Source organism: Pinus tabuliformis, chromosome 9, assembly GCF_031772625.1.
Source record: "Pinus tabuliformis cultivar Carrire ecotype Pingquan chromosome 9, CPIR1, whole genome shotgun sequence".
NCBI classification, from domain to species: domain Eukaryota; kingdom Viridiplantae; phylum Streptophyta; class Pinopsida; order Pinales; family Pinaceae; genus Pinus; species Pinus tabuliformis.
Window position 1 is genome coordinate 915,875,075 of NC_142307.1, and position 72,089 is coordinate 915,947,163.

At 38.5% G+C, this 72,089-nt stretch overlaps 1 protein-coding gene and 1 pseudogene across 1 annotated transcript; one reads left to right on the plus strand and one right to left on the minus strand.

Annotated features, from left to right (window-relative positions):
- Positions 1 to 45,858: 45,858 nt before the first annotated feature.
- LOC149151728 (uncharacterized) lies at positions 45,859 to 52,968 on the minus strand. Its single transcript, XM_089443245.1, has 4 exons — positions 51,490 to 52,968; positions 47,406 to 51,355; positions 46,115 to 47,290; positions 45,859 to 46,054 (listed from the first exon to the last, which is right to left on the minus strand). Exons 1-4 carry the CDS (start codon positions 52,966 to 52,968, stop codon positions 45,859 to 45,861), a joined length of 6,801 nt encoding a protein of 2,266 aa, XP_089299371.1.
- A 4,768-nt stretch (positions 52,969 to 57,736) lies between these two features.
- On the plus strand, positions 57,737 to 58,806 carry LOC149151729 (peroxidase 65 pseudogene; annotated as a pseudogene).
- Positions 58,807 to 72,089: the final 13,283 nt, after the last annotated feature.

Consider the following 72,089-nt stretch of genomic DNA (forward strand, 5'->3'; position numbering starts at 1 on the left):
TTTACATTGAGATTGCATAATGTTAAATATGGGATCAATACCATTGAAATCACTTCATTAACTCGCTCCTTGTTTCAAGGGATTAGTTAATAATTGTTGGTTGTTAGTTAGGATTTGGTGTATAAACTTTTAAATGTGAACAATTCCTACCTAGACTGGAATAGAACTCTTCTGGTTATTGCAACCCGGTGAATGTGTAACGTTATATCTGCTTGATAGAAACGATTCATATGGATAACAAAGGTTAAGGATATTTCCTCAATCCATGAACGTTGATACAGTACCTTCGATCACTATCATGGCTTGGTTTTCACCAGGTGAGTAGAGTTCCAAAAAAATACCATCGTGTCAAAGAAATATTATAATAGGCATTCCAAGGAATATAATTTATTAATGGAAAGAGGACTTGGCACCATACTTTGATTTTCCACCAAGTAAAAGAAGACAAACTGTCTAACTGTTTAACCTACAAATTTCAAATGAACCCCTGTTCTAGCCTAAAATGGTAAAATATGTCTCAATGTATTCCCAATTTATTGAATCTAAAAACCAAATGTAGGTTCAAATAATGTGAATATACTATATGTTTCCGTCTCATAATAACTCTCTAAGACACAATAATGTCAACAAAAGGTACATTTTCACATCTTCAAAAAATCTTCCACAAGAGAATGAACAAATAATTGGATTACTTGACAGGGAAAAATGAGAAATAGGTACTGTGTTTGAGCATTTTAAGGTGAGTAAGAGAAGAAATGTAGACCTGGTCAGATGAATCAAGCATAGGGCCATCTGTAATAGGCAGTCCCATGCCCCTTTTCCCTGAAAATATCCTTTGCAATCTCTCCATTGTTGCTTATGCTTCTTCTTATGCTACTAAAATGAACCTGCTGCCAAAATCCTAAAACCTCTCTATGCGCAAATTATACGAAAATGCATAGGGCCATTTGTAGCAAGTGGTCTCGTGTCCCCTTCCCCTGAAAATATCCTTTGCAATCTCTCTATTGCTACTTTTGCTTCTTCTTATGCTACTGAAATGAACCTGCTGCCAAAATCCCAAAACCTCTCTCTGTGAAAATTATATTGAAATCAATAGGGCCACCCATAGTAGGCAGTCCCATGCCCATTGCGCCTGAAAATATCCTTTGCAATCTCTCCATTGTTGCTTCTACTTCTTCGTATGCTACTAAAATGAATTCGCTACTAAAATCCCAAAACCTCTCTCTGCGCAAATTGTACGAAAATGAATAGGTCCATCTGTAGTAGGCGGTCCCATGCACCTTGCCCCTAAAAATATCCTTTGTAATCTCTCCATTTCTACTTTTACTTCTTCTTATGCTACTGAAATGAACTTGCTTCCAAAATCCCAAAACCTCTCTCTGCCCAAGTGTAAATTATAAGGAAATGAAAGAAGGGACCACATGTGACCGTGGAGAATGCTAAGGGGAATTAAATTTCATTAAATAAAATGTTGAGTCTTTTCTTTTGTTTAATAGGAGGCATTTCTGATTATAAATAAGTGTTAATGGTATGAAAATTGTTAGGTATTTGTGTCACCAGATATTATTTGAGGGTATTTTGATGGATTTATCAAAAGTGAATTAGGGTGACATCAAACGAAGTTTTGTGTGGTTAAAAAGTGTAGAAAAATAGTAATGTTATGGTAATGATCAATCATTATTTTTAGTTAATTGTTTGGTTTAATAAGCATGATTAATTTATGGAGATTTTTTTATAGTGTTTAATAGGGGGAGTCAACATGGGAAAGGTAATATTTTGGCTCTCGTATGTTTTAGAAAATTGATATATTTTTTTCCATAAATATTACGGGTGGAATAATAACATAGGTTCCAGAGCTAAGTTTGTTCCAACTTAGTTATATCTTGAACCATAAATTGGTGTTGACCTCATGGATAAGATAGAAATTGGTGGCTTGTAGGGTAGTCTTGTGATGAAAGAAGAAGGGTAGACATCAAAAAAAAAATTGTGGTCAAAAAGTATAGTGAAGTAGTAATGTCATAGGATTAACGATCATTTCCAGTGAAATGTTTGTTTTAGTAAGGATAACTAATCTATGGAGATTTTCCATGATGTTCAATAGAGAGAGTCAACATGGGAAAGGTGATAGTTTGGCTCCCGCATTCATTAGAAATTGATATCTTTGTCCATAAACATTAGAGGTGGAAAAAAATCCTAGGCTCTAGAGCTAAGTTTACTCCAAATTAGCTATATCTTAAACCACAAATTGTTGTTGACCTCATCGATATGATAGAAATTTTGTGGCTTGTAGGGTAGTCTTCTCATGAAATAATTTTGTCAGTTATTATCTAGTCATATTTTTTAATCCTAGACTAAATTAGTCATTTAAGTTAGTCACTTGTTATCTAGTTGTATATTTTATCCACATACTAAATTAGTCATTGCAGTTAGTCATTTTTAGTTCGGTCAGTTAAAATTTCTCAAATTTAGTAGTAATTCACTTGAAATAATTGTGGTGAATAACTTTTCTAGTCACCCAGTCATTAATTTCATCATTTTCTACTAGTGGATCAATGAAGATGCTACTTCTTGGGCTGGGTATATTGCTTCATTAAGATCCAACCATGTTTGTGTAAAGGGCCTTAAGGAAAAACTGACTGAAGGATATACCTAGTGGTCTTAATACCCCTAATATGGGTTATACAGAAAGAAGAACAAATAGATTTCTAGTTGAGTTAATGCTCATGCTTGCAGCTAAAAAATGTGTACAAAAACCATATTTTATGTGACTCTCTTGTTGTAATAACTGCATTAGGGGACTAGACACTTTAGAAAGTTTTTAATTAAGGCCTATCTTTGAGGAGATACACACATTTTATCCTATTCTAAGCATATCTCTTTTTATCATGTTTGCAAGAAAAGGAATGAACAGGTGAATGGATTGTCAAATACTGGAATATTTTGGATGTTGGTAAATGCAACACATGGGATGCTATGGATGAGCAAGCCTTTGAAGCTGATCATCCTAATTTTTTTTATTACAGATGTATCATGAAATATGTTTATGTTTATTTCTGGGGGTATCTTGGTGTTGTAGCGGCTACAACCATCCTCCAAAAGTTTTCCTTAGCTTCATTTTAGAGCCTCCCTACCAACCATCCTCAGCACCATGTCTTGCATTGTCCAGGTACTGTTATAGACATTTTTGTGCCTTACAGCATTGAGCATGAAATTTCCATAATCTAAGGGATCCAAAGTCCCTAAACATGATGTTCCTACCCCTAGAGGAACAAGGCTAACAAAACACAGCAATTTGCAGAAGTTCTCGACCAGAAACTGCTCAAAAACAAGTCAATTCAGGATCAATTCAGTGGCTCCACTAGCTGTCTGTGCTGAATGTCAAAGCCAACACTAGCTACCTGCGCTGAATGTCAAAGCCAACACTGGCTACCTGTGCTGAGCGAGAGTTGACATGTGGCAAGTTCATTCCAAGAGGTGTCAAGACCCAGGAAGCTTCCAGAATCTTCCTCAATGACACTTGCCTCAGTGAATTCGACTACTGATGAGTAAGAGGTTCCAAATCTCCAAGTGGAAGCAAGAACCTCCAAGTGGAATCAAGAACTGACAGAGGGAGAGGACACTAGTCAGATCTCAAGCTGACTCATCCTCTCTCCAAACATCTATATATGGATCTCTCCTCCATGAGATCTAGGGGCTGGAATTTTGTTATTGCAAAGAATTGTTGTTGGTTTGAGATTGGAATCATTGGGTGCTTAATGCTTTGAAAGGGGTGAAGATAGGAATTCCATTTGCTGGGAAGGAGATGTTGGATTGGAGCCCTCTGGGTTGTATCTCTTCCTGAACCTTGTTATTCATCAATAAAGCTATCTTGGTTTCTCCTATATGCTGATGTATTTTTGATGTATGAATGCATTAGTATGTTTAGTTTATTTCTAATCCTAAACTAGTTATGAATGTGAATATCTGTCTTTGTGTAGTGTCCTTCTCTTGTCGCAAGTAGCTGTTCTCTTGTCGCAAGTAGCTGTTCTCTTGTGATCTTGCAGGAACCCGTTGAAGCTGGGCGAGCGAGAAGACAAGTAGCTGTGAACTCCCAAAGAGAAGAGAGACCGGATCGAGGGACAAACAGAAGACACCGGTAAGTCTATTGATCTCTCTTCTTTCACATTTCATAAAGGAAGAAACCAGAATAACAGTCTCTGTTTGTTGCTAAGGCACTATCACACCTTAGGTGGATAGGATCGTCCTGCATAGGCATTTTTCCCCACAACAAATTGGCGACTCCACTGGGGAGATCTGTTTAGTCATTTTATTTGTGTTTCTATCATTGTTTGTTTCATAGACTTGACAACAACAATCGAACTGCATCTGCTACTCCCAGATGCAAAGTAGACAGTTGCTGCTTTGATCCAATCACTGGACTTGTCTATGATCTAAACAATGGACTCACAAATGATTTGATGATCCTTTGTGATAGATCTTAGTACTCCCTCAAAGCATCCCTTTGATTGCACCTTGCTTGTTGCTTTGATTTGGCCTGAAACTGTAGATTAAATAGCAATCTGTGACCCAGAACCAGTGAGAAACTCTCGTTTCTCCTTCAGCGCGACCCCTGTGAAGAGGTTCTGCATTTCAACGCAGGTCCCGTGAAGGCTACCTGTGCTGAATGTCAAAACCCCTGTGTTGAGGTTGTGCTGAACCAGTTTGGCCTTGTGCAGCTGGGGTTCTCTGCTCTGTTTTGCCTTGTTTTGATCTCTGATTTTTGCCTCCTTTTGTGCAAAAAGACTGTGAGTGTTTTTATGTGTTTGTGGCGTCATTTACAGTTTTCCTTTGCATGAGTGAAATAGTCATCCTGTAGCCCTTGATTCAGATCTGTTGATTGTGATCTTAGAAGAGAGTTCATTGGCTGTTTGCAGTTGATTATACATTTACTCTTGCTTATTGGTTTGAGTTTGTCTCTTTTAAGTGTCGAAACAAGTATTCATTTCGGAAATCGTTAAGTGTTGTAATCTCTTCTACCCTCTCTGATTTCGAAAAAGTAAACATGTTTGTATTTGTCATTTAAAAGCGAATTCAAAGTTGTACAAAAAGCTTTCTTTGTAGGCATCAATACAAAGAAAGCGGAAAACAAACACCTGCATTGTGCATTTGTATCTTGATAGTTTGCATGATTGATTTAGGAAAAGTGCATTAGAGTGTGCTGATCGCTCTTTGAGAAAAGATGGTGTCTTTCTTTTCCCTTAGTAGCTAGGATTTTCAAAGTTGAAAAGATATAAAGCTTGCTTATCATCTTTAGACTGCATTTAGGAATTGTATCATACATCTCGTGGTGATCCAGAAAGGCAAACTTTTAAAAAAGATCAACCTAAAATAAATTGAATGAACTTAACAATGCTTTGCAACATAACGCACAACATAGAGGTCTAGGCTAGAGACGTGTTCCGGCGTCGTAAAGCCTGGTGACTGTCGATCTCGTTGATGGTGGGTGATTCCTCCTGAGAGACGATAGCGCCAGTACGGATTGTGCTCCCACGTACCGTCGCGTATATATTGGGAGACCCCTATAGGAATATAACCTTTATCCATAGGAAGCCATTTCGGCTGCCCTACCGATCGCAATGCACTGAACACAGCATTCAGGAAGATCGACCGCCCGTACCCTAAAAAGTATTATGCGGTTTTGCGAAAAGTTTGGCACACCCTCTGCCTAGAACTCCAGAGCAGTTTCTTTTGGCCTTTTTCAGACTCTATAACAGAAAAAGTCCATCCGAGCATTTGTCACTTCGGGCTCGTTAAAACATCGAAGGAGACTAGAGTCATCTTTAGCTTTTTCTCGACTCTTTAAAAGTGAAAAAGCAAGTTGTGTCTAAAAGCGTCTAAAAAATTCATTTAATTCGGAAACACACTTTCCCCTTTTGTATTTTGGTTGATCGAATAATCCGCAATCGTGGAAGAAAGTCAATTGAAACCCCATCGTTCGCGGAGGCTTACTAGTCAACCGTATTTGTCTCCGGAATCGAAAACAGTACGGACAAAGCGAACTCGTTTAACCGGTTCGAAATCTCCTATCAAAGTTAGAACAAGTGTTCCAACAACATCTGAGATTCCGGTTACTCCAAAAATTTCTGGAAACCCTGCCTCTATAGAAGAAGTTCAACAGCCACAGAGGGACAGTAACACTGATCCTTGTCTGGGAGCAAATACTTGCGTTACTGAACCAGTTCCATCCGTAACTGGTTCAGAGAGTCTTGCTCCTCAAACAATTGTTGCCGTTGATTCAACCCCTTCTTCGGCACCAGAAATATTTTACGGACCTGACGGTCTTCCTCTTCCACCGGGTTTGATTGCGATAGAGGAAATTGTAGAGGATCCACAAGCAAGTACTCCAACCCATTTTGGAGTCGGGGTCACTCTATTTCCTTCATCAGAAGTTAGTCCACCACAAGTGGAAGTTCCTGTAGAATCGCTAGGAAATCTATTGGATAGACTCAAAATTTATGAACAACCGTCAACATCCAGGACTGTGTTGAATGACACAGCGACAGCAGAAGCCCCTGCCGTCACTCCGACAATGTTTGCCGACATACCATCTGTCCCGACTAGCTTGCAACTGCTAGAAGGAGTCCACCAAGGGACTATTTCGACAGTGTGGGCTATTCCAGTTTGTTCATCCGGAATAATATCCGGCAACTCTTATGTTGAGACTCGCCAGATTGATCCATTTGGAGGTCAATTTGGGCAATCCAGTCCATAAGGACAAACAATCCCCTTGAGTTCTGGATTGCTACCATATGGGGGGCAGTATGCCCTTTCATTACCCCCTCCGGGAGGGTATCCATACGGGAGTTCACAACAGTATTCAGGTTATACTGGAATTACATCAAGTGGTTGGGTACCTATGCTACCTCAACAACCAAGGGTTGTATATTCTATGCAACAGTGTGTACCTATGTCGAACATCCCGACCACACCGGCTATTGTGACAGTGTCGCAAGTTCAAACGTTGCCTGTTGTATGTCAACCTCAGATTTCTCAGGTTGTAATGCAACAGCTCCTTGACCCTGGGACACAACCACAATCGCCAACTGGTGGGGCGACACAGGTCCAAACGGGTACCATTACCCCACACCTTGGTCCAACAGTTAGTATAGCACAACAGAACATGGCCTCACAACCATGGCTGGTGCAATACCAACAACCACAATTCCAGCAAGTGTACCAAGGTTCTGAGCAGCAGATATTTGCGAACAGTGGACAACCGTATATTCAAAACGGTCAAAACCAACCGCTTTACAGTGGTCAATTCCACCAACCGTATCAGTCATACCAACATCAATTACATTATGCTGGTATGCAGAGGCCCACTGCTCAGGCAATTCCATCGTACCCTGGGTATGCTTCACCTAACCTGAATCAACAGTTACCATTCATGGCAACTTTAGAGTTACCCGATTTACACCGGTTAACCAACGATCCGATTGCTTATGCCCCTTGGTGGCCAGCGATTCCTCACAAACTTCCATCTGATATTCCTAAATTCAATGGAAATCCAGGTGAAGACCCATCGAATCACGTGATGACTTTTCATCTGTGGTGTTCATCAAACACCTTAAATGATGATTCGATAAGGCTTCGCCTTTTCCAGAGGACATTAACGGGTCCAACGGCAAAATGGTATATTGAATTACCTAGAGCCTCGTTCGACAATTTCAGCTCCCTAGCCACGACTTTCTTAACACATTTTCAATTACCGATAAGGTATGAAACGGGAACGTAAATCTTAACCAACTTCAAGCAGACAATTGCCACTTATATATCCGATCATATACATGAGTGGCGTCGTCGCCGTAGGATGGTGAAAACATACGTTCCCGATCAGCTGTTAGCTGAATGGTTTATAAATTCGTTACTTCCTGCTATAACAGAAGATGTGGCAAAGGGGGGAGTTGTAACAGAGGAGCAAGTTATTGCTCGTGCACAATATCTAGACTTAGTTTATACTCAGTCTGGCACGCTCTACGACAAAATACCTGACGCCCCTAGACCGGAATTTTCAATTCCTCCTCCTCCTAAATCAAATAGTGACTCTCATGCCGGCGATGGTGTGATTGGCACGGCAAACGCGAAATCGACAAAGGCTTCGTCTAAGAAAGCCCGTAAGAATTCAAATCAAAATGCAAAAGATGAAATTCTTGCTTCGGAAGTAAATGCCGTATCAGCAGATAAAGGCAAAGAAACCAATCAGCCAGGAAGCAAGAAGAAGCAAAACAAAGGGAAGAAGAAGAAACAGGGTGAATCATCCCCTGGAAAAACTTCTTCAAACCCTCCTGGGAAAGGGAAACCAAAAAGTCCATGCATGATATGTGACGAGGATCATTGGACAGACAAATGTCCGTACAAAGCTGAGCTTAAAAGGTTCTTCAAAAGTTCGCAAACCTCAGCTGTGTTAACTGATCTGTTCCCAAACCCAGGTCAAAATCTGGTTGATAATGGAAATGCTTCCCCGTCGCAAGTGCTCATGTTGTCGGTTTCAAAACAGCAGAATGATGCTTTGATTTCGACAAGGAACAAATATTACGGGAATCCGCAGCTGTCGAACGACAAAGGTAAAGATCAACCAAGTAGTTCGACAACAACTTCGACAGAAGTTGTACCGCCCATCATTCCTGAATTAACAATAAAACCGCCAAAGGGAGTAGTACACAAATCGACATTTAATCCTCGCGCCAGAGTGGCGCAACATTATAACATAGTGGAAGATTTGGCCCAATCGCCATCCGCTATGTCGACTCTTGAAGTACTACAAAATTGCCCATCCCAAAGGCAGGCTTTGTTATCGGCTATTGGTGGGGTTGATCCTAAAGATTCCAATCTTGTATCCTTCGACCACAAAGGATACGATCCTCAGTTACCAGCTCAACTAGCTTTCCTTATTCAAGTGAAAGTCCTCAACAAAACTGTTCACCGAACAATTATTGATGAGGGGGCATCTACATGTATTATGTCGATGAGTTGCTGGAAAACTTTAGGATCTCCAACCTTGTCGCGATCTTCGACGACATTAAAAGCATTCGACGAAAGGACATATACCCCGTGCGGTATCCTTAATAACTTGAAAGTTGAACTGGGAGGAAAAACAGTAGAAATAGATGTTGAAGTCATCGATGGGAATCTGGACTACAACATCCTACTGGGAAGACCGTGGATATATGCCATGGCAGCTGTAGTGTCGACTTATTTTAGGAAGATCGCATTCCCTTTTCAAGGAGGGATTACGATCGTCGACCAACAAGACTTCCTCCCTAATGGTTCACAAGTTACAGGAAGCATTCCCATGATCCATGGAAGCAACCACTCGCTTCAAGACATCGGAGTAGGCCTACTGAAAGACCCCACATTAATGGGAACTTTCGCACTTCCACCTCCAATCTATATAGGAGAAGTAGCATTGGTAAGAGCCTGCAACATGATATCTTCCACGAAGATCTCAGAAGACGATATCGACATGGATCATGCAATGGTTTTGCCCCCAAGCCCTATAGAAATATTGTAGCAATCAATGTTTCGAGCATGGGAGGCAAACCCAAATCAACGCTCATCAAGCGTTTGGGTAGATAGGTCTAGAGAATATGGTACCCCATTAGATCCTTGGTCGAAAGTACATGGCACTGACGAAGGAATTCTACAATCAATGTTGATTGAGGGGGCACCATGGAATGATTGCCACCATCGTTCCCTTCTTCCGGAATATGAAGAAGATACTCAGCATGACCTTTACCACCCTTCAGTTTTGGAATTCCTATCAAATACTGTAAATACGGTGGATTCCGAGCGAAACTTATCCAATATTGAAGAGACTATAGCCATAAATATCTCGACTAAAACAAATTTTGTAGAGAATATTTATGTTGGCAAAGGGTGTTCTCCTTCAGAACTGGAGATATATAACGCTCTTTTTCGCGAGTTCAGAGATGTCTTTGCTTGGTCATATGATGAAATGCCAGGCATTGACTCGAGTATCGTTGAACATGAAATTAAAATGTATCCTGATGTCAAACCAGTAAGACAACGGCTTCGGCAGGTGCACCCCAAGAAAGCCGCTGCCATTAAGGCAGAAGTTGAAAAACTTCTCCATGCTGGTTTCATCTACCTGGTTCCTCTAACCGATTGGGTATCGAATATTGTCCCCGTTATGAAGAAACAAGGGACAATTAGAGTGTGTGTCGATTATAGGGATGTAAATCAAGCTTGTCCGAAGGACAACTACCCTACACCCTTCATCGACCAGATAATTGATGAATGCGCCGGATGTGAAATCTTTTCATTTATGGATGGATTTTCCGGGTATAATCAAATAAATATCCGCCCGCAGGACCAGTCAAAGACTGCATTCATCTGTCCGTGGGGCACATTCGCTTATCGAAAATTACCCTTTGGTTTAAAGAACGCAGGGGCGACGTTTCAGAGGGCAATGAATTATGCCTTCCATGACATCAAGAACATCGTTCAACCTTATCTCAACGACCTTCCGGCTCATTCGCGAAAGCGGACCGATCATCCGCAGCATTTAAGAGCGATATTTCTACGTTGCCGACACTACAAGATAAGACTCAATCCGCACAAATGTGTGTTTTACGTCGGTTCTGGTCGTTTACTTGGCTTTGTAGTCTCTAAGGATGGGATTCATCTCAACCCTTGCAAGGTTCAGGCAATCATTAATTTGCCTCCACCTTCAAATTTGCTTCAGATTCAGAAACTCCAAGGGAAAGCAAACTTTCTAAGGAGGTTCATTCCAAATTACGCAGAACTTGCTAAAGGTTATACTCGTCTTTTGAAAAAGGATGTACCTTTTGTCTGGGATCAGGTGGCGCAAGCTTCCTTTGATGCTCTAAAAGATTCTCTAGTAAAAGCATCATTAATGTATGCCCCAGACTATCAAAGAGATTTTAACTTGTATCTGGCTGCAGCAGATACGACCATTGCGATGGTTTTAGTTCAAGAAGTCGATGGAATTGAACATCCTATATATTATTTAAGTAAAAACTTGAATGATACAGAAAGCAAATATTCTTATGTTGAAAAGCTAGCACTCGCTGCTGTTCAAGCGATACAAAGATTTCGACATTATGTCCTCTTTCGGAAAACTACCATTCTATCAGATTGCAACCCCATGACTTATATATTGTCGCGACAGTTGCTGGGGGGCAAGTATTCAAAATGGATAGCGATCTTTCAAGAGTTTGATCTGGAATTTGTAAAATCCAAATCAAAGAAAGCTTTAGTTTTCGCAGAATTATTGTGCGATCTCCCATCGTCGTCCAACGATGAAACATCAGAAGAGTCAATCGTGGACGAAAGTTTGTTTCTGATATCTGCAAGCAACGAGTGGTATGGATATATAATAATTTATCTCCAAACCCAAAAATTTAGGCCTGACACCTCTCATTCAGAACAGAAACGTATACGATACCAAGCGAAAGACTACATGATCGTCGGTGATACGCTTTACCGTCGTGGTATCGATACAGTTCTGAGGAGGTGCCTCACCCATGAAGAGGTCGAAAAAGCCCTGAATGAATGTCATTCAGGTGCGTGTGGGGGGCATCAATCTGGATATGCTACAGCACATAAAATCTTACGAGCAGGATACTTCTGGCCAACCATGTTCAAAGATTGCATAACCGCAGTCAGAAGTTGCCATGCTTGTCAAATTTTTGATAGCAAAACCAGAAGACCACCCACACCTTTACAGCCAATAGTTGTTGTTGGGCCTTTCGCCAAATGGGGCATCGATTTCATGACATGTAACCCCACCTCGACCGGGGGGCATGGGTATATTATAGTCGCTGTTGACTATTTTACCAAATGGGCCGAGGCGATGCCTACATTAGATAACACTGGTGAAACAGCTGCCCTTTTCTTTTTCAATCATGTAGTCGCCAGGTTCGGCGTACCACAGGCCATAGTTACAGATCATGGGTTGCATTTTCGCAATCACATGATGGTTGAATTAGCTACCAAACTAGGGCTATCTCACGACAGCTCTACCCCATATTATCCGCAAGCCAACTGACAAGTTGAAGCAATCAACAAGGTCCTGAAGTGTATGTTGCAAAGGATGATCGGGGTTCACAAAAGAAGGTGGCACCTAATCCTGTACTCAGCCTTGTGGGCTTACCGAACATCGGTAAAGAACGCGACCGGGTTCACACCTTTCCAACTGGTGTATGGCCTGGAAGCAGTCTTGCCAATCCAGTGTGAAATTTCGTCTCTTAAACTCGCAATTGATCTCCTCCCCGGAACTTCGGAAGAAGAGGCTCGTTTCTTGGAATTAATCCAATTGGATGAAACTGGTCGTGACGCCGCTTTGGCTAATGAAGCCCATAAGAAACGAGTCAAGGCACAGTTCGACAAAAATGTCAAACCCCATGTCTTCTTAGAAGGTGACTTGGTCTTGCTTTATGACCAAGAATCCGATAAATTGGGAGCAGGTAAATTTAATTCTTTATGGATGGCCCCTTATATTGTTAAACGAGTGTTAGCAAAAGGAGCCTATGAGTTAATGGATTATGACGGAATTCCACTGGCGCAACCCCGTAATGGGTTGTACCTCAAGCGTTACTATGCTTAAATAGTAACCTGTATGCTTTTGTTGTATTTTGTTTTCGCTAAAAGTGTTTGTTTTGGTCGAGTAATCCACCTTTTTACATTTATTGCGGATGTCAAACCTTCTAGAGACATGTGTTGGATATGCCGACGGAGCGAGTCGTAGTTCGCGGAACCTATCCTCCGCAGCCTGGGCCATTTTTTATCCAAGCGGCGAGTTAGTAAGTTTCAGAGGTGTATGTATCGGGCAATCAACGAATAACATCGCTGAGTATAGCGCGTTGATAGAACTACTCTCTGATGCCATCACCCATGGTATACGCCGACTAATCGTCAGGCTAGACTCACAACTCGTAATACTACAACTCAATGGTATATATTTCGTTCGCAATCCAACTATTTATCGCATGTTCCTAAGGGTTAAGATTTTGGAAAGACAATTTGATTCAATTCAATACCAGCATATTTCCAAAAACTTAAACACATTAACCGACTCATTAGCAAACTATGTGTTAGATAGACATTTGCGACATTTATAAAAAGAGACACATCATCAATGTTGTACATATGGATCATATAACTCAACCAGAGTAAAACTCGAAAATCAAAATATATATAAGTTGTTTATCGTTTATACATAATGTTCTGTAACCAAGACAAAAATCGGTCATATGACCCAAAACTCAAAAATGCTAGGGGGCACCCTAGCCTAGTGATGCTCATGATAGCACGTCACGGCCTGTGCAATCATGCGCAAGAGACGAGTCCATCGTCTAGGCACACCAGTAGTATGCCGCTGCAACTCTAAAGGTAACTCATCAATCCTCACATCGGGAATGCTGAGAGTAAGGCTCTCAACCTGCTCCTGCACAGCTGTAAGGGTCTCGGCTACGTCAAGGTCGCGGAGAATAACTCTCCCAGCAGTCTCCCCTGCTGGGGCAGCGATTGGCACTCTCGGGCGAACTGCTGGACGAACAGGACCAACATCTGCATGCACACATGAGTTTGATTAAAGTCTTGATAGAATAAAGCACAAGGACATTATAAATAAGAACAGTAAACAGTAATATGGTCGAAAATTTTACCAATAGCGCCCCACTATTCGCCATCTGGCAGTACCAAGTCCGGATCACCTCGGAAATCCAAACCAACATATGGATACTCAGAATAGACCATCTCCTGACGCTCGAACCACCTGAAGAAGGTATCAGTGAAAGAAATCTGAGATTGACCAGCATGCCTAGACATGTGATCAACCCATCTCTGCATGCGTGGCTCAGTAGGAGAAGGCAAGTCGAGTGTGATATACTGAGGCTGCGTCAGTGGTATTTTCTCCAAGGCAAAGGCAGTCAGAATAGAACCATATCCAAAGTTCTTCAGCTTCCCGTCCTTTACCTTGTTCAACTGACTTTTCATCTGAAGAAGTACTGCATCACACCAGTTGAATATTTTCGGTTGGAGACACTCCAAGGCGTGCTGCACATAAGATCTGTTGGCAACATGGAGAGATGCGCTACCGGCCATCCTACCAATAGTATACAGAATGGACCTGAGAGACCTGTCAGTAATCTCACAGATAACAACCTTGCCGTCTCTACTCGGCTGGGATCCTTCCCTGCAATACTGGCGGACATAATCTCTCACGGAGTCATTCCCTCGGGCCGAACCTGACAAAGAAATGGGGGCACCCCGCCTCGACAAACCAGTCAATAAGTAAATGTCTACCACGGTCAAAGGGATGGATTTGCTCCTGATCTGAAATACTTGGTTGATAGGATCCGAAGCATCAAGCATATACTGCAGTAAGGAGATCTGTGCTCTCATACTAGAGATACGGAAGAACTTCAGCAGGCCACAGTTCCGCAGCGCGTTCACCGTGACAGGGTCATGGAGGGTAATCATGTCCTCTTCTTCATGTTCTCGTTCTCGCCATGTGAGGATCATTTTGCTCAAGAGTCCCTACAAAACAAACAAGAGAAAGAGTAAGATCCTGGATTTGATGAGAAACTGGCAAAATTTTCATCAAAAACTATGCAGCAGGACTGTTTTTCTATGCTCAACGCAACTGGCTAGTGTCCTACCTGCGTTGAAGGTCAAATCGCCTTCATGCAGCTTGACATTCAATGCAGGTTTCGAATGGACTTCCTGAGTTGATGGCAGAGCGCCCTAACAAAACCCCAGGGGCTCAGGAGAACGGGAAAATAGGCACAGAATGAAAAAGGAAACCATGAAAAGAAAGAGCTAAGGTTTAGCTCCTACCTGGTCCAGACGGCGCCGCAAATCGTCCGCAGAATCTCCCGGAATCAGCTGATGAAAATCAAGGGGGAAGAAGCACCTCCAAAGCTCCAACAAACCAAGTTCAAATGAAATAGTAAAATGAGAGGTAAAAACACCTTTTAATGGCTTTTTACGTAGTTCAAAGCGAAATACTAGGGTTATAATCTCATTTTCAAGCAAATGTTATTCATTTCTATCTAGTTTGATGCAGTAATTGAGGATACAGTACTATCTTTGAAAAGGGCAAAGCTAGTCATGATAAAAATCAAAAATTTGACCATATAATATCGAGCAGTTTTAGTACAAAGTTCATGCTCGTTAAAAAATAAACGCAAGATCCGAGCAGTTTTAGCACATAATTCATGCTCGTTAAAAAATAAACGTAAAATCGAGCAAATGTTTCCACCCGCGTTTAAGCTCGTTAAAAAATGAACTATCCCGGTAAATAACCACTGTGAATGTAATATCATCAGCCATTAAAGCCTTGGTCGTGTTTGCACCATCACCTCCACTTTTCCATTGGCCGATCGTTCACCTCCATATGATTGTTTACCCATTTTGAGGAACAGCTGCGAAGAGTGATTACACCTAGCCATCCTTGTGACACTGCCGTGATTGGAAAATTCCAACCTGTACCTGGAATCAGCTGCTAACCCTGTTTATCACTTGTTCCTCAAAAGACGAGTCTTCTTTAAGCTCTTTTCAGCTGACTCGTAAAACATGAAAATATTGCCGAGTCCTTGGCCTTCCAGCTCGTTAAAGGGATAGGAAGAGCTATCCCTCCTCTAGATTTTAATATTTTTGGACCTGAGGGATTATTGCACAAAAAGATCGAGCACTTGTTTTATTCGGCTCGTTAAAACTATCGAAAACTCATCCCTTCTGTATTGTTTTATACTTTTTTGGACTTAAGGGATTAAATGACGAAAAAGGAATTTTGGAGTTAACTTTATGTACCTTTTCAGACTCTCTAAAAATGAAAAGGACCGAGTTATCCTTGTCGTTAGACTCGTTAAAATCATTAAATAGCGACAAACTTGTCTTTAGACGAGAACGAGTTTCACTATCGCTAGGCTCGTTAAAACATAGCGATGGGCTTGCCCGAAGGGCAAGTTATAGAACAAGCATATGTTATCCTCCTCAAGCTTGACAAAAATAAAGAGGTGCTGGTCAGCAATGACTGGGGAAAAATTGGGAGAAACTCAAGAAAACTTTGATGGTAGCAAGTCGCTCTTGAACATGACACTTTTCCTCCGTACCACAATCGAGTTGGGTTGTTTCATTCACCGGTCACATCACCATGGTCTCGCCGCACCATCCATATTTGGGGTAATGCTACCAATCCATCGCATAAGTGTCGCCATATGTTCAAGAGAAGTCGTTCAAAGAAGTCAACCGTGTCCCATCCACTGCCATACATTATCCTTCATCCTTTCATGACCGCCACCCTGAATCATATGTCACAGATCGTTTTAACCTCCATCAAAATCATTAGCTCCGTTCCGTGTCATTGATGTGGGATTCATTAAGGCCCTCCTTTGACGGATCGCTTCTTATCGACATCAGCTCATTATCCAAGAAGTTGATCTAGGAACAACCCCTTCAGTACTTTGAAGCTTGCATGCCTCAATGGCAAGTTTCTCACTTCCGGCGACAGGTATACATCAATGACCTTCGACCGAAAGATTTTGCGTGGTGTTCGACGCCAAGTCCTTTATTCACACCACGTGAATTGTACTGCAGTACCTTGAGGGTCATTATCATTATCGGTGATTCCTCTCGCGCTTGTTAACGGTTTACCTCATTGACCGGTAATCAAGCGATGTCTTTCCATGTTCGACTTCAGAACATTTCTCACATGGATCGAATTGTACTTAGAGTGAAGATCGAACGAGTTTGAAGACCCCAGATCTAGTTTCATCCATCCGGGCTGCGATATATATTCAGGAAAGATAAAGACATTGATATGTACATCATTGCAGCAGATAATCATCCTACTCAAAGGATGATAATTTCATCAAAATTATCAGTCTACCATCAGACGATTGTCTGTTCTATGTACAGAAAAATGAATTTATAAAGCTGAGCATGGGAATGCCCGCCTCAGCTAGATCATGAAAGCAGTATGAAAAATAATGTATTGTATTGTATCTTATTACAGGTCTCCTCCCAGCATTGGATGAACTTTGGATCCCCCTGATAAAGCATTTCACCCAATAAACGGCCTCATACTTTAGGGGGCAACTGTTATAGACATTTTTGTGCCTTACAGCATTGAGCATGAAATTTCCATAATCTAAGGGATCCAAAGTCCCTAAACATGTTGTTCCTACCCCTAGAGGAACAAGGCTAACAAACCACAACAATTCGCAGAAGTTCTCCACCAGAAACTGCTCAAAAACAAGTCAATTCAGGATCAATTCAGTGGCTCCATTAGCTGTCTGCGCTGAATGTCAAAGCCAACACTGGCTACCTACGCTGAGCGAGAGTTGACATGTGGCAAGTTCATTCCAAGAGGTGTCAAGACCCAGGAAGCTTCCATAATCTTCCTCAATGACACTTGCCTCAGTGAATTTGACTAGTGATGAGTAAGAGGTTCCAAATCTCCAAGTGGAAGCAAGAACCTCCAAGTGGAATCAAGAACTGATAGAGGGAGAGGACACTAGTCAGATCTCAAGCTGACTCATCCTCTCTCCAAACATCTATATATGGATCTCTCCTCCATGAGATCTAGGGGCTAGAATTTTGTTATTGCAAAGAATTGCTGTTGGTTTGAGATTGGAATCATTGGGTGCTTAATGCTTTGAAAGGGGTGAAGATAGGAATTCCATTTGCTGGGAAGGAGATGCTGGATTGGAGCCCTCTGGGTTGTATCTCTTCCTGAACCTTGTTATTCATCAATAAAGCTATCTTGGTTTCTCCTATATGCTAATGTATTTTTGATGTATGAATGCATTAGTATGTTTAGTTTATTTCTAATCCTAAACTAGTTATGAATGTGAATATCTGTCTTTGTGTAGTGTTCTTCTCTTGTCGCAAGTAGTTGTTCTCTTGTGATCTTGCAGGAACCCATTGAAGTTGGGCGAGCGAGAAGACAAGTAGCTGTGAACTCCCAAAGAGAAGAGAGACCGGATCGAGGGACAAACGGAAGACACCGGTAAGTCTATTGATCTCTCTTCTTTCACATTTCATAAAGGAAGAAACCAGAATAGCTGTCTCTGTTTGTTGCTAAGGCACTATCACAACTTAGGTGGATAGGATCGTCCTGCATAGGCATTTTTCCCCACAACAGGTACATATGCTTCTGTTGAGTTTAAGTGGCATACTAGCTTGTGTTTCCTAGCTTGGTTTCCTTCCACCCGTAAGCTGACATCATGGAACTTGGTCATTTTCTGGCTATTGTGCTCACTTGGAAAATTGAGCAGAACTGGAGGGGAACCAGCCTTCCTCTCTGTTGTAGTAGCTACAACCACCCTCCAAAATTGTGCCCTAGCTTCATTTTGGAGCCTCCCTACCAACCTTTCACATCAGCATGTCTTGCTTTGTCAAGTACACAAGCTTCAATGATTTCCTTGTAGAATGACAACCGGTCCATGAGAGCTTGTTGCATTCCCCTCACAGACTGTTTCATCGGACTTGGTCCACCTGCAGGCTGAGCAAATTCCTCAAGAAATTCTCCACTTCTAGAGGGAAACCAGCCTTCCCTCCAAAAATTGAGCAATTCTGTGTGGCAGCCTGCTGCACTGTAGAATTGCGCAAATCTGCCTATCACTGTTCACTGGAAAAATTGCGCAATGCCTCCCAGCAGGACCTCTCAGCCTAGAAATTGAGCAATCTTGGGCAGCAGTCAGCTGCTCTACCTAGGAATTGCACAATCCCTCTGGGAAGATAGCCCAACTCCCTCCCAAAAATGCACATTTTTTCCTCCCAACTGAGCAGATTGTTGCATGTGCAGTTGAGTTGATCAGTTCCCTCCGGGACTAAGAAAAACTTTTTTTCATGCATTGGTTTCTCCTCCCAAGGAAGCATGCAAAGGTATTCCTTGCTTCAGGGATCTATTTTAGTAGCTGGAGGTTACATGAAAAGATCATTTCAGAAACCTCCCACAAAGCGTCGCTTTCCCTAGATTTGTGACATGTGTGTCGCAACCTTGATTTTATCAAAATTCATCAACCAGATGTTGCAGAGCTCATTTCTCACATCAAATTTGTAGCTCTGACATCCCACATTGCATCCAGGATTCACCAACACATTCAGCTCAACTATTTTGGGGTATGCCCACTTTCCATGTCTAGTGTTGCATTGCTCGCGCTTTTTGTGTTTTTATTCATATGAATGCTATATGTTTGATTTATGTGAGTGCTTACTGTAATTTTGATACATACTAGCTTGTATTAGCACCGTTTCATTTTTTTTTAACATCTCGCTACTCTCGCATGCATGAAATTACTTTTGCACGGATGGTTGTTGTTGCGGCGACTCACTTCACACACATGCATGCCTTCTTGTTTCCTGAATCTTGCACTTGTTGTTTGCATGATTGATTGTTCACTCTTGTTTTAACTCGTCTCATCATGCATTCACACTCCTTATGTTTTCAGCCACTTCTCGGCTAGACTCGGTTGCCTTGCCTCGGACCATGCCTTGCCTGACTACCACTATGCATATCTCGAAGCGAAGACTCTTCCTTCCTTCTAGAAATTACACAAATATAGCTAGGCACTGACCTCTAGGATTGCATTTCACAGTTCTTACAGGCAGTGTCCTGTTGGCCCCAGAAACTACTAATGAAGTCTGTTGGTTGCATGTCATTGCTGAATGAAATTGTGCATTGTGCAGTTTCAGTCCTGAGCAAGCCAGTCTAGAAAATGCGTTACATAGTTCCAGTAGTCAGTCAGCCCCTTGACAACCTAGACTATTCCTTGCACGATTTTGGTAGTTAGTCTCCCGACCTCCCGACGAAAATTGCACAACCTTCATGATCAATCACATAGGTATGTTGCAAGTCAATTCTCAAGCTCATTTTGGTTTTCAACTAATGCACTTTCCATTAGTGTTGCCATGTCTTCAGGTATCACAGGTGTTCATCTACCTCTTAGCAGCACATGTACAATGGCATCCATGAGAGCAGAGTTGAAAACTCCATTCAGAGCACACTTTGGGATGCAGTCAATCAAGTGTATATGAACTTCCCTACCCACTAATACATCATGTTGTGCTTAAACAAGGACATCAATATATGATGGTAGCAGCACTATGAATAGTAGCTGAAGGCAACATACTGGATCCAATGACATAAGAGGAAGGTTGTTGAAAACACAAAGGTTGAACAAAGTTGCAAGCTCAAGCAGATCCACTTGTGATGAAAGCAACTTTGGAGACTCAGACTATGAGGTGATGGCCGACATGAAGATTGCGTGAAGACAAAGAAAAAAAAGAGGAGTTGGATGTGTTGAAGAAGCAACTGAAGGAAGAACATGAGCTGCATAGATGAGAGAATGAGTTGCAGTAGGAATGGGTACAACAACTGGCGCAACATGCACTCATGGATGAAACTGTACCCGTACAAGTTATAGATCCATCCCAGTAGCTGGCACGGAGTAGACATGGTGAGAAGTTTTGTTGATCACATGTAAGGGAATTCAACAGCATGCATGTCATTGTGTGCATGCATGCGATCTAACCCATTTGGCACACTCACCAAGGAAAAGACAAGAAGTAAGTCTGACTGGAATTGAACAAGCAGTTGATAATTGATACGCATGACCACCAACACACACTAGAAGATCAGCATGGACACTATGCACCAGTGTGTTGCTAGCTCAGATGCACCCAAGAAGACCATGTGCATGTCAGCAGACGGGTTGGATGGAGGAGCCACACCAATGCATTGGGATGCAATGAAGGCAAAAGTTCACATCGCAGGATGTCACCATGGAGCACATGCAAACCATCATGGATGACCAAACTTGGCATCAGCTCACCACCTTCAGCCTCACAAGCATGTCAAAGAGTTGGGCTCATCACAACAGACTGAGTGTCAGTAATGTCTTGCATGGCATGCTCAAGCCATTTTGTCTCACATGGGCACATGTGCATTGTAATGTAACGCCTTGTCAAGTGAAATTTTAAGTTTCGATAGTTGGATGTAACAATCATAGAGTAGATGAAGAGTCATGAGGGTATATGAACTATCACAAAGGGGAATGTCAAAGGTCACCCCACCCTTTGCTATAAATAGAACCTCATAACTCAATGTAAGGGCTTTTGGTTAGCCAAACTTCTGATAAGACTATCTTGGAGAGATCTTGGACAATATTGTAATGAGCCTTGGCTTCTCCACTGTGCAGAGCTAGTATATCTCTTTGGAGGAGTAGGCGGTTGTGGCTGTAACGTTCTGCTGTCAAAACTAGTGGTTAGACATGGATGTATTGTATGAGTGGAACTTGTAATTCTTAATATAATAGAGCCAACACATTTCATGTATATGTTGTATTGTATTCTATGCTATATGGTTTACTCTAAATGATATATGTATTTGTTTTCTCATACATGCATGTGTGGACTATTATGTATAAGTATGTATGACTCTTTCTTAAATGTGTTGTTGGTTTAACCATCACTTTGGATTGTTCACTAACTTGCTTTCCAGCTTGTGATACATCTTCGCTCGTGTGTTCCCTTCCAAGCTGCGTACTATTACAGGTTTACAAGGGGCGCACTCACCTCACACTCAACGTGTTAGAACCTCTCATGCACCTTCCTTGACTTACTGCAGTTATCACACCCTTGCTACCAATAGGGACATCTTACTTGCCTCTGTGCGAAATTGAGATCAAGGCATTATAGTACGATCCACTGCTAGGACTCCTACACCAAACAGTCTCAGGTCTAATTGGGATTTCTTACCGGGGAGATCCCCTTACATGTTGGCAGGCCTAGCACCATCAACACTCTCTAGAGTTTCATAGACCATCAAGGAAGCCTCCTGCTTTCCAAAAATGCACAAAGTAGGCAACCTTCTCTTTATAAATTGTGTAGAGAAGCCCATCACTAGGCTTGCCCTCAAAATTTGCATAGGTTTGGCTGACATCCTGGGCTTCAGTCTAGAAATTACGCAGAGCCTAAGGGGAATCTAGACCCACTCAACCTAGAAACTGTGCAAAAGTCACTCCAGGGCTTGCAGTTCGCTGCATGAGCTGCCAAGTTGATCAGCTCCCTCCAAGACTGAGAAATATTGCTTTGCATGCATGGGTTGCCTTTCCCGAAAAAGAAAAAAGAAAAAAGAAAAAAGCATCCTATATTTTAGGGATCCATTTTTAGCAACTGGGGGTTACATGCAAAAGCCGTTTTAGAAACCTCCCGCCAAGTGTCTCTTTTTCCTCGATTTGTAGCATGCGCATCATAAGCCTTGATATTATAAAAACTATTTATTTGACACTTTAGAGCTCATTCCTCACTTCGATCTTGGAGATCTGGCATCCCACATCGCATCTAGGAGCATTCGACACACCCAGCTCAAATTTTTCCAGGTAAGTCAACTTTTCATGTCTTTTGCTACTTTTCTGTCGCTTTTTGTATTTCGGTTTGTGTGAGTGTTGTTTTATTGGTTTTGTTGAACGATTGTTGTCGTTTTAATGCATGTTAGCTAGTAGAATCATTGTTTCAATTTTTCATTGCATCTCACTATTGTCGCATGCATGACACTATTTCTACATGGATGGTTGTTGTTGCAGCAACTCGCTTCACACACTTACTTGTTTTATCGTTTACTGAATCTTGCACTCACTGTTTGCATGCATGATCATTCACTCTTGTTTTCACCCAGCTTCACATATACATTCAGCCTTTACATATTTCAATCCCCCGTTGGTGGGTTTTGGCTGCCTTGGCCTGGACCTTGCCTTGCTTAGCTTGCACTACACATTTATGAGAGTGAAGGCTCTTCCTTCCTCTCAAGAATTGAATAGATATTTCCTAAGACTGGCTTCCCAGGCTTTCTCTGTGCAATTCTGAGAGGTAGTACCCGTTGTCCCCAAAAATTACGTACATGCAGTTGACTGGGTTGTAGTCATTACTGACTGAAACGATGCATTGCGTAGTCTCTGCCCTTAGCAGGAAAAGCTAGACTATGCTCTATGCATTTTCAGTAGTCAGTCATCCCACTAACAGTCCGGACTGTGTTCAGTGCAATTCTGGCAATTAATCTTCGAGCCTTCTGAGAGATTTTTCAGTGTACATCAAATGAGAAATAAAATTTCTTGTGATGTACGCCAAAAAATCTCTCAGAAAGTTAATATGGATCACAGAAGCCTCAACTCAATCTCCCAACCTCCCGGTGAAAATTGTGCAAATATTTCAGTCAGCCACCTAGGTGTCTTGCATGTCAGTCATCAAGTTTCTTTTGTTTTCAACTAAGATATTTCTTGCTATGAGTGTTTATCTATCTCCATGTATCACAGGTGTTCATTCATGTCTCAGCAATACAGGTATAATGGCTTCCAAGAGAGCAGGGTCAAAGGACACCATTGAGAGTGCAACTGGAGATGCAGTTGAGGAAGTGTTTATGAGCTTGCCCATCTATGAAGACACTAAGTTGTTCCTAGACAAGGAGATCAAGATGAAATGGTAGGAAATAAATGACATATTTTCAGGAACATTTGTGGAGAATTTAGAAGACCACAGGGTCTATCTCAACATACATAAGTTTGGCTTGTATCAGATTTCATGTAGGTATTCTACATTTCTATGTGAGGACATGATCCACTGGATTGTCTCACATACTAATCCAAAGGCAATGGTGTTGAGTAGTGTCCGTGGGATAGAAATTCCTACCTTCAAGGAAAAGGTATTTTAGGAGATGAATCACTTAACGCACTCGGTGATCACGATGGATACAACCTTCACAAGACCCAGGAGCAGTGCAAAATCAAGAGACATCTTGAAGAGTTGGGTAAGGGATTCTTCCAAGTTCATGATGAAACTGAACCAAGTGTACAAGACAAGGATACTATGGAAGGCATATCATCTCTTGGTTATCTTCGCATGCCACTTATACGACCAAGAGAGCACATAAACCTTCCAGTAGAGTTGGGTGATTGTGTTGGATCAACTGGAAAACGAAGGGAGACATTTCAACTGGTTTGACATGTTGGCTCTTTGGTTGAAGGAACAAGTAACAAAATCTCTGCATATTCCCAAGGGTTAGCAAGAAAATATTTTCATGTCTTCTTACATACTTGATGCAATCTGTGCCCTTCAATAGTTCCTAGGATTAGGTTGGGCATGGACACCTTCAGAAACCTCTATGCACGCCTATTGTAGGTTGTTCTCTGAATGCAACTTCTGTGGATTTATCATACAGCTACAAAAGACTTTGTCACCCTAGTATACAGGACAATCTTTGAGCAAGATCCACCTTGCATGTCGCGGGTAGCGATGGAGGCATTGGTTGATACACAGATTGGTATGCCTTACCCCTTGGCACCTTCATCCAGATGTACAATGCAGAGAAGGCTCACCATGTTTTACCAAAGTTTTCCATGCATAAGTTGGTCATGCAAGAATTTGTGTATCACATCTCAACAGGGTTGTCAGCAAGACTTCATAGGAAGAAGAAGACACCTTGGCCCACTCTTCCTTTGTGGATCGAGTTGTATGAGATATAAAATCTTAAGCATCCCAAGGTTGAGATGGAAGAGTTCAAGAGTTTCAACTTCAGCACCATAAGTTTCAATATGTATGACCTGCATTTCTTAGTGAAGGAACACTGTGCGAGAGTGTATCATCCTTGGATCCATGGGGCGTCTCATTGGTTGGAGGAATACCCATGGAAATATTTCTATCACTTTTCAAGGCTCAATGAACCGGTCAGAATGGTTATAGAATGGTTAGTGGTGCAGTTTGCAGCAACATCTCAGAGAGAAGCATCATCAATAGAAATAGAGGCCAGCAGACCAGCAATTGACAAAGGAAAAAGGAAGCTTGTAGACAATGCAGAGGCAGAGAAAAGTTGCGAGTTGAAAGAAGATCCACTTGTGTTGAAATAATCTTTGGAGATTGAGGCAAAGAGGCAAAACCATGATAGACGTATTGTACAAAGGAAAAGAGAGAATCAAAAGCTAGAGAAAGTAGAAAAGGAGTTGCAAGAGTTGAAGCGAAAACTCAGGGAAGAACAAGAGTTGTGAAAAAGAGAGAAGGAAGCACAATAGGAATAGGAACAACAGGAGGCACATCGTGCACATATTGATGAAACTGTGCCCATACAAACATCTGTCACATAGCAGACAGGGTGAGTTGTCGCAGGAGCAGGACTTTGCTTAGGACATTGAATAGATTCTAGAGTAGATAGGCACGCATATGGTTCAATCCGATTTAGATTAGGACATTGACCTCATGCCTCTAAATAAGAGATCACCCCACTAGCTTCATCAAATCCGGAGGTAGAGCAAGTTCTAAGTGATCAAGGGGACACTAAAATCCTTGAGTACAATCCAGAAGCAAATGTGCACAACATATATTTCGATGAGTCAAAACAGAAAGTTGTGTAGTCATGCAGAGTGCCCACCCCAGATGTCCATGTATCCCCTTTACAGTTTGAAGAGCCAGTGATCATGTCTGATGTGGGCAAACATCCAGCTGCATTAGCTGATGCCACAAGAGCATTTGTTGAAGCGACCAACATGAGTGCTAGATTCTTGATAGTTGAAAACGAGCGCATGGCTAACGAGCTACTAGTGACCAGGAAGGGAGAAGAGTAAGTTACAAAATATGCCAGAGAAGAGTTGAGGACATCAATACTAGATGAAGTATCATCTCTCGAGACAATCACGTAGACGTTTTACTTCAGATTCATCACCGTGAATAAGTTAGTTGTCCATCTTAATGGTTAGCAACAACATTGTGCTAGGAGAGCATGCATCTTGTCAGACTTACACACTATTGTCCATCAAATGCCGATATGGGCAATGAGGTACAAGGGAGATCCATTTCACTTGCCAAAGATGATGAAGCCAAAGGCAGTGAAGTTGAAAGCATGCATCAGGAGTCAGATTAGGAACTATGAGGATGAGTGTTTAGGAGAATGGATGTCATTATGCGTATGCATGTGATCACATCGTTTGACAAACTCACTGAGGGAACCAATTCTGACTGGAGCTAGACATGTGGTTTGATCAATTGATGTGCATAGCCACCAGCGCAGACTTGCAGCTGAATGTGGACACTATGCACTAGTATGTTGTTGGTCTAGCTGCACTCAAGACCATGATGGGCATGCTATCAGATGAGTTGGAAAGAGGTGCCAAATCAGTGTACCTAGATGCAATGGAGGCAAGAGTTCACTTTCATAAATGTGTCACCACAGAGCATGCTGACAACATTATAGACTACCAAGCTTGGCATTAGTTTCCCACCGTTGATCATTGAGAGGATGTCAAAGAGTTACACTTCCCATATTTTTCCGAGTCTTAGTGATGTTTTGCATGGATTACTTAAGCCTATTTTTGCCTCACATCGGTCCATGTGCAGATTGTAAGGTAAACATGTTGTAAAATTGAAAGAGAAAGTGTCAATAGTAGAATGTAACAGTCATGTGTAAGTTGAAGAGTCATGACGATAGGTGAAGAGTCAAAAAGGGAAATTTCAAGGGTCACCCCACCCTTTTCTATTTATAGAACCTCATAACTCATTGTACAGAATTTTGGGACCCAAGCTTCCTTTAGGTATAACTTAAATAAATGTTGGAGTGTATTGTAATGAGCCTTAGCTTCTCCACAATGTAGAGCTAGTACATCTCTTTGGAGGAGCAGGCGATAGTGACTGTAGTGTTCTGCCATTAGGGCTAGTGGTTGTCATGGTTGTATCTATGATTGGATCTTTCACTTTTTTAATATAACAAAGACAACATGTTTCATGCATATGTTTTTATTGTAGTTCGACTATCTTTGTTACTCTAATGATATATGTAGTTGTTATTTATGCAAGTATGTATGGACTATTCTGTATGTGTTTGTATGAATCTTATCGAAGTGTGTTGTTGATATAATCAATCACTTTGGATCATCGGCTATCATGCTTTCCATCTTGTGATGTCGTTTTGATCGTGTGTTATCTTTCAAGTTGTGTGCTATCAAAATTTTCTAAGGGGCGCACTCTCCCACCTTTCCATGCGTTAGAGCCTTTCATGCACCTTCGTTGACTTGCTGCAAGGTCACACCCTTGCTACCAACAAGGACATCTTACTTACCTCTATGTGCAAACGCAATGAAGGTGATACTATGCTATCCATTGTTGGGACTACTACTCCAAATGGTCTGAGGTCTAGTTGGGACTTCTTACAAAGGAGATCCCCTGACATGTTCGTGGATCTAGCACCATCAACAATTTTGGTGCTAAAAGGAGGGCCAGATGACAAGATGAGTCCTCACATCCTGTTTTGAATCTTCGCACATCTATTATGGATATTTTTGTAGTGAACCCTCTACGATGTTTTTCCAATGCACTTTCCTTCGAAGTCACGACAGAGTTCTTTGATCACTTTTCGGAACTCATGTATGATGGTGAAGTCGAAGTGGCCTGTTCTCATCACTTAGATGACTTCCTTGCATTATTTGGCAATGAGGAATACTTTGATGAAGTAGAGGTCATCATGTTGCTTCCATACACACTTTGTGAATCCTGAGAATGATGGTCCCACAACCTTCCTACTAATTGCGTGAACTCATTTAAGCATTTCAGTGATCTAATCGAATATTTTTTCCATCATTTTGATCCTGAAGCTCTTGACAAGAAGATTTTAAAATAATGGAAGGCCTCGCATGAATTGCCTATGGATTTTTGGAATCACTTCCATTTACTCATGTTTGAAGCTCCAAAAATCTAGATGAAGTTCCAATGTCTCACACAAAGATTTGAGTATTACTTTACCAAATCACTCTATCCCAAAATGAAGATAAAGTTCAAACCCTGCCAAACATACTTCAGTGACGGAGTTTCATAATCACATGCAGACACAATTACTATCACAAGTGAATTTCTGCATATGGGTGGTTTCCCCATGGTACATAATGGCCATGGAGGCTAATCGCGTGAAATTCTACAAAACTGCTAACATCCTTGACGTCGCGCAATATACTACTTGCTACTCTCTAAAGCTGATCCCCCATTTCTGCACATGACTTTGAGCGTTCTCATCTCCGTCGTCGATCTGTCTCCTTATCCGACAACTATCACTTCACTCGATACCATTTCTGCATGTTCCTTTTGCCCGCGACCTAACCTCCAACATCCATCTACCACTAAATCTTGTCTATCCATCTTCTGACTCCACCCGTGTGATATAATCCCAGCCATCCATCCTGTTAGTTCACCATGTTCACCCATCTACCTACGTACCCTACTGCAATCTGATCTCACTAGTTCATTCGCCTTCCACCTGCCTAATCCAACGGTTCTCATGCATTGTTGCTCCTTCACGTCCTCTTTTCACCATTTTGATCTCTGACCATTTTTCTTCTTGAAACCAGACTTTGCCTAGTTTCCTTTGCTTGAACCTTAGGATAGTTTTATTCTCTTTTACTTCTGCAACTAAGATAGTTAGTATTAGATTAGTCTTGTTTAGCAATTCTGCTTAGTCAAGGTTTTTTTCCTGGTTAATTAGGTTATGTTGTGATTTAGGGCTGCGTTTTGTTTTCTTCATTTCTGTAGTATAGTAGCTCTCCCTTAGAATAGATTTGCTTTCCTTCCATCAAAATCAAGCTTCTTCTGACCCTACAAGTTTGGCTTGGAACCCCTGGGGTTTGTTTCCAGATGAGCAATAACAACAGGCAGTACCTTCACTTCTACTTGTGTATATAGCATAGTCACCTCCAAGTTTGTACGAACCCCAGTTTGATAAGTAAAGATGGTAGCCCTGGGAGTTGCAGCATTCTTGATGCAATACCTAGGTTCATCAATAGCCATTATTAATAGTTATGTACATCTACACATTAACTCCACATAACATTTATCATATTATCAATTGTCAAGTAAACAAGAGTTTTACGGATGTGGGTTGGTCCGTAGGCTACAATGTTTGAAGTTGGCTCTGATACCATTTGTAACGAACCTCCTTAGCCTACCCTGGAAATTAACTACTAGGCTCCCATTCTCATGAATTCTTTTTCTTTATTTATTTATCATTAAGATTCAACCCTTGCAAAGGGTATATTTATTCCATCATTATATCATCATTATTATTTATATAACAAAATCCATAGTCTTTATTAATTTAACTATAGAGTGATTCTTGATGTGGACTTTTAGGTCTATCTATAAAGCTTATATGTTAGATCAATATTAAGCATAATTTACTAGTTGTAGGAAGGACTGACCATAGCATGCAACCCATAATAATTCCTTGATTAATCCACCCAACATTAATGGGAATTATATAACTGTATTGTAGTTATCCTTCTCTCATCATGCATAACTAACTAGTTTAGCATAAGTAGATACAAGTCTTAGGACATGCATGGTATGGATAACATGTTCCTTTGACCATACACTTATAATATTACAATTGTTCCGCAAGTATAAACATTTACCGAGTTATGACCCAACACTAGAGATATCATATCATTATAGGCATACTAGGTACCTTCGTCAACTTGATGATATTCAAGTTAATTCACTGGATATCTACATTCAAGTTAGATTCACTGGATATCTTACAGACCAATATATGTCTATTTCATAAGAAAAATTAATAAAATTTGTTCCATTTATACTCACATGCCATATCTAACATGAGTAGGAGGCTCCTTGGTCCAAGTATTAATAATTACATATTATGCTTCTACTATTAACTCTGCACCTGAATGTAAAAGGAGTCACATGCATAAACTGCAATCATTCTCCTAACATCATTAACCCAGATAAATCTACTTATATATAATTAGTACATGTAAGTCATTTAGTCATTATAAAGCTACGAATAACACTACATCTACACATGTCTCATAACCCATAATCACTTGCATCCATATAATCATCTCATATACATCCTAACATAAACCACATTTACTCATATATATAATAGCCACATGCATAATCGATCATGAGTAATCTAGCTCTTTGACACAAGTAGTAATAGCTAATTACCATGATTCCATCACACAAATTAACATTGCAAAAATAGTAAGTAAAAACAAAGGTTAGAAGCCACATACAGTACATCTCATGTGAGAGTATCCAACTAGGAAGAAGAAGAACATCACTTGGAGAGTGGAGCACCACCACCCAACCGTGAATCACCACTGATTCTCCTCGAGCCTAGGTTCTTGCCATTGATCAACTACCCCCAATCGATCAATGCAATGGGTATTTAATACCCTCTTCCATGATTTAGTTTCCATTAGCGGTGTCCAGCTTTTATGGAAATTTTCCATTTGCCTAGGTCTTTTTTCAAAAAGCTCGTCTTTATCTCCCATGAGGATTTTCCTCATAAAATATTTTATTTATCTCCCGCAAATATTTTTTGTTTTTTCATTCATGGATGTTTATCTCTAATCCATCTGATGGGTATTTATCTCCAATCCATCCAACCTTATATAGAATCATATCTAGAAGCTTTATCATAAAATATTTATCTCTATCCCATTCCTCAATGGGATTTGGCAAGAATATCATGTCATGGTGTCTCGCTTTTCGAAGTGATTCACTTATTAATTTATTTAATAATATTTTTTCTTTCCATATTACATATCACACCTAGCTTTCCTCAGCTTAGGTTTACAATAGTTAACACACAAGGGATGGGTGTTACACTGGATTAGGACAAATCATATATTGTATCAGGCAACATGTCACTGGCCCGCATCATAGTTCATCTGGACGCTCAGGAGGGTCTGAAGGAGAGAATTACATTACTTTGGAATCACGTTGCCCATACTCAGATACTTGACTATGAAGGGGTTCCCTTCATATGCAGGCATTGTCACAAGGTCGGTCATTTATACAAGGAATGCCTACTGGTTCTATCTGCACCCCCTCTGGAAAATGCACCTGACAGTATTCGATTGGTAGACAAGTCGAGTTCATAGGATCAACAGGCACGTAAATCACTTGGCAATCAAACTAAGGCAAAGGCTCGGGAGAAGAGGCAAGTGAATGTTTTGGTTCTCCCTCCCTCACCTCCTTGAACCAAGTCTCATGCGACGGCCACTGCAGTGTCAACATTGGGTAACCCTCCCTCCTGTTCTTTTGTTACATCTATTTCTCATTCTGGATCATTTTGGCCATCCTCTATGTCTTAGTTAATCTTGTCATCTACATCTGCATGACCTCCTCTGACTACTCCCTCGCTTTTTCCTCCTCCTATTTTTTCCAATATGCCTCCATCCTTCCTTGATCCTCGCCTATCTTTCCCTTTGACTTAGGCATCGGATATCTTGTGTCGCTCCCACTCCTACAACCTTCGCTCCTTGGAAAAATCTTCCTACCTAGATTTTTGTGGTATTGGTATCATCCCTCCTCCCAAGCTCTCCAAGACCACTCGTGGAAGACATTCCACTATCTCCAAGGCCATCCATCAAGCTGGTATTGATGTGGCTGAGGGCAGACAACTGTCCATCGAATAGGTTCTTAGAGCACAGAGCACCCTATCATCTGCCCCCCCCCCCCCCCAGGCCCTCATGAAGTGGTTATCTTTAATTGTCATGTGATGGTTAGCCTTACAAAAAACCTAGCCATTAAGAGACTCCTGGAAACTGAATGGGTGGATGTCATATTCCTGCAAGAAACACTTGGCCTTATTGACTTGGTTATCCCTGTGCTAGAATCCCTTGTACCTGGGTGGAAATTCATTCCCTAGATGTTCAAGGGCGATCTGGGGGCATTTCTTTTGGCTTCAATCCCAAAGATGTAAGGATTTTAAATATATGGGGAGGGGTCAAGTTTATCAGTGTAAATATTTTCTCATTTGAAATGGGAAAGGAGCTAAGATTGATAAACATGTATGGCCCATGTCACAACAAGACTAACTTTTGGGACCAATGTCTCAATACATCCCTCTTATAAGTTGACAACATCATATTGGGTTGAGATCTCAATTTTTCTATTGGACACGTAGAATCCTTGGGGTAGAATGCTTAGATTGATCCTTTATTAGAGACCATGGAAACCATATTGGATAACCACCAGTTCATTTACATTCACATGGCTCGACCTCAGCCTACATGGAAGAATAGAAGGGTTGGAGAGGCCTTGTTAACCCGAAGGCTAGATCGATTCCTCATCAAATAGTCACTCATTGGTCTCTCACTAACTATAGACAATGGGTTGGATTGGGTGTGTTGTAGGGAAAAGTATCCGACTCGGATGACCCTATCCCACTCTAAGGGTGATAGTACCTTAGCAACAACTGTAAAACAAACTACTTAAGGTTTACTTCTTTATGAAAGCAAAAGAGAATGGAGAAATGCACTAACCGTTGCCTTGCGCTTAATGTCGAATCCAAACTCTTCTTTTTGGCTGCTTGCTCCCAGCTCTTTGCTCTTTTGCTTGCCCAGCTACAATGAGATCCTGCAAAATAACAAAGAAGGAAACTACAAGAAGCATGCAATCATAACTGGTTCAAGGATTAGTGTAAACCAAACATGCAATTATCACAATATATTATTGAAACAAGAGCACATAGAAGAACCTCAATAGCTTTTATTAATGAAGAAGTAAAGGTTCTGAGAGTATTACAACCATTGAAGGCTCCAATCCAGCAACACCTCCCAGCAGAAAGAATTTCTCCTCTTCACCTCTCTCAAACAATCACCCAATAGCTCTATAGTGAAACCAACAGCATATCATTACTTTGCACCAAATTCCAGCCTCTTGAGCTCATAGGAGAGAGCTCAATATATAGATGAATTGAGAAAGGATGAGTCAGCTTGCAACTGATGTGTAGCTGCCTTGTGTCCTATCTCTCTTCAGTTAATCTTTAGTTGATCTTCAGTTCTTGAGTCCACTTGGAGAACCTTGCTTCCACTTGGAGAAACAGAGCCTCTGACTCATCACAAGGCGAAATACCTGATCCAAGTGTCATTTTTGGAAGATTCCAGAGCAATGACTCAGTGTGCCACTTGTCCCATCCCGCTCAGCGCAGGTGGCCTTTGTCCCACTTGCTTTGCAACGCAGGTACACCATGGAGCAACTGAGTTTCAGCGCAGAAACCTAGTGGAGCACCTGCTTTGATTTCAGGATTGCTTGTTTTTGAGTGTTTTCAGGTGGAGAACTGATCTGAGAGCTGTTGGTTTGCTGACCTTGTTCCTCTAGGGGTAGGAACATCATGTTTAGGGAACTTTGGATCCCTTGGATTATTGACAATTCATGCTTGTTGCTGTAAGGCACAAAATTGTCTATAACAGATGCCCCCTAAAGTATGAGGTCGTTTATCGGGTGAAATGCTTTATTGAGAGGATCCGAAGTTCATTCAATCTGCTGAGAAGTGTCCTGTAATAAGATACAATACAATACATTATTTTTCATACATTTTCATGATCTAGCTGAGGCGGGCATTCCCATGCTCAGCTTTATAAATACATTTTGGTACATAGAACAGACGATCGTCTGATTGTAGACTGATAATCCTCTGCTGAAATTATCATCCTTTGAGAAGGATGATCATCTGCTGTAATGATGTACATATCAAATGTCTTTATGTCCTGAATATATATCGCAGTCCGGATGGATGAAACTAGATCCGGGGTCTTCAATCTCTTCCGATCTTCACTCGATGTACAAGTCGATCCATGTGAGAATTTTTTGAAGTCGAACATGGAAAGACATCGCTTGATTACCGGTCAATGATGTAAACCGTTAACAAGCACGAGAGGAATCACCGATAAGGATGATGACCCTCAAGGTACGGCAGTACAATTCACATGGTGGGAATAAAGGACTTGGCGTCGACCACCATGCAAAATCTTCTGGTCGAAGGTCATTGATGTATACCTGTCGCCGGAAGTGAGAAACTTGCCATTGAGGCATGCAAGCTTCAAAGTACTGAAAGGGGTTGTTCCTAGATCAACTCCTTGGATAATGAGCTGATGTCGACAAGGAGCGATCCGTCAAAGGAGGGCCTTAATGAATCCCACATCAGTGACACGGAACGGAGCTAGTGATTGTGATGAGGTGAAAACAAACTGTGATGTATGATTCAGGGTGGCGGTCATGAAATGGATGAAGGACAATGTATGGCAGTGGATGGGACACGGTTGACTCTTTGCAGAACCACATCTCTTGAACATATAACGACACTGATGTGATGGATTGGTAGCATTACCCCAATTGAGGATGGTGTGGCGAGGACCATGGTTATGAGACCGGTGAATGAAACAACCCAACCCGATGTGATACGGAGGACAAAGTGTCATGTTCAAGAGCGACTTGCTACCATTAATGCTGTGAGGTTCTCCCAATTTTTCCCCAGTCATTGCTGACCAGTACCTCTTTATTTTTGTCAAGCTTGAGGAGGATAACATATGCTTGTTCTATAACCTGCCCTTCGGGCAAGCCCATCGCTATGTTTTAACGAGCCTAGCGATAGGGAAACTCGTTCTCGTCTAAAGACAAGTTTGTCGCTATTTAATCATTTTAACGAGTCTAACGACAAGGAAAACTCGGTCCTTTTCATTTTTAGAGAGTCTGAAAAGGTACGAAAAGTTAACTCCAAAATTCCTTTTTCGTCTTCTAATCCCTTAAGTCCGAAAAAGTATAAAACCATACAGAAGGGATGAATTTTCGATTTCTTTAACGAGCCGAACAAAACAAGCGCTCGATCTTTTTGTGCAATAATCCCTCAGGTCCAAAAAGATTAAAATCTAGAGGAGGGATAGCTCTTCCGGTCCTTTTAACGAGCTGGAAGGCCAAAACTCGGCAATCTTTTCATATTTTACGAGTCAGTGAAAAGAGCTCAAAGAAGACTCGTCTTTTGAGGAACGAGTGATAAACAGGGATAGCAGCAGATTCCAGGTACAGGTTGGAATTTTCCAATCACGGCAGTGTCACAAGGATGGCTAAGTGAAATCACTCTTCGCAGCTGTTCCTCAAAATGGGTAAACACACATATGGAGATGAACGATTGGCCAAAATGAACGGATGGAGGTGATGGCATATAAACACGACCAAGGGCTTTTAATATGGCTTTCAAAGGTTACTTTTCTCAATGGTTATTTACCGGTTCATTTTTTCTGAGTGAGCTTGAACTGCTAGGGAAAGATTGCTCACAATTTATGTTTATTTTTTAACGAGCATGAACTCTACACAAAAACTGCTCGATTCTTGCGTTTATTTTTTAACGAGCATGAACATTGCTAAAACTGCTCAATTTATACCAGTCTTAATACAAGGAATGCTTTAGGTGAGGTAATCTTATTTAAGGAGCGATACCTCACTAATTACTCCAATTTGGCAGGTTTTAACTTTTGCCTTTCATCCTTTCTTTATGCAAGCTGGAAACGGCTAATCCTACGAGTTTAACGGGTTAGACCTATGGGTTTAAAGGGAGGACCTAAAAATTTAAAAAATAAATAGTCGTCCCGCGCTTGCACTCCAAAAGGTTTGCATGCCCCCAGGTATAAAGTATAATTTCGAGATTCTGTCCTCTTTCTTATTATCCGAAAAATGGTTTTGTTTGCTGCCGCAAACTAAACACTCTTTTCGGCGATGTCTATCATTAGGTTGCTAAGGATGGTGACTACTTGTTGCAGCAATTTCCTCTCTTTCTTTGAAGACTGCCCCTACTCTCTTTCAAAACATATTGTTTTAATGGGTGAGGCTTGACATTCAAAGATGGTGCCTACTTGCTGCCACAAATAGATCTCCTCCTTAGGAGAGCCTACTTTTTTAGACAAAGGGAGCGATTCTTCCGCTTCACATAACTTTGACAAAAGAATTTTATTCTAGAACAACCCTCTCTTCCTTTTTTGGACGGGGTACGGACTAGTCCATTCTTCTGCGGAAATTAACTTTATACCCAAGGTTTCCTCTGCCCAAGGCAGGCCAGGGTGCATGCCCCCTGGGTCCCAGTTCTTTCTTTCCGAATTACTCGCATTCATCGGGAAGTAGAACCGGGGGTGGTGGCATTCCTTGAGTGAATAAACCGTTAAGGGATGGTATTTGACTATTTGCGATGCGTGATCCTGGAAATGAAAGTTGGTCTACGAGCTTGACCATTCTTCCTTCGTGCGGAAAACACATGACTCTAAAGAGCGAGGACACTATTGCCTCCATGCAATATATATAGTCTCGTCCAAGGAGTAAGTTATAAACTAAGGGTCCCTGGATGACCATGATGTTCATATGAACTGTCTTCCCTTTCAATGTAATTGGAACATTGGGGAGAATCCCTAACGGGTGACTGGTTCCTTTATCAAAACCTGATAGATTTCTCATCTCAGGTAAAAGCGTCGGGCAACCCAGTGCTTTCCAAGCAATAGAGGAAGGGATACTCACAGATGCCCCTTCATCAATGATAGTTCCAGCCATCACCATTCTGTAGATTTGGACTATGATTCTGAATGGGATACTGGCTGGTAACCGGGGTCTGCCTAGTTGATTCCAATCAAAGGATACGACTAGGTTGCTTGGTGGTGGGACCGAATATACGGCCGGATACGACCCTGACGATGTTCCTTCCTGCGATAAAGGAATGGGCGCATTGCCCTGATGCTCATCAGAGTCTGTGTTGATGAAAAGAATATGGACGGTGTCATCCTTATCCTCTTCAGTGAGGGTGTCATTTGAAGATGGGTCTTCAATGACGGAGTCATTGGAGGATGAAACCTCTGAAGGAAGAACCGGGTCAACTGCCGTTTCGACCTTTAGACTTTCGTCTGGTCTGGATTCAGTAGGTTCATTCTCAATGACTGACACTTCAGCCGACCACTTGAGCGGGTCAGCTGGATTTTCAACTATCGAGGGATTAGGCACGAGTTTTTGGTATCCAGGAGGAAGTCGTAACGGTGATACCGGACGATCTTCCAAAACTCTCTTCGCCTCATCTAAGAATGGACATCGGTGGATGGCATGATCGCCTTCACACAACATACAGGGTGATCTTGGTCTCCCTCTTCGTCCTTCACTCTCGCTAGTTGACGGACTGCAATCAACATGACTACCAGAGGTTGATGCTACCGGATTGTGCAACCTTGGGGACCAGTCCCTTAGTATCCGTGGAATACAAGGAAAATCACGATGGAAGTGGGCCCCATTGCAAATGACACATGGCGATTTAGGCCCGGTCGGTGCAGTGTGTGGGTTTTTGTCAGCTGTCTTTTGCTTGCCCCCAGTCGCCTTCGCCATAGGCCCCTTCTGCTTCTTTTCTCTCTTCTTCTTTTCCTTCTTCTCCATGGGAGGCTGACTTTTGCCGGCTCTACCTTGTGAAGATGAAGGATCAGAGGGAGAATTATAAGAAGTGGAAGGCTGGTGGGTAGTTCTAGACTGGTCTGACTGTTGATTCGACTGCTCAGGATTAGTGGCGATCTGAACTACATTAGTTGAAAAGAGCCATACAGGTAGGCCAATTGTCAATCCTGGAAGTGACAATGTGGCCATATGAGGCGCACCAACATCTCCCCAAGAGGAGAAGGGATTTGGACTTCCACCAAGGTTACTTCCTTGGTTGGTGGGCTCCATACTTTTCAACTGAAAGATCAACGTGGGAATAACAGGTGATTATGTTCCGTTTAAAATAAGTTTTATTAACGACGCTTTTAGACACAAACTTGCTTTTTCATGTTTTAAGAGTCGAGAAAAAGCTAAAGATGACTCTAGTCGCCTTCGATGTTTTAACGAGCCCGAAGTGACAAATGCTCGGATGGACTTTTTCAGTTATAGAGTTTGAAAAAGGCCAAAAGAAACTTCTCTGGAGTTCTAGGCAGAGGGTGTGCCAAACTTTTCGCGAAACCACAGAATACGTTTTACGGTACGGGTGGTCGATCTTCGTGAATGCTGTGTTCACTGCATCGCGATCAGTAGGGCGGCCGACACGGCTTCCTATGGATAAAGGATAATTGCCTATAGGGGTCTCCCAATATATACGCGACGGTACGTGGGAGCACAAGTCCGTATTAGTGCCACCGACTCTCAGGAAGAATCACCCACCTTCGTAGAGATCGACAGTCACTATGTTTAACGACGCCGGAACACGTCTCTACCTAGACCTCTATGTGTTTGCGTTATGTTACAAAGCGTTGTTATGTAAATTGAATTTATTTTAATGTTGATCTTGCTTAGCAGTTTGCCTTTAAGGATCACCACGAGATGTATATAACAAATTCCTGAATGCAGTCTAAGATGAGAAGCAAACTTTTCAATCTTTCAACTTTGAAAACCTTAACTACTGAGGGAAAAGAAAGGCAAATCTTTTCACACAGATCATAGAGCACACACTAAATGCAAATTTTTCCTAAATCGTCAAGCAAACAGTCAAATGCAAAATGCACAATTCATGTATTTTCTTTTCCCTTTCTTAATGTGGATGGGTTACAAAAAGAAAGTCGTTATATAACTTTGATTTCGATTTAAAGCGAAAGTAAACAAGCTTGTCCAAAATCAAAAGACACCTTAAGATTCACTTGCTTAATCACTGGAAATACATGAAATCAAACCATACTGACGAAAGTAAAAATGACTAATCAGCTATGGACAGCAAACAAGCTAACTCTTTAGACCAGCAAAATGCCTAACACAGGTTCAGATCTAAGAGGCCAAAAGCAAGACTAGTTTACTCTTCGTTATGGGAAATTGTAAATGAGTAAGAAATACAAAGAACAAGTACAATTTCGTTATATAACAGAGGCAGAATGATGGCAAGTAATATTGGTTTCAGAACAGGTGCAAGACTGGTAACTGGCAGCCAAATCAATGGTGAAAACAGGCAAGAGAAAAGGAGGAAACCCCAACAGCACTAGGCAAAATTGGGCCAACGCAGGTGCTGCACAGCCAGTCTGGCTCTCAGCGCAGGTAGCCCCTTCGGGACCTGCGTTGCAAAGCAGGTAGCCTGTGTACTACCTGCTATGGAAAACGAGAATTGCGTTTTCACAGTTTCCGGGTCATAATTTTCTCAAAAATGCACAGTTTTTGCTCAAATCAGAAACAATCAGTCAAGCACACTCAAAGGGATGATTAGGAAGGTGAAAAGCTATCACTAAGAGCTTACAAGGATCCTTGTAGATCAGCTCTTCAAATCATGAACTTGCTCAGAAATGAGCTAGAGTAGCTGCCCTCTACTTCGCTTTTGATATAGTCAAAAGCTTTTCGATTTGGTACTCTTTTGTTCAGGAAATGAATAGCAAAATACTACAAACACAATCAAACGGATACGATCCCCAGTGGAGTCGCCAGTTTGTTGTAGGGAAAAGTATCCGACTCGGATGACCCTATCCCACTCTAAGGGTGATAGTACCTTAGCAACAACTGTAAAACAAACTACTTAAGGTTTACTTCTTTATGAAAGCAAAAGAGAATGGAGAAATGCACTAACCGTTGCCTTGCGCTTAATGTCGAATCCAAACTCTTCTTTTTGGCTGCTTGCTCCCAGCTCTTTGCTCTTTTGCTGGCCCAGCTACAATGAGATCCTGCAAAATAACAAAGAAGGAAACTACAAGAAGCATGCAATCATAACTGGTTCAAGGATTAGTGTAAACCAAACATGCAATTATCACAATATATTATTGAAACAAGAGCACATAGAAGAACCTCAATAGCTTTTATTAATGAAGAAGTAAAGGTTCTGAGAGTATTACAACCATTGAAGGCTCCAATCCAGCAACACCTCCCAGCAGAAAGAATTTCTCCTCTTCACCTCTCTCAAACAATCACCCAATAGCTCTATAGTGAAACCAACAGCATATCATTACTTTGCACCAAATTCCAGCCTCTTGAGCTCATAGGAGAGAGCTCAATATATAGATGAATTGAGAAAGGATGAGTCAGCTTGCAACTGATGTGTAGCTCCCTTGTGTCCTCTCTCTCTTCAGTTAATCTTTAGTTGATCTTCAGTTCTTGAGTCCACTTGGAGAACCTTGCTTCCACTTGGAGAAACAGAGCCTCTGACTCATCACAAGGCGAAATACCTGATCCAAGTGTCATTTTTGGAAGATTCCAGAGCAATGACTCAGTGTGCCACTTGTCCCATCCCGCTCAGCGCAGGTGGCCTTTGTCCCACTTGCTTTGCAACGCAGGTACACCATGGAGCAACTGAGTTTCAGCGCAGAAACCTAGTGGAGCACCTGCTTTGATTTCAGGATTGCTTATTTTTAAGTGTTTTCAGGTGGAGAACTGATCTGAGAGCTGTTGGTTTGCTGACCTTGTTCCTCTAGGGGTAGGAACATCATGTTTAGGGAACTTTGGATCCCTTGGATTATTGACAATTCATGCTTGTTGCTGTAAGGCACAAAATTGTCTATAACAGGGTGGTTTATCGACACCTCTCCCATTTATCTTGAGATTGCTGGTAATTTCTGCAAAACAACATCCCCCTTTAAGTTTAATGCCACTAGGTTAAAATACTTAGACTACATCATATTGGTCTAGGACTTTTGGAAGGCTCACCTCCCTTATACTAGATGATCTATCTATGAATGATTTTCCAACAACCTTCTTAGACTTAAGAGACTAACCATTGATTGGGCCAAAGACAAGAGAAAGAAGGATGACCTCAATCTTCTCAATATTGAACTTGAGCTCACCAATCTAGAAGATGATGATGGGAGAGGATTCTCATCTGTTGAAGCTAAAACCTATCTCATTGGGCTTGATGTAGAAAGGAATAGGATTATAAATGATAGAGAAGAAACTTGGTGACTCGGGAATCGTGCCATCTAGTTACAAGCTTGATATATAAATATGAAGTTCTATCATCAATTTGAAAATGGGCGATGGGCGATCAACACCATCTGGCTGATGACTAATGAGGAAGGTTAGAGAGTTCATTCCTTCAATCAAGTTTGATTGCTCAGAAAATCAAACTTCAGTCAAATTTTTAAGGCCCCACAAGAAGCTTCACTTGCTGAGATTATTAGGGTGGCTACCCTTTTTTCTCGGTTTTTTGATCATGATATTGTTGAGGACCACAACAAGCTTGTATCTATGGGGGATCTGGAGGGCACATTAAGATGGTTTAAAAAGGATAAGATCCCTAGTCGTGATGGATGGTCATTTGAATTCTACTTGGCATTTTTTGAATTACATGGGAAAGATCTGCTTCAATTCATCGAGGAATGTAAGATCAGTGGCAGAATGTATGATGCATTCAACTCGACCTTCATTACCCTCATTCCTAAATATGAGTACCCTGAAACTTTGAATGACTTTAAACCCATCTCCCTCTGCAATTTCATTTATAATATTATTGCCAAGATCATCAACAATTGCCTTAAACATATTCTATCTGCTCATATATCACTTGAATAGTTTGCATTTCTTAATCACCATCAAATTCATGACACTATTGGAAATGCACAGGAGGTCCTACAGTCCATTAAGATTAAGAGATTAAAGGGAATGATCCTCAATATAGACCTAGCAAACGCTTTTGATCACACCAATTGGTTATACTTGAGAATTCTCCTTACCCATCAGGGTTTCCCCCTAGACTTCATCAACTGGATCATGTGTTGCATTACCAAGGTTTCATACAGTGTTCTTATAAATGGATCGCCCTCCCCTTTTTTCCATACTGAATGTGGCCTCAGACAGGGTTGCCCCCTATCTCCACTACTTTTTCTGCTCGTCATGGAAGGCCTGAGCCGAATCATTTTTGAATATCATAGGCTAGGTCGACTCCAAGGTATTAATATCACCAACAACTGCATCCTAACACATCTCCTTTTTATCAACGATGTTTTAATTTTCCTCAATGGTGGTATTGGTGATTCATCAACATTTATTTGAATACTGCAATTATTCAGCCGAACCACTAGAATGGAATGTAATTCCCGGAAATCCGCTATTTCATCTATTTGATGCTCACCACATGAGATTCATTATGCACACCAAAGATTTCCCTTTACAATTCTACCTTTCGATGATGGACTTAAGTATCTTGGGTTCCAACTCAAGCCTCTTGATTACAAAATTCCTGATTAGACCTAGATGTTGCCAAGATCGAAAGGAGATTGAACATTTGGCATCATAGATATATTTCCACGACAGGGTGACTAGTACTAATCAAATCAGTTTTGGAAGCCACTTTGGTATATTCGATGTGCATGGCCTGGATCCTTAAGGGGATCTTGATGATAATACAATAGTTATGTTGCAGATTTCTATGGAAAGGGAAATAGGATGGCCACATATATGCATGGGTTCGATCGGACCTGATCTCACTTCCTAAGAAATGGGGGGCTAGCGACTGAAGAACCTCGACTCCTTCTCTAAAGCACTAGCTACCAATATGGGTTGGAAAATTCTCACTGCTAAAATCTTATGGACTGAGGTGGTTTATCATAAATATATCTAGCCCCTTCACATCCTTGATTGGGTAAAATTTCCCACTTGGAACCGCTCGAGCATCTCATCCATTTGGCACGATGTGTTAAACCTTGTATCCTACATTCGTGATGGATTGACTTGCTGAATAAAGTAAGGATCTTTAGTTTGTGCTATTATGGATCCATGGTCCAGATGCGGTAATGCATATAGGATTCCTCCTGACCTCATCCATTTCTTATCTACTGTTGGTATATCATATCTTGATCAAATAGCAGATCTAGAGTAGTCTAACATTTTTTCACAGGCATGGAAATCTGCTTTACATCTAGGCATTCCTGACATCTGGCATCTAGATTGGCTCAATTACATTAATTCCCTTGCTAAATCAAATGTTAGGATAATTTATGGTGAGGACGAACTTATTTGGGTACATGCCAAGCATGACAACTACGCACTTAAGGATGGTTATACAATCATATATGTCGCAGACAAATGCATGGTTATGGATTGGTGGTGGAGTGTATTGTGGAAGTTGAAGGCCCCGCCACAATCTAGACTATCCATGTGGATTGTTCTTTGATATAAAGCACCTACAGGCAAAAATATAAATAAGAACTCAATCCATGGCCCTACCTGGTGCGTTCTTTGCCAATAGGAATCCGAGACAATTTACCACTTATTCCTTCATTACCACTCCATTTTACCTTTTTGGTCACAAATTCTCAACTCTCTCTCTATCACTCCTTGATGGCAGGGAGACTCTATCCTCGATGCTTGACAATCATGGTGGACCTCTTCCCATCCTCCTAAAGTTAGGAACCATTCCCTTCTGGTTCTCTGGTCTATTTGGCTGCTTAGAAACAAATCCATATTCAAAGGTATTGAACCTCACTCGACTCAGTCTTCTGCTAATGTTATATCCCTATACTCCAACATACCCAATGATGACCGACCTACACCCTAGTGAACCATCATTCCTGAAGTCATTGTCAGGAACCTACCTTGGGCCTATTTTGATGGATCAGCCGAGGAGAATGGGTGTGGGGGAGGTGCCCTCTTACACCTAATAGATAATCATTATTTCAAAATTCAGATGGGTTGGGCATTGGAGCTAACAACTTTGCAGTACTGATCACTCTAAGACATCTTTCGTATTTTGCATTACAGAAAGAGTGTAGGTATATACAAATATTTGGTGACTCTAAGATCATTATAAACTGGAACAAGAACACATCTATTTGTCATGTGCACACACTCAGGAATATATTGGATGATGCTTTTCTTTTGAAATAACAATTTGACTCCATGTTTTTCATCACATCTACAGGGAGCACAATCAAATTTTTGACCAGTTATCCAAGGAGGCCACAGTTGAGCCTAGCGGCCTATGGTTGATTCAGCAGTAGAGGGGACAAGAATACTATCAGTACTACTACTGTCCATACATTGATCAGAGGATGCAGGAGGCTAACAGGCCCTGATTTCTTGGGTGTTTTTTAGATATAGACATATTTTTGCATCAAGTACAGTTTTCATGTATATATCTATTTTTGACTTGTAATTATGTAATTATCAGTAGACCACCCTATGGGGTTTTTTGTATAAAAATATCTAAAGATGGAATACCGCAACTTACAACACATACTTCTTTAAACATCTACAATATGTAATTTTCAACATATTAATAGAAATTACGATTTTTTGTTGAAAAAAAATAACAAAAATCATATAAATCTATCTTAATAATAATCTTAAAATTAAATTATTATTATTATTAAAAATAATAGCAAATAACACATTTAGCAACTTCAACTATATTTAAACCATTACCCTACTTTCATGGTTTTGCATTCATAAAAGCCGTGTCATTGCCATACTTATTTCCCATTCGATGGTTTTGCAACTTCCAAAACTGTGTTTTGTAACATCAATCTTGTTTAGCTCCAGCAGAAAGTTCACCGTGTGATATCAATGATTCTTTTTGCACAGTTTACAAAAAAAATTCAATTTTCTTAATATTAATCTGGTTTCCCACTAACAAAAAGTTCATGCTAAAGTATACGATGTATTGTCTCAACCTTTTACACAAACTTATACTTTATACGCTGATTTTTGTCGAACTTCAACTTCGTATCTTGACGTTTAACTCGGACTTAAATTTCTACAATTTCATACCCGGCGTTTAGTTCAAATTTAAGAGTGATGCCCGCACGATTACCTCACCTTAAACTTCATGCCCCTCCATGTTTCGCTCAAACTTAAAATTCATACAGGACGTTTCGCTCAAACTTAATTACGTTTTTTCTCTATTTATGATAATGAAAATGTTTTGGTTTGACGACTGAATCTAGGATTAAAATGATGATAAAATTAACCATTACAGTTTATAAGGTCCATTAAAATTTTAACAAATGCGATATGGTGTCGATTAAAAATGTTAATAACAAACCATTTTAGGGCAGAGATATAGCTCTGTAACTTGATCTTATCTTTTAGATTTGTATTTTGATTGTGTTTTTATTTTTATTTTTATTTACAATTTTTATGTAGAGTTTGGAGAGATAGCAAATACTCATAATCAGTGGTTTCACTTAATGAACTTTTGAGATACTAAACAATATTTTTAATTTGACTACATATTAGAAAATACCTATAAAAATCACATTATTTAAACTCATACCAATAGGAACCCCATATACCTTACCAATTTAAAAAATACATAATTTCAAAAGATATTGTAGGTATCCATTTTTCCATTAACATTTTTAATATCTTTTATATTTTTTCATTAACTTTAAGCACCATTTTTTACACTTACCAATATAATTACCCTTTACTATTACATGATCAATATATTGTATCATTTTTCCTTCAATATACATCCCTTTATATAAACTTATATAATATTGCTCCCCTCTTACTTAGTGTTAATTAAATTTATTTCTAATAGTAATTAAGACTTCTCACCAATAACATAATAATATTTAATGTAATTACTTGTAAACTATGATCTATAATATACTCTTTATATGAACTATTAAGGAAAGTTTGAAAAAGAGAATATTGATAACAAAGCTTATATTTAAGTGCACAGATAAACATGCATTGTTACCCATGATTAATCGTTCAATCATATGCAGTTTTGTAATTAAAAATTTAATAGTATAATGAATTTCCTTATTTTTTCCCTTCCGAGATTTTTTTTTTTTTTTTTTTTTCTGTAAACTGAGTAAGGAATTCTATTACTTCAAAAACATCGTGAAACTTACAAACTAGCTAGATACATAAAAAATTCATTGCCCGCCCTGAAGGGAAACCGGGACCAGTCTATAGTTCTTAACTGCCATCCATAAGAAGAACATATCTAACCTATCTAACCATACAAAATTGTCTACTATGAAATTCATAAACAGCCTATATCTTGTATGAGACAATTCCATTAAAGATTACAAAATTTGACAAAAAGCCAAACAAAGCCTTTGAAAACCTGTAGACAGCATAGTCCAGTCATCATTGAGCTGAGGTATTCATCTGTGGTTCACCTTCCGCCTTGATTTCGAAACCATTTTCCTTCAGCAACTTCAGAATTTTGTCCAACTTGTAATTTTGGACATTGAGAGTCATCTGGATATTCCTCAATTCTCTTTTAAAAGTAGGGAGTCCATGGACTAATTCCACCATTTCAGCTGCAATTTGCTCCATGGCCCTAGCCAGAAGTCGTTTCATGCCCCAATAAGCATGCAAAGATTATTTATATAAAGACAACCTTCCGCGAGTATGTCCTGGATCAGGGATAAAGGTCTGCCACTCCTCCATTTCTGGGTCTGAAGCTGCCTGCATGGCTTCCTCTTCCAGTTGATCTATAACTGCTCTCATGTGTTGGCTAGTGCCATGAGTGTAGGCTGTTTCTGCTTCATTAATTTTTCTATTCATATCCCTCCTGGCCCTGCCTCGGACCCGACGCTGCGATTGCCTTCCTCCGCGATCCCCTTCATCACTACTCACTCCCATGCTCCGTGGACTTCCTCGAGCTTTCGGCGGCCGTCCTCTTCCTCGGCGACCACCCCTGCCCTCCTCAGAGTCTACTGGATCGTCTGTCCTCCAGATTCTCTTCCCTATCTTCCCGCCTGTCGCCCACCTCAAATCGTCATCTACTAAATATTCATGAATATCAAACTCCTCCTCCGAACCATCAGGGATCTCCAAATAAACGCGCGGTAAGAACTCCTCGTCAATAGCTTTTCCCTTTGCAGCATCCGACAGGCCCTTGACTGGCTGGTCTTCCACCCTTCCCATACTTCTTGTAGCATCCGACAGGCCTTTGACTGGCTGGTCTTCCACCCTTCCCATGCTTCTTGTCCGACGGCCATCTTCCTGTACTCTTCGCCCATCCATACTGGGTACGGCTGTGGGTTGCATGCTACACTCACGCACTCTCTGAATACTAAAATTTACTAGGAAGTGCAGACGATGCCTGGCGCATTTACAGAAGGAATGTCTGATCCTAATCCACCACCCCGCCTTCTTAATAAACACCACTCGCCTGACACCTGCCTTAACACTTGCCCCATGAAATTTAGAATGATTTGAATCGTACCCAATGTATTCATAACATCGCGCTGGGGACCTCGGCAACGTACCCATTACCTGCATTGGGAAACACATCTCACTCGCTTGGTGATCACGATCGCCGTCCTTATGATAATCACACTCCACGCGGTTCCTAAAACCCTGCCAAACATTAACTACCTTGTCAGATCGCTCCCCTTTCGGAATAGGGAAACAGTTAATTATTTTCTTGTAATGCCATAGCCTCATCATAATCCCTTTGTAAGATATTCCGAAATGCGCTCCATCGTGGATCCTCACGGTGTACATCCCAACTCTCATCCATGACTCTTCCTGATGCCTCAGTACTCCAGTTAGCCAGGAAATCTGCAGCCTGATTACCATTGCGTAGAACATGAGAAACCATGATATAATCGATCCTACCAAGCAATTCCGCAATGTCTTGTATGATCGCAGCTGTTCGCTAGCTCATCGCAACTTGTTCCCACCTTTTACCATTCCTTAGTTTAGCTATCATATCAACTGTAATTTTAGAATCCCCTTCCACCTCAAGGTTCAGATATCCATTACGAACTGCAATTCGAAGTCCATTATAAAGGCCCCAGAGTTCGGTTTCATTATTAGTCATATCTCCACCCCATTCCGCATACACCCACCGTGTTCGCCCTGCATTATCTCTGAAGAGGCCTCCCCATCCCGCATTTCCCGGATTACCCTTGGATGCCCCATCAAATGTCAGTTTAATTCGCATATCCCCTGGCAATCTGAAGTGATTTGGGCTGTGGATTAAGTGTCGGTCCCCCCGATCCAGATTAGGGAAAATCAATGTATAATCTAGAGACAAACTTACAAGGATTCGTTGCTCCTCCTGGGGTCCTTTCCAATCATTCTCATCCCATGCCTCAGATAGAATTGTCTCCTTGATTGATCTACATATGGTTTCCCAAACAATTGCCTGTGACGAGGCTTGTCCTTTAAATATGCGCCGATTGCGCTCCTTCCAGACTTCCCATATGGCAAAGCCAATCACCAGAGTCCACAATCGTCGAACAACTTTACACTGAAAATTTCCGTTGCCCCAATGGAAAAAGGTACCTCTGAGACTAGTTGGATCCCGATTTGATTGTCCAAATAATACTCTGATTTCCTCCCATATGCTCTGAGCATAGATGCATCGATTGAGCAAATGCTCCAGATTTTCTTCCTCATGAGAGCACAGATAGCAACGTGATGGTCCATACATACCACGTTTTTGAATGTTTTCCCACGTTAAGATCCGACCATTACAGACCAGCCATACAAAGAACGTCATTTTGGGCCACCATTGAGCATTCCAGATCTTGTTCCATTCTAGTTGATCAGCAACCCGAACCCCCCTTGATTTCCAATGATATGCTTCTTTAACAGTGAACATACCCCGCGTTGTTTTACCCCACCTTAGGATATCATGACCACCTCGAATCCTGATTTTTCGTGAATCCATTTCCCGAATATATCTATGTTCTGTATCCATACTAATTCCATTAGCCCAATTCCTAGGCGGCTTCCATATTCGCCAAATACCATGAACATTTCCGGGGCACCAATAATCTTTGATATGTATCATACCTGCTCTCTGTCCTAACTGTTGAACTTCATGAAGGTTATGATCTTCATTTAGTTTACGCCGCTGCTGCCATCCATCATCCCAAAAGTTTGCTGCACTACCATCACGGATTTCCCAGAAAGCTAAATCCCTAACAATTTCTTTATTATTGCTTGCAAAGTTCCAAATTTGTGATCCTCGGGGAGTGTCTCTTAGACGTAGACGATGTTGAACAGTATCAGGCATGTTATATTTTAAATTCCATATTCTTTTCCATAGATCATTACCCCCCTGTACCCATCTCCACCACAACTTTGCCCCGAAGACCTGGTTAATAAGTTCAGGATCACGAAGGCCTAAACCACCCTCCGCTTTGCTTTGGATAACCTTCATCCATGAGACCAGGACCCATTTCCGTTGCTGTTGCACACCACTCCATAAAAATTTTCCAAGAATTTCCCGCATTTTAGATAAAATACCTTTAGGCGCTTCCATAATAGATAAGGAATATATGGGAATAGACAATAACACAGACTTTAAAAGAACAATGCGGCTAGCCAAATTTAATGTTCGAAATGACCAATTAGCCAAGCGTTTTCGAACTCTTTCCAATAAACTCTGCCAATTTTTTAGACGATGGGAGTATATATCCAGTTGGACACCTAGATATTTAGTTGGCAATTCACTCAATCTGAAGCCTAAGACTCTAGTTAAATGCGCTTGGACTATTGCAGGGGTATTAAAAATAAAAGTGCAAGACTTGTCATTATTAATCAGCATACCTGAAGCCTTTATAAAAATTGCTAAAACAGATTTGAAATTTCTAACCTCTCTGAGCGACGCTTCTCCAAAGAGCATCAAGTCGTCAACGAATTGCTGATGTGTGATAACTAAATTAGGTCCCCACAATCGGAGACCTTTAATTCGATTTTCGTTGACCTCCTTCTTGATCAATCGACTTAACCCTTCCATCGCTAATATAAATAGAAAAGGGGAAATCGGGTCCCCCTGCCGAATACCCCTAGTTACATTAAAAGAGGCTGATGGAATACCATTGATCAATATTGAAAAATGAGGCGTGGAGATCATACTAGTAATCCAATGTATCCATCTGTTGTCAAACCCAAAAGCGGCCAATATGGCTTGAAGATATCTCCAGTTCAACCGATCATAAGCCTTAGATAAATCTAGCTTCATAAGCATTCCTTGCTTTTTCTGGACCTTTAGCGAGTGTATCACCTCCTGCGAAACTACGATACCATCAAGTATTTGGCGTCCCTCCACAAAACCAGTTTGCTCCGACGATATCAGATTAGGTAAAATATACTTCAATCGTTTAACAATCACAGTAGAAATAATCTTGTAAATGACATTGCATAACGCAATGGGTCTGAAACCCTTAGGTTCATCCGAGATGTTATTTTTGGGAATAAGAGTTAAAAAGGTTGAATTAATCCCTGACCATATATGCTGTCTCACTCGAGATTCCTCCACCGCCTCCAAAACTTCGTTTCCAATAAAATGCCAGGTAGCCTGAAAGAATTCGACCGTATACCCATCCGGGCCTGGGGCCTTATTTTTACTCATATTCATGACCACCTCTTCTAATTCCTCCATAGTTACTTTCCGCATGAGTGCCTTATTTTGGTCCGGGGTAACTAATCTCGGTATCTCCCGACATATTTGATGAATAGCCTGCCCTCTGTCCTGCTGATCTTCCGTTAAAATGCCTTTAAAATAATCAAGTAGGAGGTTCTCGATATCTTTTTGCTCTAACATTCGTTCTCCTTCCTCATTCTTGAGTGAAAAAATCCGATTTCGCTGCCGATGTTGGATTGTGGCTTGGTGGAAAAATTTAGTATTACGTTCCCCTTCCCGTAACCATCGTATTCTTGATTTCTGTCTCCACAAAATCTCCTCTTGCTTCCTGCGTTCCTCTAGCTGACTGAGAATTCTACCTTCCTCCCGACGCTTGTCTTCATCTAAACCTTCCAAAATTATCCTCTGTTGGATGTTCTCCATTTCACCTTCAAGTTTATGCTTTTCCTCAAAAATGTTGCCAAATTCCTTTCGATTCCAGTCCTTAATTTGCTGTTTGATTGCCTTAAGCTTCAGCTGAATAGTATGCATTTTACCCCTGCCTCTAAGGTTATTTCGTGTCCACCATTCTTCCAAATTCCTAATAAATCTTAGATCCCGCAACCAAAAAGATTCAAAACGAAAAGGTCTTCTTCCTTTGATTCTTTTCATATCAATCTCCAACCGGATGGGCCAGTGATCAGACCCCAAGGTCGGGAGAATCTGTGCTTCCAGAAAAACATCACTATTAAGGATTTGTTCTGATAACAAAAATCGATCCAATCTGGATGCAATTTGGTGCGAACCTCCCCTTCGATTATTCCAGGTATAAATCCCATTGATTGTGGGAATATCAACTAACCGAAGATCTTTTATCATATCACTAAATTCCTCCATTAACCCGTCCTCTCTCCGAAGCCCCCCTCTCTTCTCATCTAAATTTCTTATCATGTTAAAATCTCCAGCAATTATCCATGGAGAATGGGGATTAAAACTACGCATCATATGGAGATGTCCCAAAAAATCTTTACGATCCCTACTGATATGAGGACCATACACCCCAGTAAACAAAATCTGTTCCCTCATCCCGACCACTCGAAACAAACCAGAGAGTATCCTAGGCATAGCATACCAGTGCTCAAAAATTACCTGCTCAGGATTCCACAATATAGCCAAACCGCCAGCAGTGGCAATAGCATCTAAGGCCATAACCTCATAACCTATTTTCAATTTCCGAATAATATCTATCAATGTCTGACTATCCATTTTCGTTTCCTGTAGTACCATAATACTCGGCTTACCAGTCTGAATTCGTTCCTTCAAATATCTCTGTTTACCACGACTATTTAACCCCCTTATATTCCAGGTAAGCACAATCATTTATAATTTTTGGAGGTTGGTAAAAAAACCTCTGATAGAGGTATCACGCGTCCTGAATTAACAAGAGTCTCACCAACAGCTTGAATTGACTCATTCAAAGTTCTTCTGCCTTTTTTCCTACCACTCTTACCAGGACTTTCTCCTTCCAAATGTGGGACATCCGGATTATCAACAACAGCTACCCGTTTCTCTTTATAGCGCTGAAAAGTCTCCTTATATAATTGCTTCTCATGTTCTGGGATAAACCGTTCATCGAGTTTTTTCCAATCGGCCAGTAATTTCTTTAATATTTGTTCTTCCTCGATTCCAACTTCCTTTTTCACCTCTTTCCCCTTGTTCAAGTTATCAATAGCAACGTCTGTTCTAACTTCTACCTCCCCATCTGGTTCACGGCTTGGACTCCTGCTTTTTCTCTTGCCATCCTTTATAATTTCCATCGGATCGGCCACATTAACCAAATGTTCCGATGGCATTGAGGGAGATGTATGAGTGTCCGCATCTCGATTCTCCTGGGTTGCCTCAGCATCCTGCTCCTTAGATGTATGGAGGACATTAAAACGATTTAGACTTTCAATTGGGGGAGTAGCCTTAGTATGCATTGCAGGAACCCCCGTGTTTTGTTTCCGTTTCCTCTGAACCTCCTGGAAAGTTTGTCCCCCTTCCTCACCTGCACGTGTCTGACTACCCTTCTTCAATTCCGATTCAGCTGTGTCGGCAATGAGCAGCGGACAATCTCTCACAAGATGACCGTACACATGACAACGTCTACAACGAAATGGTATATGCTCATAATCAATGGGCTGTTGCCAGATTTCATCCTGATATTCAAGCTCGATAGACTCTGGAAGGGGGGCCGAAATGTTCATATATACACAAATTCGGGCATAAGAATTATATTTGCCTCGTTTCGTAGATTCCGCAACCTTCACAAAAGTACCTATAGAATTTCCAATTCCTTCCAAAATTCCAGGGTTCCAGAATTCATCAGGGAGCCCAAATAGCCGCACCCATAATGGGGCTGCCATGATTTTTTCCTCATTAGGGTTGTAACGATCCTCCCAGTATCGTATAAACAAACCTGCATTGTTCAGAAAATAGGGGCCATTTTCAAAGACCCGTTCTTTATCCTGTAAGTTTGTGAAGATGACAGTGAAAAATCCCTTAGCTCCCAATTTCAGATCAATGTGTCCCATTGGCTTCCATTTCTGATGGATCCATCTCGTTAAGTCCCTTTCAGAGGGCCAGTAACCGATAAATTTACAGATTAATGCGTGATCCCTCATATAACACCGATAATCTTCTAACGTGTTATTTGGGATGACATACCTGGGTTTTTTCTGAGCTCTGGGGAGACACTTGTTAACCAATCTAGCCTGCCATTGAGAGCCCATCACTGGGATACCGGGAGACTTATCCATCGAACCCCCAGATCCACTATGATTTCCAGACGTTCCAGCTGTAACATTACTGAAGGAGGGGATCTCTCCCCTCCCCTGCCGCGCTTCCATGAGGTAATCCCAAGCGTCCAACGTGATATCTCTTCCCGAAAAACATCGTGCTGATTCTCCTTGAAACCCTTCTTGTGTAGAAACGTACTGTGCAAGTTAGGTGAGATTTTTTTTCCCTTTGAAAATCATGGCAATTTTGGAAAGAGTTTGATAAAATCATGCAAACATTTCTTTAAATCTAAATTAAAATTCAAATATCAAGATTTTGGATACCAATTTTTTTTTTTATAATGCTGAAGGGTTATTTAATCTTATAACAATTTTGTTTGCAGATCCCGAGATGATCTCATGCAAACAGTCCTTTAATCTTTTAGGAAATCCATGCCATGCAAACTCCATACTTGAAAATAAGGAAGAGAAATAAAGCACTTTTTGGTAGACGCGTTTTCGTCCGTCCCAAAGTGACTCGGGAGACCGTGTGAACGATGCAAAGCCTTAATGAATGCTTGCTTTGAACTGGTTCGAACTCTCCTTTTAATAATTTTTGCAACCAACAATTTTATAAGTTTACATGGTGGCAACAATGTAGGAGTTTCGGTTAACAAGTAGCTAAAGACGTGGGTTGATAGCTGCTTACAACTGGTTCCATCCTCTACATTCATTGTTGCTGGGACGATAAGTGCATGGTGGATAATGTTAGCGGTTCACAGTTAACAATTCAAATTGTATGGACACAAAGGTTGATAGATATTTTCATGTCATGATATTTTCATGTGATGAAGTGTGCAGGGTGGATAATATTAACTGGTTAACAATAAACAATTGCATGTGTAAGTGGGTTGATAGATACCTTCATAACATGCATGCGAAGGGTAGTAAAACATGATAAAATAATAAAATGACAGATGTTGAGCCTGATAAATCACCAAAAACCAGTTTCCCCCTTTTTCGCTTCCGTTGATGTGAATATGTTGGTATCGTTTATTTCACGACAATCTTACAAAAACTCGAGTTATGGACTGCCTTTGCCGGGCTCTTCCTTCGGATCACCACATGCCAGGGTGGATGCCCTTACTAATAGTATTGTTTAAATAGTATTTTAGAACTTTGCGGACCCTCTGATAATCTGAATCTACAATTAAGTTAAGGAGATTTTATTTATCAATCTATAATAGTCTCACATTTGGTTCATTTACTCTTTAATTTTTTAAAGGAAAAAATATGTAAAAATAATACACTACGATAATCAAAGGATTTGACCTTCGAACCTTAAACTTTATAATACAGGATCTCCAATCAATCTGCACGATCGAGAATCAAGCTGCACTCCGAGGGCTTGTCACAACCCGAAGGCGACGTTAATACCAATGCTATTTTTTTACATATGTAATACACGTATCCGTGCTCCTTTTTTCTATTATATACAAAGTGTTAGAATGAGCATTTTCCTTTTTGTTCATACTAGTCCGCTAATCAATCAGTGGAGCTCTACCAGTCAGACTAAGTCACATCGTAAAGAAGAATTTATGCTTGCAATGCCTCATTGTACTGGGCACCTCTGATTCTACCAAAAAGCCTGAGCGTTGAAACTATTCCTTGACCACCGCCGGGACGTAGACTAAGGCATTGTGAGCATGGCCATTTTATTTAAAAAAAACTTTGAATACATTCCTCATGTTTCCAGGAAGATTTTAAATGTGTAATGAAAACATAGGCATTTATTCATTCTTCATTCCGGCAACTAAATCCATATATACATATACATACGTAGCAAACTGAAGTTCGAGGCAGGCAACTAACATTCATATACACGTGAAACTGAAGTTCGAGGAGAAATAACATACTATATTCAAGCATAACAAAATAGAAACAAAAAACATGTATGTTAATCAACTCTGTCAATGGCAAATCATATGTGTTATTCACCACCCAGCCATAAGTGTTCATTGTATTCGTCGAGTATAGTTAGCACTCTCTGGGCTATGAGGCGAGAAGGGCTAAATGATATTTTTAAGAGCTTTACTTAGAAATATCGATAACCCCTAGAATATTCTTAAAAATAAAATAAGTATAACCCCTAGATTATTCTTAAACTAACAATCATGTTAAATATATTTCAAACATGCAACCAACGTTACCATGTTTCAACGAATTATGTGTCTTTCTTATTAATGAATCCTCCTTTGCTAGATAGTATCAAACACATACATGGCAGACACAAAGTATGAATGGTAAGCATGAGAGTGTATCTATTATTAACAAATGATATACATTTATAGTACATTCATATGACCTTTGGTTTTGTATTCCAAGGTATACATGGCAGACACAAAGTATGAATGATAAGCATGAGAGTGTGTCTATTATTAACAAATGATATACATTTATAGTACATTCATATGACCTTTGGTTTTGTATTCCAAGGTCTCTTGGACTTCCTTAGACTATTCAACTTCCACACCAACCCTTAGAGGATTAGGTGTCCAACATTCCCCTGCTAATCCGAAGGGTTATGTAAGAGTCCAAGAAGAGAGTTGTAATACGAAACGTGCAAAAATGCATGGCAGCACTAGGCTGAATGTGCTTTCTGAAATGTTGGTATAAAGAGAAATGGTTTAAGGATGACAACCAACAGTAGAACGCTTAGTGTAGTTCCTGGAACTCTTCCAATTCTGGCATGAAGCTGAGGTCTTCTGCTAGAGGAAGTGTTGCCAATTCTTCGAAAAGGGAAACCTTCAACCATGAAAGAGAGGTCTCACCCTGCATAAAAGGGAGAACCTCAACCTGAAAAGGGAGGTCCCAACCTGTGATGGTTTAAGGATGACCAACAACTCTAGAATGCTTAATGCAATTCCTGGAACTCTTCCAAAACTAGCAAGAAGCTGAAGTCTTCTACTAGAGGAAGTGTCCCCAATTCTTTGAAGAGGTATTACCGACTGAAGGCATGCTCAGGGGCATATTTGTCTCGGGTTACAACTCTGAATCTGGTTGCCAGGTTGTGGCTCAGGCTCACTTGATGTGGTTTTGAAGCTTGTAGATGACCATCATTTCCCCCCTTGTCAGATACAAGGTGAGAAGATGAGGAGATAGTAATTGCAACACTTTTCAATATTGGAGAACAAATCCTATTGTCTAAACAAAATATTCTCTTCGCTGTTGAAGCCCATTGCCAAAAAGCGATCCATCCAAGATGAATCTTTTTTCTCATGGGATGTTTGTTTCTGAAGCATCTATTTGAAGAATGACTAGTTTTATGATAGTGTTTACATTGATGAAGATGAAAACAATGATCTTTCATGTGGCCAACTTGGTCACAGTGCTAGCATTTCACAATCTGTTGTTGTTGTTGTGGAAGAGGAGCAGAATTTGGAACAACTGAAGAAAAATTGTCATGAAAGGATCCAGCACTCTGCACTGGATGGCATTGAGTAATATGGAATAGGAAAATACATGCCCTTATCATATCCATGACTTGTTTTTTGTTTACTATGGACAAGCTCTTCCCAAGGTCTGATGATGGGCTTGGGAAGTGCAAATTGAACTTCTGCATGTGCATGCAATTCTATTGCTTCATTGGGAAATGGATCGGAATCAACTACAACATTATTGACTTGTTGCTTAAGGGTGTCTGTTTCAATGTTCTTAACAGAGACAAGTTGAGAAGGATGACTCCACTGTTGAAATTCTGCTCGCTAAAGTTGAGATTCAAGCTCCAAAAAGTCTATTTTTTCCTGTGTATTCTGCAGACATGACTTAATATCACAAAGAGTGTTTTTTCTTATTTTAGCTGTGTCTTCGACAATAGATTGTATCAGAGTTTTCAAGAACTCTAATAATTCACCAATTTGAGTAATTTTTCAAATGTTAAACTTACACTTTAAAAAGTTGATGCCAAAGAATCTGATGCCAATAAAACAAATAATATGCAAATTGTCAAGCTTCCGAAAGATGCATGGATCTAAAAGAACATTTGTTCTTCCCCATGGCCCCCACCAATGATCTTTGACAATAAGATCATCAAAATGGAACCATCATAATAAACGAGATGAAATTTTATTTTCTAGATGTAATGTCTCCAGTTGTGTCTCTGTATTAAGATTGAAAGCTATCTATTTCTTGCCACGCATTATTTTCCAAAAGAACTATAAATTTCAGAGTTAGCTTTGCAAAGAGTTCGTGAATGGGGGAGCTCCTCCTAGAGAACCGATGCCTCCAAATGTTGTTGTTAGACTTCCAACTACGGAAGAACTAGAGAAATATGCTCCAAGACAATGGGATAATTTTCTTTTGCAACTAGTCAGCTATGGCTTTCAAGAAAACACTCCTGAACCTGGTTAACAAAGAATGGTTTCCAGTTTTTTCTGATGGAAACAAGTTCTCAACTCTGGAAGATCATTACAGAGTACAACTCAACAGCTGAGGATAGAGGAATTGATGCCATAGATTTAATTTCTTTTCTACTTGAGCTTAGTTTCCATGCCACTAGTGAGGCTTACAATGTCAATACACTCACAAATATGCAACTGGAGGTCGTGGAGGAACTTGCTGTACTTGGCTTAGTGCCATTTTAGTAGGGTATGAAAGAGAAATGGTTTATATCTACAAAGTTGGCTACAAGTCTAGCATCGAACCTTCCAAATTCATCATCCCGGAAAGCAGTTGAGGGATTTGTGGAGATAAATTTCATGGTATATGCATATTCAACATCTAGATTACATAGATCGAATATCAACTTCCAAATCTAATTGTAAGAGGAATAAGGCAAATAAAGCACCACTATGCATTACAAGTTGTTGTGGGTATGCATTATGGAAAGGTGTGCATAGTAATGACACGGTTGAGCATACTAGAGAAGAAGGGGCTGTATGTGGAGAGGCTAAAACTTCTCTCTCCAGAGAAAGAGCTATCATGGTAGAAATACCAGCAACAAATTTCTTTATCAAATCATCCTCTATGAGATCAAGACCCTCAGGATCAAATACTGATCCATCGTCGTATACAATCTTCACAGCCACTCCATACGAAAATGGCCTAATGCCAAGCTTCTTGCAGCATCAATGAATGCTCGTATATCAGCAATTGTGTGATGGTGATTGAAGCGAGCCACCATGCGTGGTGGGATCCGGTGCATCGTTGTTGGTGTCGTCGATAGGTGTTGGTCACAAGGCAGAGCGGGATGCAGACAGCAATCTATCGTTTCCCAACGACGGATTCAGTCCGAGAAAAGACCGTGGTCGATGCTCAGTGCCTTGGTGTCATCTCATGTGTAGACATTCTCACAATTGCAATAAGAGATCTCATTACTCTGGTTGGGGGGCCAAAGTACCAGGTCAAGAAGGGGTGCAAAGATGGGCTTGTCTCAGAAGCCTCTCGAGTTGTCGGCAATCTCCCAGAAGCAATGATGAGCGTGGATGAGTTAAATTCCTTGTTCGAATACAAGGGCTTCAATCGGTCAGAAATGACAACGCTCTTGCGAGCTCACACCATGGGCTTCTCGCACTCTAATGAGTTGATGGGAAGGATCTACAAAGAACCCAAGGATTCCACCATCGATCCTCACTACGCTGCAGGCCTGGAAAACATCTGGCCCTAGTAGAACCTCAATCCCGACATGGTGCCTTCAATGATGTCCTTTCTCCCAGGAATTTCGATAATGTTTTATATCAGAATCTGCCAAAGGGTTTGGGCTTGTTGGCCTCTGATCAGATCCTGTACACCGATGCTCGGACCAGGGGCCTTGTAGAAACATATGCTTCCGACCAAAATGCTTTCTTTCGGGACTTTGCTCTTGCCATGGATAAGCTCGATAGCGTGGGTGTTAAAACTGGCTATGAGGGAGAACGCAGTATGACTGTTCGTAACCATTCAACATTAACGATTACAGGGGATTCTCCGTAAGGGATTTTTTACCACCGTACATACTAGAAATACCACTACACCTGAACTTCAAAATTGATAGAACTTCAATGGTCGGAGTAGGTGACTTGAACAGGAATGAACCAACACTGGGATCGTTTCCTTTTATTTTGTCAGTACTGCATGCAACAACGTTGGGAAGGAATCAAGGGGATAGAGAATCATTAAATCATGCAAAAGACTAACGCTAGTTTTTTTCTATTTCAATACTGTAGACAGCGCAAGGAAGTTGCTGACGGAGAGACAATTATGCACAAAATAGAGAAACACGGAAAATCACTACACCATAAAACTAGCGATTCAAATTTGAGCAGGGTAGGAAGGAACTCGCTCTATACCATGTCAAACACATATATGACAGAGACAAAGTATTATTGTTAGCATGAGAGTGTATTTATTATCAACAAATGATATACATTTATAGTATATTCATATGACCTTTGGTTTCATATTCCAAGGTCTCTTGGACTTCCTTAGACTATTCAGCGTCCACACCAGCCCTTAGAGGATTAGGTGTCCAACAGTATCCTTATAACATCTTCAAAAATTTTATCACAATCTTCAAACCTTCTATCACTTCAGGGAATTTCTTCCTCAGGACATATAAAAGTTATTATGTTTGAATTTATTTTCATGGAAATAAAGTTCCATAAAGATCTATTATCAATGAGAAAAAAAAAAGACAAATTTATTTATTTGTTATATTTAATCAATCAAAATTTCAAAAATGTGTCATTCAAAGGAAATGTCTTATAAGACTAGAAACAATATTATATATATATATATATATATATATATATATATATATATATATATATATATATCAATTTGTTAAATCAAAATATTACATCATTTGCAAGAAACGAATCTAAGTGAAAAATATCTCATTTTCCTCCTTACTATTCTAGATAAATCTAATTGACTTATTTTTAATAATTTTTTATAAAAAATTATTATTATATGTATTCCCAATTAAAATGATTTTGAATAATTAAATAAAATATTATTATTTTCTTTGTCAAATTCAAATCATCTTTAATAATTATTTATTATTAATAATAATTTAATTTTTAATTAGTTAATGAAGTAGTTTAATTAACAACTCCATATTATAAAATATTAAGTAAACCATTCAAATCTTTTGGATCAAACCTATATATATATAATAAATTGAAATTTTTTTATTAATATTTATGATTTAAAAAATTATAAAAAAAATCACTCATTAAAATATATTATTTACTAAAAGCATGTAACTCATCACTTAAATTATATACGGAGGTTAATATATATTATTTATTAAAAATATGTAACCCATCACTTAAATTATAATTATATAGGTAAGTTAACCGTCTTATAGAATAGAATAATTGTATTAGATAAATTTATCCCTAAAAAAATCATTTCCTACTAGCTCAATCACAAAGTCTAACCACACCAACTAAATTAACCCTCTAAACTATATATAAACTTAGTATAACGGATTTTGACACAACCATTTGTACCCATAAATTTAGTATAACGGATTTTGACACAACCATTTGTACCCATAAATTTAGTATAACGGATTTTGACACAACCATTTGTACTCATAGAAAAAAAAAAATGCATACTTCCGAAGGGCCGAGCCCTATCTTATTTTGGATGACCTATACTCATTACATGCGTTCATTAAAAAAAAAAAAACCATGTTTATGTGGCTTCTAAGAAGAGAAAAAATTGGTCTTAGAAAAAAATATACTTCCGAAGGGCGTAGCCCTATCTTATTTTGGATGACCTATACTCATTACACGCGTTCATAAATACCCATGTTTATATGGCTTCTTCTAAGACCAGCAAAATTTGGTCTTGGACTTATGTAATGGTGGACTCATCAAATATTAGATTCACTTGTCAAAATTGTTAATAATCGTGTGGATTTTTTTTTTTTTAAATAAAAGAAAAGATAATAATCTTTTTTAGTTATAATTTTTATTTTATATATATTAATAATTTTTATTTTATATATATTAATAAGATGGAAATAAAAATAATTTAGTAATAAATAAAATTTTATTTGTATATAATTTTATAAATTGAAAATTATAATGAAATAAGATTCAAAAATTTGTTTTAAATAGCAAAACATTTTGATCTTAATATATAAAATAAAACTTCAATATAAATGTTTATTGTTTTCAACTTAGGAGAAGAAAATTTCAATATAAATGTTCATTGCTTTTATCTTAGAAGAGGTTAAATGATGCCTTAAGATTTTAGAAAAGTAGTCTTAATTTTAATGAGTTTTAATATTTTTTAACACTGTGCTTTTCTTTTTCGATACTAATTATTTTTATTTTTATTTTTAAATAACATGAATAAATTAATTTATATTATCAAAATAGTTACATCACAGTAAATACCAATATTAAAGCTTGCATAGCATCTTCAAATTTCAAGTTCTTCACATAGATTAGAAGAAACATATATATAAACTATATATATGTGTATTAGTAAAAATTATATTTTTTTATTGGTATTGTAATATTTTATAAAATATATTTAAGATATTAATAACTTTATAAAATATAAACAAATGGAAAGTATGACTTCTTGTGACTTCTCTCACAAATATGGCAGTGTGCACTTACTCATTCTTTCCAATTTCCACAATTTCAATAATTGTATTCTCTCATTTATGTTCTTCACTAATCAATCACCAATTAGAAGCCTCAGACTATACATTTTTATGCAAATCTCAATTGGATTCTTCATCTAATTGTATTATTCCTCTATAATGACAAGTTGTTGTTTAAAATATTTTAGAGTACTCATAGCCAAGGAAAATTTTAAGGATGGAAATTTATCTTAAAGTTTAGAAACCTTGGCGAATCCCACCAGTCCATAATATAAAATCTATAAAATGTTTGGAGATATTTTGTAAAAATATTCAAATTTATAATATTTAAATATAGTCTATATATAATTTTTTGGCGATTTTTAGGGTAAAATAATTTCATTCTATAAAAAGTGGACGAATCATTTTTACCATAAAATGGAAATTAGCGAATCTTTTTTTGGAAAAAGTATAGAAAATTAGCCGATGGGCGAATATTAGCCCCTAAAATTTTCCCTGCTCATAGCAAGTTCAATTTGTGAGATAAACTACGATTCACATTCATGAAATTTAGAAGTGAGAGAGAAAATGAATTTTTTGTTTCCTTGAACCACTTCTTCATGCACCTTCAGAATCCTCATATTTTTTTTAAGTCATGGTGATCCATGATGCATAAATCAAACCTAGATAACTAAAAAGAAAATTGTCTCTTAATAGGTAATAGACCCATGGTCCCAAACTCTTGATTGTAACCAGATTGAAGAATCGCATCATAAAAGGGACTAGCTACAATGCCAATGATTGTCTTTGTGGCTAGTCTCTTTAATTAGCAAATCTACAATTCTATTAGAAATATTTTTCTAAAACTAGAAGCCTTTTAATGACAACCAATACAAATCTCATAACGACAATATCAAAAATCAAAGAATAACAGTAGGTTTTGGATCTTGGGACTCACTGATTAAAAACTTATACCCTCCACCTCCCCCAAATATTTAAAACCAACTCCACTTTGATAGAGATACCATGATGTACAAGATTTGACCCCACCCCAAAAAAAATTTGATTCTCCGAAGCTTTGATAAGGAGCAACATGAAATCTTGGGAAAGGAACATAATTTTATGGATTTTATGTAAAATTTTATCTAATTTGGAGCCTCTAGAAGGCATGTATTGACAAAATAAAATATTCCTCTTTATTTTAGGCTTGTTTTAGATATTTTCTGTTATATAAGTCACCCGCGAGATGTCAATAAGAGTGGTCAATGAAATGTAATAACGAAGCTGAGAAAATGGCCCAATATAATGTAAGATGGTGGTTGGACTCTGACAGGTTGTGCCATGTAATTTTTCTTTTCTTTTAATCCAAACTTTGGTGTGTTCTGGAACCTACATGTGTTTCTTTTTATGTGATTTATGTGTACCATTTTTTATTAGCCACTAGTCACTTATATCCTCGCTAGAGGGAGACAAGAGCCTTCATAGATTGGAGTCGCCACCTAAGAGAGGGATATATACTTGGGATTATTGTGTCCCAAGTACTCAGCCATGCTGCAAGCCACCTCTAGGTGAGAGGGATAAACGAAGAATACATATACTTGTAGACCCAAAGGGAGATTCATTATAGCTTTAACACAAATTCCAAATAAAAATGAGGGTCAACCTGCTCAACCTCTGGATTGGGTGGGACTAAGTCAACACGGTAGGCCTTTAGCTACGTGTGAGTGACCCCTCTCAGCCCACCATTTGTCCAAGCGGTGATACGCCTTATTCTCCATGGCCTTTCCTCCTCCTTGATTGAATTCTTATGAGAAATGAAGGTTTGAATAAATTTTTTAGGGCGGATTCAACAAAGACTCAAGTTGATATTTTGGTACACTAGCTTATTGTAACAACCATTCTAGTTTTTAATATAATGTTATATGGTATGTTAGATCATACAGATATAAAAAAAAATACAAATGGGTGAAAATGTGAAGTTGGGTTGCACTTTTTTCCCTCTTTTGAGAAAAAAAATATAATTTTTAGAAGTTTTTCAACTTTCGGTAAACCAAAGAAAATTTTCTATTTATAATTTTATTTTACAATAAAAATAAAACTTGTCAAAATTTTTATTAGCTTTCTATTACTTATTTTTTGGAATTTTGTTATTCACATTTTATATTCCAACTTAGCAATTGTCTGACTGTGTTCTTTAAAAATTAAGGGATTCATAAAAATTCATGTTTTTTTGTGACTTGTATATTCTTTGTTAACTTGCCGTTTTTGAAAAAAAAAATGTGTTGCACCAATCTAGGTAGGCTCTACTTCGATATCATTATATTTACGAAACCAACTCATCCACATAATAATTACTATATTTTTATAATTCAACCAGTCTGAAAAAACTATAGATTTTGAATGAATGAACCATAAAATGTAATGAACCATAACATTTTGATATTTTTTTACAGTGTATTTTGGAAGATACAAAATTTTTGATTTCACTGAATCATAATGACCTTCAAAATTTTTTTGCACACATTTTATTAGAAAAAATTAGCAAATATCTGTGAAATTCCATAAAATTTATATCTACTGAAAGTAGATTGAATTCTCCAAATGCTGGTATTGGTTCCAAAAACAAATTCAACAAATTTGATGTAGTTTAACCATTATGAACTTGGAGAAAGATGACTAGAGCTAAGTTGTTGCAGAGTTGCAAGTTAAAGTAGTTCGGCCGAACTAAAAACACATTTGACCGAACTTGTGCTTGTCATCAATGCCCGTTAAAATAAACAAAAAAATAATTCGGCCAAATTTATTTAAAAGTTCGGCCGAAAATGTCTATATTTCTGTTGGCTCCAAAAATGAAATGATGCAACCTTCTGAAAAAAAATAAAACGTTTCGCCCGAACAATATAAATAAACAGAGATGAATCATTAGTTTCACACTCTCTCCTCATTTGGAGTGAACTTTTAGACTAAATCTTTTAGGCTGAGTTTTTAAAGTGAGTTTTTTGGTTGAATTTTTAAAATGAGTTTTTTTCAAAGTAAATCTATTTGGTTGAATTTTTAAAGTGAGTTTTTTTTAAGTAAGTTCTTTTTGTTGAACTTTTAAAGTGAGTTTTTTTTGTGGTATTTTGAAACAGAATTTTTTGGGTTGAATTTTAAAAATCTACATAGATTGAATTATCATGGGAAATCAAAGAAATTGTAAGAGAAAATATGATCCAATAAGAGACATTGAGGTGCATAGAGAATACTCGAAAAACTATTGCAAAAGAAAGAAGGAAGAATTCCTAAATATTGAAAGGGCGAATCAATCTCAACTAGAATTTGAAGTAGGTATGCAAATGTAAATATTATAAATGATTTTTAAAATCTAACTAGTGTATTGTGAAATTTAATTTCTATTTGATGAACTAATTTGAATTTTTTTTTGCAATGTAAACTAAGAGAGATATTCCTCATAACATTAGTGATGAGATTGAAATTTTTGAAAGAGAAAGTGAAAAAAATAATGAACCAATGATTGATGATTTTGTTGAAGACGTTGAAAGAGATCCAAGGGAAAAAGTTGAATCACCATTAGATATGTATATATATGTCATGTGTATTATTGAAATTATAGATATTTATTAATTTCAATTTCATTTTAACTCAATTTTTTAATTTAATTATTTAATGAATATTTATACCCATTTACATTTAATTCTCATATATATACATATGAAATCAATATCAATGATGAGATGTTATAAAATGTTGACACTGACACATATGGAGATAAAAAAGTTGACCATGTTATACGATATCGTGTTAAGCTCATTATTGGTAAGTTCTTCAAAGATGAAAATTTGATAGTTCAAGCTCAAATTTTGAGAGGTCTCTTAACATCAAAGAAACTAAAAGAAGCGACAACTCTACTAGGTATTCAAAAATCAATGAAAGATAAAAAGGTGAAGGAAAATGTGATTCAAAATATAAATAGTGTTTTAAAATTAATTGAAAGATCTAGAAAGGAAAGTAATCTAGATGCACGTAGAGAAATACAAATGGCAGTGGTTTCATCATGTAATAAAGAAAATCGTTTGGTAAAATCTATGGCAAAAGCATTAGGGAGCTCACGAAAAACATTGCACAAACATAGGAAATTTCTATTGCAAATAGATGTAAATGACGAGCTCACTTGTTGGATAGTTATTTGTAGGCAACCATACAAAGATAGACTTAGAGGAAATGTTAAAAAAATAATATATGAATATTGGACGAAAAATTCATGTTTTTCACAAAAAGAAAGGGATGTGATGTGGTGAAGAATAACATGAAATTAGTATGAAGATCATCCAAAACATATCTTCGACACCACTCAGATAGTTTTGTTCAATAAGTTCATAAAAGAGAATCATGGAATTAATGTCTCAATTAGTAATTTTGTGCAACAAAAACCATGGTATGTTAAAATTATCATTGTAGACGACATTTGTTGTTGGCATTATCTTGTGGAATTACAATTATATTATGACACATTCCTTAATTTTGGTAAACAAATTTGGAAAATTTCACCTCCTCCTCCACTATCCATGATTTCATATATAAAATTCTACGTGCAAGAGAAATTCATGAGTGATTTTACCAAAAGAAGTGTGTTGGTGGTAAAACATGTGATCATTATGGAAATTTGACTTTATTTCACAACAAATATTCTATTGATATAAATTATCACTCATTGTCTAACTTAAAAGTGAAATGGAATATATAAGAATATATCCATACATCAATTAATTCAAATAGTAGTAAAAGTGCTAAAAGGATTGATTTACAAGAAGAAGAAATTTATGTGATAGAGTTTTTGAAGAAATTTGAGAAAAAAAATTATAAGTACACCAAGCATTCACATAGAGCTCGATGGCAGGACCTACAATTAAAAAAATCCCGTGAAAATTTTCCACCAAGGACATTTCTATTAATAGTTGCTTTTGTAGAGAATTACACATTTGTTGCACAAAATGAAATACAAAGTGAATATTATCATTCTCACATGGTCTCTATGCTTGTCTGTATTGTATATAAACATGTTGATAAGAGTAACATTGTTTTGATAAGATTTATGACTCATTGAAAGGTCATGGAATAAAATTAAATGAACATTGGATATGGTCAGATGGATGAGCAAGTCAATTCAGATCTTCATGATCATTCTTTTGGTTGTGTCGTCTTCATAAGAAAACCTACATTAAACATTGTTGGATTTCTTTGACACTTGTCATGGAAAAGGAGAACATGATGGTGCACGAGCATGTATAAAATGAGCACTTCTAGGATACCAAATGGACCACTTTGAAAACGGACTTGTCTAAACTAAACAAGTTGTTTAATGGTGCATTTTTTCACTAAGCCATGAGACTAATCAATGAAGGGAGATACAGAGGTATGTACATATATACAAATTAACTTGTATATAGTTTTAATATATGATAATTTTATTAATTTCCTAATTTTAAACATTTATAAACTATATAGTTTAAGCAATATCATGATGATTATATTTAGTTTAAAAAATACAGTGATGATTATCTTTGAGATATAAATTGTATTTTAAATAACATATTTAAATTCTTGTTTTAATCTACTATAAGTTTTTTTGGCATATTGGAGTCGATTATGTAGATAGATCAATTACATATGAAGCTAAAACTGTAAAAGGGACTCAAACATTTCATTCAATTAAAATAGAGGATTACTAAAATGTGTTTGCATTTGATAAAAGAAAAGGTACTTGTTTTTGTCCTATTTTCATAGAGGACACACAATCCAATGATGTTTGTGAAAACAATATGTATGCAAAAACCTGACAACATACAAAACTAAATACAAAGGGAAAAATGTCAGTTGCAAGCCTCGAAAGGATGGAACCAGAGGAGACTATAGTATCATGTGAAGATGATGGAGTTTCTGTCTTGTTAGAGGAGGTAACATTTCAATTTCTTCTAAAGGATATTTATATGTTTTATGTTTTTAAAATCATTGGGTATAAGTATTTGGAGATTATTTAAAATATAGAGATCTAGAAATAGATAATACAATAAAGTCCATGTTGACAAATTAAATTTCATGTTAATTAGGATTTGAATTTATACTTGTTTTATTCTTCAGGAGATGCTTTTGTTGTAGTTTCACCCATTAACAACATAGAAAATCTCAAGTATTATTTGATGTGATGCATTTAACAAAAGATGAGGTTATTCGAAGACTATGATGATAACGATTTTATATATGAAAGGTGGCCTATTATACTGAAAGGTCATTTTTCCAAGAAACTCATCGAACTGAGAGTATTGTTTACTTTCAAGACTATCAAACCAATGTCATAAGTTGTCAATATAGTCATTTGGTGTGTGCAATGTGCATAAAGTTGATAGAAGTTCAATAATAATAAAAAATTGAAAGTCAAAAAATGGAGAATGTCAAAAGCTAGCCATGAAAGGATCATTGAGGATAGCATTCCATTAGAATTTTTTTAATTGAACGGCCCAACAATTTCTTCTCCTTTGATCCATCTTTGAGAACTTAGAATTCAAGTACATTGTTAGCCTTTCTTTTTGCGCACTCTTAAGTTGTACATTCTTAAGAATGTGATAATGTGAAGGTGATGCTCATTGGGTCTTGTATTGAATTACAAATTTATATGTATACCTCATGGTATATAGATGTATTGAGGATTTGATGCTACTAATATAATGTTTGCATGCATGACAAGTAATCTATATGTATACATTCTCTGGTCTTAAACAATTTCATACATAAATGTAAACTTTATTAGCCTTTCTATACGGAATGAAAAATGTACACACCATATTTTATAATGAAATTTTAAGTTATGTTTTTTTAAGACATCTATAACAAATTATAAGATTCATTCAAATGCAAATTGTACCATGTTTTATAAGCTACAATTCTACTAGACTCATTTTAAATAAATTGACAAAACAACGTTAAGCAAAACCTAAGAATCATATACTAACATTATAAGAAAAATGTACCAAATAAATGCAAATTTGCTTTCATTTCTATATATTCATGAACTTAAATATGTAAAACCTTTAAAATCATCAAACCGTGCATCATGCAAATTGTGGGCCATGTTTTATAATGCAATTTTATCTAGTATGCTTGTGCATTCAATCAACTTTATATTAAAACTTAACTATCAACTGACATCCATAGTAGCCTTTCTATACATGAATGCAAAATATACATACCATATTTTATAATGCAATTTTAGTTTATGATTGTTTTAGACATCTACACCAAATTATAAGATTCATTCAAAAGAAAAATGCACCATGTTTTGTAATTTGCAATTTTACTAGATTCATTTTAAATAAATTGACAAAACAACTTTAAACAAAACCTAAGAATCATATACTAACATTATAAGAATGATCATGCAAAATGTACCAAAGAAATGAAAATTTAATTTCATTGCTACATATTCATGAACATAAATATGTAAAAACTTTAAGCATCAAACCACACATCATGCAAATTGTACCATGTTTTATAATGCAATACTATAGTATGTTTCTGCATGAGAAGATTTATACTAAAAGTTAACTATCAACCGACATCCATAGTAGACTTTCTATACATTAATGCAAAATGTGCATACCATATTTTATAATGCAATTTTTATGATTATTTTCGACATTTAAACCTAAATGTAAGATTCATTCATATAAAAAATCTACAATGTTTTGTAATTTGCAATTTTAAAGATTCATTTTAAATAAAAAACGACAGAAAAAACTTTAAACAAAAGATAAGAATCATCTACTAATATTATAACGATGATTATGGAAAATGTACAACCTAAATTCCAATTTACTTTGATCGTTGCATATTCATGATCTTAAATATGTAAAACCAAGTTTTAAGCATCAAATCATGCACCTACAAATTGTACCATGAAAAATGTACGTAAACTCCAAAATTAGTATGTATTAAATCATAATAAAGAGTTTTAGATTTAAAACATGTACAATATTTATATCATTATAAAAATAAATATATAATAAAAAGTTGTCAAATAAAAATATACATCAATTTATGATAAAAAGTTTTACTTTGAATATGTCCAAAATTTATATCATGATAAAGGTAAATATAACATAAAAGACTGTCAAATACAAAGTTTCATTAATTTAGAGAATATCGCTGTAATATATGATCTATCATCCTCCTTGTGCTCTCATATGAAACATGGGTGTCCTACACAACATGTGTAATTGCATATATACATAATATTTTGTACTTTAAAATTAAATTTTAATGTTTTAAAATTAAATGACAATGTAATCATCAAAATAAAATTATAAAAAGTTTCGAATTCCATGCAATACCTCATGTTGTTCCCCCTCCATTGTCCCCTTGTGGTGTTCACCATGAATTGCGCCCTCGTGCATAAATTGTACAATACATGTGCATGTATATATATTAAAATTTTAAAATTGCACATTAAAATGCATAAACTAGATCAATATTTAAAAATCAAGTATCAACTTTCAAATCATCTAGACGATTCAATCCTTGTAACCGACTAAAGTTTCAAATTCCATGCAATACCTTGCGTTGTTCCCCCTACATTTCTCCCACCTGGATTCCATGTACAATACATGTACATGTATATATTAAAAATTTAAAATTTCATAGTTTCTATCCAACACCTGTGCATCGCTTTGAGTGGATCTTTATGACCTGGATGGTAAACTGTGAGTTTCACTTATGCTCAAAGGGTTTCTTCATAGTAAAATTTGAATCATCAGAGATCAGGTTTTGCATGAGGGTCCTTGGTTCTAGGGAAACACGAGATTATTTACCACCCCATGGACGACATCCAAAATACTGGTCTAGGTAACATTGTATAACATACCCCTTCACTTATGGCACCCAAAAGTACTGGACGAAATCAAAAACATTTTCAGGAGATACATCAAGTTGGATACAAAGAAATGAAGAAGAAATTTATACTTTTTCCAGGATATGTGTTGAGGTAAACCTCAGTAAAGGACTACTTGATCGTATCCTTTTGACAAGAAACAACTAGTATTGAACACAATTCTGATATTATGAGAAGACTGCATTTAGATGTCGTATTTGTCTTCAAACTAGATATCTATAAATCAAATGTCCTTTGGCAAAGAAACATCCCACAAAGAAAAATAAACCTGTCAAAAAGCCAAAGGGATGGCATTTCCCAACAGCACAACCCGACGAAGAAGAGGAAGAGGAGGACTTGGGACCCCCCATCACTGAGGAAATCCAAAACCCACAAACATCTTCAGTGAATGAATAATTGAGCTAACATATAACAGGGGGATCAGTTTCACAAAATCCAAGAGAAGATGGTCACTTAGGCCAAGATATGTCGAAGGAGAAGGAGGTAGCACGATTCAAAAGTCCTTAACTTGAATGACAAAAACTAAACTCCTCTTATTTAAAACCGCCATATAAATACAAAGGTTTTCAAAATAATGTTATAAACATATTTAATAATAATCATGTCTTAATTTAACTAATAAAACGTAAGCATTAAAATCACCATATAAATACAAAAGTGTTCAGAATTAATGTCATAAACATATTTAATAATAATCATATATTAATTTAACTAATAAAATAAAACTTCATCTTTAAAACCACCCTATAATTAAAAAAATTTCAAAATTAATATCATAAACATATTTAATAATAATTATGTATTAATTTAACTAATAAAGCTTCTTTAAAACCACCATATAAATACAAAGGTTTTCAAATTTAATGTCATAAACATATTTAATAATAATCATGTATTAATTTAACTAATAAAACTTGATCTTTAACATTGGTGAGGTCGCCTGTCCTTTGAAGTTTACACGTCAAAATTACAATCCTTGTGTTAATGCCCCTTTTAAATAAGAAGCCCCAAAAAAAAATATGTTCTAACTTTACCATCCTAAAACCATCATAAGGAATCCATCATTGGAAAATAAGCTCAATATAAAAGTTACATTAGTTCTTTGTCCAATTTAATCCAGGCTTGATGATGTCCCAAGCTTCGTTTATGCTATAGGTCAAAGTGGTGTCGCAAGATTAAATTTGGCTGGAGCGATAATCAGAATTTGAAGTTCATTTTGGATATTATCTATATTATTTTGACAAAGAAACAAGTTATCAGGTAAAAAAAAATATAAAGTTCAAAATTTAAATCCTTTTAAGGATTTTTTTCCGATAAAAGCTGTGTGGGATTCTTTAGTTTAATAGCTATTTGAATTTTATTTATTTTTTTATAAAATTTGAAATTTAAATAACCTTGCTAAGTCAACTCACAATTACATTTGTTTGAAAAATTTAATGTTTTAAGCTATTATAATAATAATCGTTAAAATTCAACATATTGTTAGTGAGGATTTGAATCTAAATAATAAAATAATATTTATTTCATTCCAGATAATTTCATTTGATAAATTATTTAAAATATATTTATTTATGTAATCTAAAATAATTTAAACAAATATTTTTTAAATTTATGATATTGCGGGTCATATTTATTTAGGAAAGTATTTTCAGCAACACCACATTCAAAAGAATTTCTCAGATGCTTTTCAAATTTTCAATTGTAGTTTATCATTAAAACTAAGATGAA

Bases quoted from the DNA above. Each gene is read 5' to 3' on its own strand.
- LOC149151728 (XM_089443245.1), bottom strand. From the start codon at position 52,968: ATGGAAGCGCGGCAGGGGAGGGGAGAGATCCCCTCCTTCAGTAATGTT. The intron at 51,356-51,489 runs GTTTTTTTACCA...ATGGTACTACAG, and splicing joins GCGTGATACCTCTATCAGAG to GAAACGAAAATGGATAGTCA. The intron at 47,291-47,405 runs GTGGGAACAAGT...AATGGTAATCAG, and splicing joins AAACTAAGGAATGGTAAAAG to GCTGCAGATTTCCTGGCTAA.